The sequence below is a fragment of the Vulpes vulpes genome, unplaced genomic scaffold, assembly GCF_048418805.1.
Source record: "Vulpes vulpes isolate BD-2025 unplaced genomic scaffold, VulVul3 u000000682, whole genome shotgun sequence".
NCBI classification, from domain to species: Eukaryota; Metazoa; Chordata; class Mammalia; order Carnivora; family Canidae; genus Vulpes; species Vulpes vulpes.
In genome coordinates, this window is record NW_027325781.1 from 320,667 (window position 1) to 392,755 (window position 72,089).

A 72,089-nucleotide genomic window follows, 5' to 3' on the forward strand; every position below is an offset into this window, starting at 1 on the left:
TGCACCTGGAGCCCGACGTGGGATTCGATCCCGGGTCTCCAGAATCGCGCCCTGAGCCAAAGACAGGCGCCAAACCGCTGCGCCACCCAGGGTTCCCCTTTAACTTGGTTTTTAGTGGTAAAAGCCTGAGGCTGGATTGTTCAAATCTCCTTAGATTCTCAACATTCCAGAGTCCCCTTATTGTAAATTCCCTCTTGGGGCTTAAGCAATCATAAGTGGGTGTCTGTTACATATATACGAAAGAATCCAACTTTAAAACTGAAATTTTAAAACTTTTAAGGACATTAAACTGGTCACTAATATATTAGGCATCTGTATGTCTTAGTACATTTTTTTTTCACTATAAAAAACTCATCTACTCATTTCAAGAGCTAACAGGTAGGGTTAACTGCCTCTAAAAAGTATCAGTAAAGAAAAACACTCTTATTCAGTGAATTTATCAATGTAATGGGGCATATAAAACATGCACATACATAGCATTTCAGATTTCATTTTACCTTCACCAAAATTATGTTCTCATTAAAATGACCTAAATCTTTTGAATTAAAAGAACAGGAGTTTCTTAAAATATTCAATATTCTTCTGATATTAGTAATATATATATATAATATATATAATAATTAGTAATATATATTAGTAATATATTACTATTAGTAATAGATAACATAAAATATATATTAATATATATATATATATATATATATATATATATATATATATATATATATAATGTTAACTCTAGGATTTTCGGCAGTAACATATTAGCCAGATTTTCAGGAATTTGTACTGGGAAGTCACAATAGCTGTTTTACTTCTTTTTGTAATGTATATCTTGAGAAATTTAGTACCTCTATACTTCCTGAAATTCTTCTCTATTACAATTATCCTTCCAACATACCACACACTTTCCTATGGCTTCATGTTTTTTTGATGCTATCTCTCCCCTCAAGTAAGTTTGCAAGGAAAACTTCTATTTATCTTGCAGAACCTGATTTAAATACCACCACCTCTGACAAGCATTCCCTATTTACTTTCTATCTCTACCTCTTGGAGTAGAAGCAATTTTTTACTTTCCGTTTATCTTTCATCATATCACTCTGTAAAACCATCTAGTATTTTTATGATCTGCTCTATTAGTAATTTCAGGTCTGTCATCCAAAGTTATCTAGAAGTCCCTTTATGGCAAAAAACAGGTCTTCTTCATAATTGTGTCTTTCTAGCACACTAGACAATTTCTGATTGTTTAGTACACGTTTGTTGTTGTAAACAAAGAAATTTCAGCTCAGAAAAATGTGATGAAAATTTCAGGTGATCCTAGAGTAATGGTTTTGAGAATTATTAAAAGGTTCTTAAGTACAATATTAAGGCTTTTTGTGGTTTAGATGTATTTTTTTTCCATTTATGATTCTATTAAAGTTTTAAAAGTGTTTCAAAGTAGTTTTATCAATTTCTATTCCAAGCAACAGTGTATGAGAGTTCCAGTTGTTCCATATCTTACCAACACTGAGGGTTTTCAGATTATATTTATATATTTATATACACACACACACATTGCTTTTTAAACTATTTTGTTTTCTTTTTTTTCTTATCTTACAAACAGTAACAGTAGGAAATACTACTAGAAATAATCTTTTTCATGTGTGTATTCTATTTCATTATTAGCTCAGTACTATCACAAAAGCTACGAGAGAAGAATTAAGAAATCAGACAAGTTTCAACGTTATTGGTTGTTACATTCTGGTAAAAAATGTTATTAATCTAAATATATTTCTGAGACCATATACTTTATAGAAAAGTACTCATATATCACACACAACATGTTACTACCCTAAAGGAAAACTGATATAATCCTTATATAACATTTGTATATCATATCCAAATTAGGGTTTTACTTTCTTCCATTCTGATGTTGTCGGTTACTGATATAATTAACCATAGTAGTTCATCCTCAACTGGTAATACTGATTTCCTTTCCTGATTGCCCAAAAGCTCGGACATGAGGCAGAGGCCAAACACTGTTTTTTATAATAAGGCAGGGCAGTTTCACAGCCCCATGAAAAGGACTGTACCAGGAACTCTAATAATGCCTCAAGAAATGGACTCAAAATATAGCACAAAAGCAGCAGCTTTTATTTTTTAAGATTTAATTTATTTATTCATGAGAGACACACATAGAGAGGCAGAGACATAGGCAGAAGAAGAAGCAGGCTCCCTGTGGGGAACCCCATGTGGGGCCCGGTCCAGGACTCTGGGATCACTCCCTGAGTCAAATGCAGATGCTCAACCACTGAACCACCCAGGCATCCCATGGAGCAGCAGTTTGAAACACACCGAGGACAAACATTATATGTTCTCATTCATTTGAGGAATATAAATAATAGTGAAAGGGAATAGAAGGGAAGGGAGAAGAAATGAGTAGGAAATATCAAAAAGGGAGACAGAAAATGGAAGACTCCTAACTCTGGGAAACGAACTAGCGGTGGTGGAACGGCAGGAGGGTGGAGGGTGGGGGTAAATGGGTGGCAGGCACTGAGGGGGGCATTGACGGGATGAGCACTGGGTGTTATTATGTATGTTGGCAAATTGAACACCAATAAAAAATATATTTATTATTATAAAAAAAAAGAAAAAAATGAAACACACGGAGGAGATTGATTTCCTGATATCGCAACTTGTGCTGGGGGTGTAGGGATCTTCAGGAGCCTTCTCCAAGAACAAAAGAAATGATGGATGCAACGGCACTCCCCTACCCCTCAGCCTGTATATCTGGACAACTGCAGGATTCAGCATGAGTACTCTCCATTTAGCTTGCTAACACTCCATGCCTTACCCCAGTATTCTCCTGTGGACCTGTCCACTTCAACAAACCCTCAGCAGGAGTCAATCCAAAGCTGTGTCACAAGAGTGGCAGTGTGCAGGCAGCCCTAACAGGGACCAGCACCACTTCATAATGACTCCTGCCCTGGGGAGAGGGAAAGCAACCACACATACCAGTTTGACTGCAGCCGCAGCAGTGGGCTAGGGCCAGACATCTGTTCTGACTATAGGCTCCACCAACCAACCAAAGCTTCACAGGGCACAATGTAGGGAGCCTGCCCTGTAGTTCAGTGAGACTGAAGCTCTGGAAAACTGCTGGTCTGAGTAAACTCAAGCCCAAGGTGGGCCCCAGACTGACCTCTTAACAACACAGAGACCAAGCCCTAGCCACAACAGGCAAAGAGAACCATTGCAGACTACTGGACTAAAGACAAACACGAGTGAGCCTCAATAGTAGGGCACAGACAACCCACATAGGAGACACTTGAGAAGCATCAAGTTCTGGGGAACAGGGGACATTGCATTGCAAGGCACAACAGGACCTCTTTTTCAAAAGGTCACTATCGTTAAGGGCAGGATATGTAGCTGACATTCCAAGCACACAGAATCAGACACAGAGAATTAGACAAAATAAGGAGATAGAGGAATATGTCCCAAATAAAAGAACAGTACAGTATCAAAACAAGAGAGCTAAATGAAATGCAGATAATATGCCTGATAGAGAATTTAAAGAAATAGTCATAGAGATACTCACTAAATTTGAGTAAAGAGTGGAAAACCTCAATGGGACACTCAACAAGGAGATAGAGAACATAAAAAAGAACCAGTCAGAGATGAAGAACTCAGTAACTGAAATTAAAAACACACTGGATAGAAGAGAGGAAGCAGAACTCAAGGAGGCAGAAGAATGAGGTCAGTGACCTGGAAGGCAGAGCTACAGTAAGCAATCGAGCTGAATAAGTAGGAGAAAAAAATAATAATAATAAATGAAAATAGATTTAGGGAACTCAACAACAACATCAAGCATAGTAACATTTGCATACTAGGAATCCCAGAAGAAAGAGAAGAGGGGGTTGAAAATGTATTTGAAGATATAGTAGCTGAACGCTTCCCAAATCTGAAGAAGGAAACAGAAATCCAGATTTAAGAGGTACAGAGAGCCCCCAACAAAATCAACCCATGGAGGTCCACACCAGACACACAGCAATTAAAAACAGCAAAAAGTAGTGGGAAAAAGAATTTTAAAAGCAGCAAGAGAAAAGAAAATAGTCACAAACAAGGGAAACCCCATAACACTATAAGCTGATTTTATTTATTTTTTGTAATATGTTCTTATTCTTTATTGCAATAAAGATAAACCATGTATTCAAACAAAAATGTAGTAAAAGGCCTATCCAAAATGAAATTCTCCTATAGTTAAAATTCTTTTTTTATAATAAATTTATTTTTTATTGGTGTTCAATTTGCCAACATACAGAAAAACACCCAGTGCTCATCCCGTCAAGTGCCCCCCTCAGTGCCCGTCACCCATTCACCCCCACCCCCCGCCCTCCTCCCCTTCCACCACCCCTACTTCGTTTCCCAGAGTTAGGAGTCTTTATGCTCTGTCTCCCTTTCTGATATATCCCCCACATTTCTTCTCCCTTCCCTTATATTCCCTTTCACTATTATTTATATTCCCCAAATGAATGAGACCATATAATGTTTGTCCTTCTCCAATTGACTTACTGCACTCAGCATAATACCCTCCAGTTCCATCCACGTTGAAGCAAATGGTGGGTATTTGTCATTTCTAATGGCTGACTAATATGCCATTGTATACATAAACCACATCTTTATCCATTCATCTTTCGATGGACACCTAGGCTCCTTCCACAGTTTGGCTATTGTGGACATTGCTGCTATAAACATCAGTGTGAAGGTGTCCTGGCGTTTCATTATAAGCTGATTTTAGCAAAAATTTTGTGGGCCAGAAGGGAGTGACATGATATATATAAAGTGCTGAAAAAAACATCTGCAACCACGAATATTCTAACCAACAAGGCTATCATTCAGAATAAAAGGAGAGAATTAGTTTCCCAAACCAAAGTTAAGGGAATTCATCACACCTAAACTAACTTTACAAGGAATGTTAGAGGGGAGGCTTTGAGTGAAAAAGAAAGACCATAAGCAGGAGTAAGAAGAATAAGAAGCAAAAAGCAGTGAGTCTACAAAAACTAGTCAAGGGATTCATGAATTAAAAAGATGTAAAGTATGTCACCATACACATAAAATGTTTTGGAGAGAGTAAAAATTAAGTGCTTTTAGAATGGATTCAAACTTAAGGGGACCATCAACTTAAAATAGGCTGCTTTATGCATAAGATGTTATACGTAAACCTGATGGTAACCACAAATCAAAAACTGGCAACACATATGCAAAAAAGAAAGAGAAATGAATCCAAGTAATCCACTAAAGAAATCAGCAAACTGTGAGAGATAAGAGGTATGTTCTCTAATGTCCCTACTTTGTTGAAGGTTTTTATCATGAGTGTATGTTGTACTCTGTCGAACACATTACATCTACTGAAATTAGTGTTATTATTATTTTTTAAAGATTTTTATTTATTTATTCATGAGAGACACAGAGAGAAAGAGAGAGGCAGAGAGATAGGCAGCGGGAGAAGCGGGCTCCATGTAGGGAGCCCAACATGGGACTTGATCCCGGGTCTTCAGGACCACACCCTAGACTGAAGGCGGCGCTGAACCGCTGAGCACCTGGGCTGCCCTATTATTATTTTTTAAAGATTATTTATTTATTTATTCATGAGAGACACACGCACACAGATAGAGGCAGAGGCACAGGCAGAGGAAGAAGCGGGCTCTATGCAAGGAGCCTGACATGGGACTCGACCCCAGGTCTCCAGGATCATGCCCTGGGCTGAAGGCAGCGCTAAACTGCTGAGCCACCCAGGCTGCCCTCTACTGAAATTTTTACATGGGTTTCATCCTTTCTTTTATTGATGTGATGTATGATATTGATTGATATGTGAATATTAAACCACCAGCCTCCCTGGAATAATATCTTACTTGATTATGGTGAATGATTTTTTAATGTACTGTTGGATTCTGTTTGCTAATATTTTGTTAAGGATTTTTGCATCTATATTCATCAGAAACAATGAATTGCCTGTAGTTCTCTTTCTTTTTCTTTCTCTTTCTTTTCTTTCTTTCTTTCTTTCTTTCTTTCTTTCTTTCTTTCTTTCTTTCTTTCTTCTTTCTTTCTTTCTTTCTTTTTTTCTTTTTGGTAGTGTCTTCATCTGGTTTTGGTAGTAGGGTAATACTGGCCTCATAAAATGAACTTGGAAGCTTTTCTTCCTCTCTTTTTTGGAACAGTTTGAGAAGAACAGGTATTAACTCTTTAAATGTTTGATAGAATTTGCCTGTGAAGCCATCTGGCCCTGGGTTTTGATTCAAATGCAGACCTTTTCCCAAAGTCCTTGCTCTTAACCTGTATCATATACCTAGACAAGAAGATGCTGTGGATAGCAGATATAAATGTTGTGAGACAGAAGAATATTCAAGCTTCACCCTTCGCATTCATATCTTCATCCAAGTCCATTATACTTAAATGAAAAGGCCCCATTTCAGATTTGTGAGGATCTTCTGGGGCTTCTTTTACCTATCAGTAAAATTTTCCTACAATGGTGGAGGTTTTTTTTTTGTTTTTGTTTTTTTTATTCAAAAGAAGTTAGAAATGGAAATGATAGAGAATAGTTTTCCCTCTCTGTCTAGACAAATGCATTTCTCTTAACAGCTCTCTTGAATCTTGGTGAAGATAGAGACTCTAGAGCGAGTAAAACTGCTACTCTTCCCAACACCTGCTCTCACTGTATGAGGACTAGGGATAATCAGAGAAGTAGATCTTAATGTGCATCATATGCTTCACTAGACTGGCATTGTTCCAGACAAATAAATTACTTGACTACAGAAGGTGCAGTTATAATGGAATTTCAACTAAGCAATAACAACGATAATGGCAAAAAATAACAATATTAATAACTATGGATTTGTGGGCTTTCTAAATTGTTCAGAAATGTGAGGTCCACAACTGATGTGTCTGCTGTCCAATGCTTGATTTGTGGTATAGATCAAAAACTTTTCCTTGGGTGGCTCAGTTGGTTAAGCATCTGCCTTTGGCTCAGGTCATGATCCCAAGACCGTGGGATGGAGCCCATCAGGCTCTCTGCTCAGTGGGGAACCTATTTCTCAGTCTCCCTGCTTACCACTCCACCAATTTGTGCGCTGTCTCTGTGTCAAATAAGTAAATAAAATCTTTTAAAAACATTTTCCTGGGGGATCCCTGGGTGGTTTTTTTTTGTACAAAATTTTCAGTTTTATTATAAAAATGCCCACACAACAAAGATTGTCATAAGTCATTTCTTGGCTCTACTTGCATTCAGCACTTGCTCTTGAGCAGCTTTCTTTGCTTTTCCCATCTCGACAAGTTCCTTATATCGCTTCATGCAGTCCTTCTTTGTCCTGCCAGGCACTGCTTCTGCTATTTTTTCCCACCTTTCAGGTGTATTTACTGGGTACGTTTTTAAATCCTGTTCCAAAAGCTTCTGTTCTTCTGTTGTCCAAGGGGTGAAATCTGTGCACGGGCCTTCAAATCGTTCTGAAGGTGTCGCATTGTTGGCTTGAGGCACCACTCCATGCTCTTTTTTAAATTTATCAAAAGCCCTTTTGTTTATGTCATCTTTTTGAAGAGGGTCAAGTTTTTGAAGACTCTTTGCTTTGCCAATAACATCTTTGGCAGTTCTCTTGACTCCAGAAGAAGAGTGTATAGTCTTATCATTAGCGATAACTTCCCATCTTGAATTTGTTCCAGCAAGGAAGAGGTTCACAGCTTTAATTAGTAATTGCAAATCATCTTCTGACCAGTTTTTACTGCCATTTCCACTTCCACCAGTTCATTTCTCTGCATTCTTGGATGCTTGTCGCATTCGAGCCTCACCTTCCTCTTTCTCTTTTCTAATCTGCTCATTTATTTCTTCTGTTTTTTCCAGAGCAGCCTTTCTTACTTCCTTTGTAGATGATGTGAGTGTTTCATTCAAACACTGTAAACTTAGGCACTTAGCGCCTGCCTTCTGCCCAGGGCATGATCCTGGAGACCTGGGATGGAGTCCCATGTCGGGCTCCCTGCATGGAGCCTGCTTCTCCCTCTGCCTGTGTCTCTGCTTCTCTCTCTCTCTCTCTCTCTCTCTCTCTCTCTCTCTCTCTCTGTCTCTCATGAATAAATAAATAAATCTTAAAAAAAACTTTTCCTCGAAAAATCATGTGAAATTTACATACAGGGAAATTCACAGAACACAATTTTTTTATTGTCCATTTGGTCAGGGACTAATTGCCATATTAAAATCACCCTCTGTCAGCTATTTTTTTTTCTAATGTATATTGATTGGTTTCTTATTTAATCAGACTTACACATTTTATTTCCATTGAATATGGAATTCTAATTCCTTACTATTTAACCTTAACTCAAATCTTACCCTCTCTTTTAATAAATTAGGACATACCAATCTTGTAAAATATTATTTCTAATTATCGGTTAGTACATTCCACTCTCTTCTTTCATCTGACAGGTGAGACACACAATCACTCAATCTTCATGCAAAGATATATGACGATGTAATACAGTTTTACAGAATACTGTGTATGTTATTTCTATTACATAATTCATTTTAGTGTTTCCATCCATCAAAATATAGCGTTCATCTGAAACTTCTCTAATAATTCTTTTGCCTCTTATGTACAGAGATAGATAAATGAAGTGACTGTCTTACAACATGTAATAGGTTGACTTATTTGTTTGTATGTGGGGATTTATACAGTGATTTGTCTCCAAAGAGGAAGTGAAATAATTTTTTTAAATGGAAAACATAAAAATTTTAATGTGAAGACTACAGGGAAGGCTTTAATGAAGGAGAAGGCTGACATATTTTCCTGATAATGACAACACAGACATTGTTAAATTTCTTTGCGAGGACAATGAGAAAAAAGTTAGGAGGGTGCTTTTATAAAGTCATTGTTATTATTACTCAAGTCAATGAGCTGTTAAGTACAAGCTTAATTATGACCTATGTTCATCATCTTGATACTTAATAACGCACCAGATGCACTTTCCCTGCTTTGTCAATTGCCTGATCTGGGATCCCTGGGTGCCCAGCGGTTTAGCGCCTGCCTTTGGCCCAGGGATCCTGGAGACCCGGGATCGAATCCCACGTCGGGCTCCAGGTGCATGGAGCCTGCTTCTCCCTCTGCCTGTGTCTCTGCCTCTCTCTCTCTCTCTCTCTCTCTCTCTCTCTCTGTGACTATCATGAATAAAAAAAAAAATTGGCTGATCTATCAGTTGACTGAGCATTCCCTGCCAAATGTGACTGTCTTCCATCTCCAGAGGAGATAGCTGGTTTACCCACATCTAGACTTCATCGTTTTCTTCCCAAAATATTTGTTCCCTGAGACAGGTTCCATCGGAAATTAGGTCGGAAATTAGGTCGGAAATTTGTTGTTTACTCAAATTTGTTACTCAAATTTGTTCCATCGGAAATTAGGTCGGAAATTTGTTGTTGACCACATCTTAGGTCAGAAGAAACAAATGAAACAATATCTCATCTTGATAAATGATTGAGATACGGTCAGATGACATACTAATTTTAAAAGTGTGTTAATCCCACCTAAATATAGATGACGAATTAATTTAAACGTGGGCTAACCGGCCTGCTCTGCACTGCATCCAGGTGATGCCTTTGCTCTCAAGTTAACCTGATTGCGCAGAGGTGCCCTTGTTCCCTGACTTCATCCCCAAACCATCAGGATTATTTCAGTTTACCTTCTCCTTTTCCCAGAACATCCTGTTTGGAGTCATGCAAAGGGAGTGTTTGCTGCAAAGAAGCCTAATTCATAGTTAACATTGTCCTTATCATGGACATACTACGTAGGGGAATGCCTCTGCTGGAGGTCACCCACCAGGACCCACAAACCTGTGGCCCACACCCAGGCTGGCTGGGCTCCAGACAGGTTGATTTGGCTCCTTCCAGACCCAAGCCCAGGGCGCTGGGCGGTCGTGGTTCACCCAGGGTGGGGGCAAAGTGCCCAGGGTAGCAGCACTTCTTATTTTTGGTGGAAACTGCCCCTCGCTCTGGCTTTCAGGACCTGGGGGTGTGCGCACTCATCGCGACAGTCCCTCTCTTAAGTGAGGCACTCCGCGCCCCCCCCACCCCCAATCACCTCTGCGCGCCCCCCTGCAGCCCTTGCAGCGCCCAGCGCACCCCAATGGCGGCCACTGAGCTTCCTGCAAGCTCCCAGTTGCCTCCGTCGCCGCCTGGGAATCTGGGGCCCCAGGGGACTGCGAGCCCTGGTGTCCGTGGGACACAGGGAGGACGCAGCCGCTGTGCCTGCCCCACCCGCCACCCCTGGGAGCGGGGAGGCCCGGAGAGGCGGGGCGCGGCCAGCAGCTGGCCTGGGGCAGGAGCAGCGCCGCCCACAGCCCGGGCCTGGAGCCCAGCGGAGGGGGAGCGGCGGGGGCAGAGCTCTCCTCCGCGGGGGAGGGCCCCCAGCGGGGGGCACAGCAGCACCAGGCAGCTGCCCGGAGGCCGCGGGGTCCTGGAGCGGGGGTGGGGGGGCAGCTGCAGCGGGAACAGGCCTCCGTGGAAGCGTGGCTGGTGATCACCGGGACTTCACCTTCTCTTACTTTGTTAGGAAAGCCACCAGGTAAGGAGGGGACCCCCGGAGGACGCGCCGGGCGCTGAGTGGCCTGGGGCTCAGCTCGCCCCCTTCCTGAACCTCCCCCCTTCCTTCACCCTTAAAGGAGCTCTGTTCCCAGGCCCTTTGCTTTCCAAGGAGGGCTTTGGTCCCGCTGGGCCATAGAGATCTCTACTCCGCGGCAGGTACAGCCCAGACGCCAGGCGTGGGGTTCGATGCAACTTTCTCACAAAGTTAGATGCAACAGTGCACAGGCTGGACCCCCTCCCTCGACCCGCCCCCCACCCCCTGCCCTGGCATCCCCAGGGCAAGATTGTTCAGACACCCCGCTCAGAGGCCTCCCCCCCCTCTAGCCTCCGGGGCCCCCTAAATCTTAGCGCCCCTCAAACCATGTTGGAGCCCTTCCCTGCAGCTCCTCCGGGAGCACCATTTCCAGCCTGGTCGCAGCGGCTCCGCTCCACCCCAGGCCGCTCGCCGGCCCTCAGGGGGGGCGGGGAAGCCGGCGGGGGAGAGCGCGGGGAGCCCTAAGGCAGCACCATGCCGGAGTCCTCCCGGAGTGAGTGGGGTCGCCTCCGCCCCCGCAGTCCCTCCCGGGCTCCGCGCTTCCTTCCACTCTCTGGCTGCGCCCAGGGCGGCGCTGGGGAGGGCGGCGGCGGCGGAGGGCAGGTGCCCTTTGGGGACCAAACAAGGTACTTCCCGAGCATCCCCCCTCCCACTTCCCTTGGGGGCGCGGGGCTGGGTGCGGGGTGGGGGCGTCGGGGTCAGCCGGGGGCGGGGGTGCTCCCCTGGAAGCGGACTGATAGGGTTCTCTGCCTTCATTCTCTTCGTGTAGTCCTACTTAGGGACCTCAGAAGCGGCTCTTGTTTTTCTGTTTGTTTGTTTTTTCACAAAAGGCTGTTTCTCCTAAAGCTTTGGTGTCCCTGTCATCCCTGTTGGGGTTTGGGGACAGAGCCGACCTCTTCGGGCAACTCTGATCTCCAGGGTTTCGTTACTCCCCGTCCTTGTAAAGTCTTTAAAAAAAGACTTTTTTTAAAGCTATGGTTATTAAAACGTATGTGTGTATATATTCTTATATACTATCTGTAAGAGTTCATGTTGAGTAAAAGTCAGAAAAGGAAAGTGTAAAATATTTAAAGAGTAGCACAGACCATTAATTGTAAGAGTTAAAAAGCACCAAAAGCTGTCAGTTTAAAGAATATAATCTAAGAGCTTGTGTGTAGTCAGGGGTTCTGGTTTGGGCTGATATTTGGTGGCATTAACTGGGTATTTAAGAGATTACTCAGTTGTTGATTATAAAAATTCCAAATTTCTAAACCCAGCGTGATTCATATGGTTGTGGTAAAAACTTATTGCAGACATTTTCACTTTAGAGCTAGGATTGTTTTTTTAACTAGAAGCTCACATTACTTTGCTTTTTTCCCTTTTGTTACACGCTGTAAGTGTAAAATGAGTCTGTGATTCAGAACCCCATGAAACAGATCGTTCTGTAGAAACATTTAACATTTTTTAAATTTAAAATAAATTTGGATTCACTTAGATTGGGCATCCGTGCCTGTAAACAGGCATGTTGATGGAATATTTCTACCTTATTTGATTTAATTGTTGTCATTTGACATTCATGCGTGCTTTTTTATCCTATCCCCAGACTGAATGATCTGTCCTCACAAGTAGTCCCTGAACAGGATGAAGGTTTCTGGCATTCCTAAATTCTTATTTATATACCTGTGAAGGGGATCCCTGGGTGGCTCAGAGTTCAGTGCCTGCCTTCTGCCCAGGGCATGATCCTGGAGACCTAGAATGGAGTCCCACGTCAGGCTCCCTGCATGGAGCCTGCTTCTCCCTCTGCCTGTGTCTCTGCACACCCCCCCCCCCCCCGGTCATGAGTAAATAAATAAAATTTAAAAAATACCTGTGAAAATTGGTTGACCTTGAAAGGAGTTCTGCTGCTATATTACATTGATTGTTATAACTTATCTTCAAACACAGAGCTAAGCACCTAGTTTAAAGAAAGCTACAAGCTTGGGGCATAGATGCTTTTTAGGAATCGCAGCCTCAAAGGAAAAAAAAAAGGAATCGCAGCCTCTTTATGTGAATTTGAGTGTCAATTGAAGAATTCATAACATAATCTATAGGCAGAAAAATTATTTTGAGACTTGCAAACTACAACGTATGGAAAATCCCACCCTCACTGTTCTACCTGCCTGTGTACATACCCTGTGAACTAAGGGCTCTAATCTTCATGCATTTGCAAATGAAGGCTTCTGGTGCCAGTGCCACTTTAACAGCTCTTCTTCTTGCCATCATACTAAAATAATGTTACCTTTCATTATTTACTAAACTTCTCTGCCAAGGAGGGTGATGTTTTACATCATTTAGTATTGTAGGAGTAGCATGGTTGACTTTTTATTGCTTTGTTTTGTACGAGGCAAAGAGAATATTCAGAATATTTGGCATTTAATGGAAATAGGAATTACTAAGTGAGGACAAGTTTTTATGACCGCTTGGATCAAAGTCCAGAAACAGAAGTCTTACACTTCCGTGTAGCTTTCAGCGATAGACTTTTTATTTGACACTGCAAAACTGTGCTGAATTAGTTCACATTCCTGGTCCTGTGTCTAGGATTTTTTTCACTTCTTTTCTTTTCTTCTCTCTTTCTTTGTTTCTGTCATAATTTTTCTCATCTCTAAAAGCTGTAATATTCTTATTTGCAAAATAGTTCTATTAAAATCAGATGAAATAAATTTAACACCAATAAAAGATAAATGTATTATAAAAATTCAAATGAAATAAAATCAGATGATAGATATCAAATAAATATTGCCATCCACTTTTTCAAAAGATACTGTTTCTGTGAATATATAGGAATATAATTCCAATTATCAGATAAATGATTTGTGAGGCATATGTTATTAAGTTGTCACTAGTGTTGAAGATAATAAAACTCTATGGTTATTGACTCAGTCTGACTTCGGTCTTATTTATAATAATTTTATGGTGGTAATTCTGATGCGGTGATGACCTTTTCTTTTTGTATGGTTTATAAACAGCGTTCATATAGCCAGCTTTAAGCTGCTCTTTAGTACTCACCTCAAGATGTGCAGTTTTTAGTATTTTGAATATGTTGTGCAACAAAATTTTCTTTTTAGTAATTCCACCTAAATATTTAAAATATCCGAAACTGGCTTTTAAGTTTCAAAGGTAGAATTTGTACCTTCATCCTTATCTGAATACAGAGAAGGTTTCCTAAGGTTTGAAACACAAAATAACTTAGGACTTTGCTTGAACTTCCTACTGCATTTTAAGAATGCTCAAGAAAGATTTCTTCTGTAGTTGAAAAGGCTACACAGAACTGTTTGGTGTTTATTAGTTTATCCCCCAAACATTTTTCAACCTAATATTTTATTAAACCTGTAACTGTTATGTCGAATTAGATGTGTTCTTTGTTCTCAGAGCTGATTGTAGGATGACAGCCTCTTCCTAGGAGGAAAGTCTTCCATAAGGACCACTGGGCAATTAAACAAATCACTGAGTTGATTGATTGTGGAGGGTTCAAAACGACTAATTTCTGAATTTAGGATGCAGTCTAGTTACTGACTTTGCAGGACTTCCTATGAAATTAGTTTAGCTGGATAGATGCGGATTCAGTTGACCAGTGTTTACAGCTGATTGATGTGGTCGCGGTGATATCTGTTATATCAGGCTCTGAGTAAAAAGCGCCTGTGAGCTACATACCTAGGAATAAAAAATGAAGGAAGGCTTTCCAATATAGGAGTCATTCATTTGATATTTAGCTCTGTAATCTTATTTACCGACTTGGTATTCCCACTTAACTTGAACTATATATATATTTTTTACGATGTAAGTGCTTTATTCATTTTCTCTAACTGGTAGAAATTTACGCTTACTGCCAAGCAAATGTTTAAGGCAGGTAAAGCCAAGTACTCACTTGGCTTAAGTTTTGACACTGCAAAACTGTGCTGAATTAGTTAAGAACTTGAGTTCTTAAGAGTCATTTTGCTAAGTATTCTAAAAACCTTTTAAGAAGCTCTTAAGGATATCTATTTATTTCTCTGGTTTGTAGTTTGTACTGAACATGCTATTTAAAGTGTTATGTGCCATTGGTAGCTTCTGTTTTCCTCGAGACTTTTCCTCTGATTCTGAATTGTAAAGTCAACCTTTTGGAAATTACATTTTCTGAATAATTTTATTAAAACTAAACTTGGGACTGAAAAGATACTCTTCTAGTATCATATCTCTAGTGATAACTATAAAAAATAGCCATCCTTATTTCTGCTCTCTGTACATATACCGAGGTATAAGAAAAGATCCGGATCTCTTAAGCTGATGAAATAATTAAAACACACACACACACACACACACACACACACACACAGAATTTTTGCACTTTAGAGTTAGAGAGGATCATGAAATCCGGTGTTTCTCAGACTTAAGTAGTGTTCCCCTGCTAAAGACAGTCTTATTCATCTCTAGCATATTAGAAAGCATTTGGTCATAAGTAACATAAACCCTACTTGGATGCATATAAAATTGACTTACATGATTAAGTGCCTGGAGATTGGTTTGGTTATGAAATTGAGCTGATCAAATACCCGTCAAGATTCTGTTTGTCTGTATGTCTGTTTAATCTGTTTGTCCTTCCTTCAGTCTATCCATTCACCTCTTCTTCCTTCTTTCTTTCCTTCTGTCCATCTACCCTTCCAGTTTTTGGTCTTATGCTGTGTTGGCTTTATTCTGTACATTTTCTTTATAGGCTGGAAGCCTTTTTGGTGCAACTTTCGGTGGCTCTTAATATTCTGAAACTAGAGAAATACCTTGTTATTTGTGTCAGTCCTCTCAAAATTACTCTGGCCCTGCTTGGGTCATGTGCCAGCTCTGGACCAATCACTGTGTCCAGAAGAATAGGTTTATCCAAGGGGTGGATAAGCCACAATCTGAAATGCCTTTGGGGGAGAGGGAATTTCCTAAAAGAAAGCGATGTAGACACAGCAAGAAGTTCCAGATACCTACCATCTAGTGCCGGGCTTCCTTTTATTTAATGTTAGTTAAACGTGGAATTCTTAAGAGCTGGTATAATGCTGCCATAATTACAGCATTTTTCCAATTGTAATACCGAAATAAATTTGTGAGTTAATTACGAACTAAAATGGTACAACCCCAGCCAGATACAAGTTGACAGCATTTATTAAATCACCCTTTTAGAGTGAATCTGGCCCTGCCTGCCCAGTAAAGGGTCTGCTGAGGTCAGCTCACCTTTGCTACAGTTGCCTTAATGATGATTGACTTCTTCCCCTGGGTCTGCTCAGTCAGGAAGCTTTTATTCCAATAGCACAGCATACCAACTTTGGGTTTTCCTTGGTCTGAAAGCATATTTGCATATCAAGGTGGTCTCTTTTCAAGATTTCCCTTTGTTCTGCGACCACTAAACTGCAGTGTGATTGTGAACACAAATATATACCTGACTGCCAAAATTGCAGGACAGTGCTTGATTCCAAGGTGGTCATCCCAGTATTTTAAAGTATACTTCTTTCACCTTCTTTCTCTCCTCCTCCTCCTCCTCCTCCTCCTCCTCCTCCTCCTCCTCCTCTCTTCTTCTTCTTCTTCTTCTATTATTATTATTATTATTATTATCATCAGTGTGGAAACACAAAATTTAAGACACTTTCATAGAAAAATTACAGATCTCCACAACACACTTGTTTGGGGTCCCTCCAATTGGAGGTGCCCCCAAGTGCCAAACCAGCACAGTCTTTCCCATATCTCAGCTGCAAAACAAATCAGTTTACATATTTACAGCATAGACGTCAGTGACTATGTTTTCTTTCAGAGATAAGTAGGATTTCCTTTAAGGAATATTTTTCACACATGTGTTTGTGAGTGCACGGAAATTTACAGAACACATCTCTTTCAACTCTCAGTCAAGTGTGAATGTAAAACCACATGAAGCAGTTATGCATTTAATTTGTATCGGGTCCCAGTTAGCTTCTCAGATGTTTTCATAGCTGGAGAAAACTTGGAAATACTAGATAACTTCAGGCAGAGCGTTCATGTCCTTTCCATGCCAGATCCAAGAGAACTAATCACTGTAATATCGGAGTAGAGGTTATTTGAGGATATCACTTGGAGGTGCTCCGAATCTCCCCAGCTTCATTTAATAGCCTATTATAGTGTAGTCATCTTTTCTTTATCTAAAGCAGTACTCCTCAAAGGGGATGCTGTGGGGGTACCTAGGTGGTCTAGTTGGTTAAGTGTCCAGCTCTTGATTTTGGCTCTGGTCATGACCTGAGGGTTGTGAGATCAAGCCCCACCTTGGACTCCATCCTGGGCATGGACCCTGCTTAAGATTCTCTCTCTCTCCCTCTCACTTTTTTCCCTCCCCAGCTTCTCTCTCTCCCCCTCTCAAAAAGAAAAGGTGAGGGATGCTATTGGAGTTCGATGGTGGCTTTTTTATGTTGTTTTGAGACACTGTACAACACATTGCAGGATATTTAACATCCCAAGGCCCCAGACACTAATTGCCAGAGTGCCCCCATCATACTGACCCACATTTCCAAATGCCCCCAAGGACATACTATTACGTACATACTACTTGGTTAGAAGCCATTGTTCCAAACTCTTTCATATTGATTTCTACTGATGAATACTGTGTAAGGGCCCCAGATAGGACAAATCTTAGCTTCAAACCCTGGAGCTATCTCTTTCAAAGATTATGACCTTAGGTGCTTCATTTGCCTCCTCTGTAAAATGGGGATAGCATTTACTTTGTAGGGTTCTTACGAAATTTAAAGGAAATAATGTATATTTTCTTCTCTCTCCTAGAATGAATTTCAGTAGTTTACTCTTTTATCTTTATCTTGAGAATCATCAGCACCTTAAATATAATCACAGACAGTCATTGCTTTATTCTGGCAAGTGGGAATTAGAACAAATGAATGGTGATTTTATAGATTTTAAGAGTCCTTATTTTTTACATGAATGTTAATTAATGATTTGAACAGAACCATTTGTGAATTCTGTGAGGTACTGGAAAAGGAAGTGGAAGGGGAGCTCAGACCTCCCAGTGCTGTCCCCAGCATTGGAATTGGCCCAAATTAATAACCCTCAGCTTTAAAGTGAGAGAGGGTAGGGAATCAAAGCAGAGACATTCATTAGTGAGCTTAAAAATCTCTTTCAGGTCTCCTAACTCAGGGAAAAGAACTAGGGGTGGTGGAAGGGAAGGTGGGCGGGGGTTGAAGGTGACTGGGTGACAGACACTCAGGAGGGCACTTGAAAGGATGAGCCCTGGGTGTTATTCTATATGTTGGCAAATTGAACACCAATAAAAAAAAATTATGAATAAAAAAATCTCTGCTCTAAGCATTCTTTTTTTAGGCTTATTTGAGAGAGCAAGAGAGAGAGCATGCACACAAACAAAAGAATACAAGCAGGGGGAGCTGCAGAAGGAGGAGGGAGAAGCTGACTCTCCCCTGAGCAGGGAGCCTGATGCCCATGGTTCCTTGCTCTATCCCAGGACCCTGAGATCATGACTTGAGCCAGAGGCAGATGCTTAACCGGCTAAGCCACCAGGTGCCCCAGCACTAAGCATTCTTGATTCTCACAAGGAGAGCAGAGTGTCAGATTCTCAGATTCAATAGTTTTCTTCTTTAACTACTTTCCAAATATATGAGTAGTGGATGCAGGTCAAATCATTCAAACAGTGTAACTCAAACTGTAAAATTAGGATTGAAGGGCAGGAAAAATATCTAATGTTATATTTATTTTTGTGAGTTATTTTTGTGGTTTTCCTACAGATCATTTTAGCAGATTTCCGTATAGGTGTTTAACCATCCCTTTCCAGACAAATAATTAGTATAATTTTTGTAATTCTGGTTTTAAAGTGATTAATTCACATGACTTATGGAAAAAAGCACTGGACAGAAAGAAAAAGGGATGACACTTTAATAGTAATCTTCAAAACTTGGGAATATGTTGTGTTTTGTGGATTACTCAGGTCCTGCAACTTTTTAATCTACTTGTCTGAAGCATCCTGCAAATCTCCCCAAATATTACTGCTCAAAAACCTGGTGCATAGCCCTCCTGGAGGCCCAAGCTTCAGCATACTTAGAGAATTTCCTCAATTGAGCCCCTTCGGTAGGAGCTATAACAGACCAACTTTAGTTTCCAAATCTGTATCAGAGTGTTAAAGTATTATGTTATCTAGTACTAAAAACCATTCTGCGATTTAGAATTATGATTATTGTGAAATATTGCAATTGTTTTCATTATAGTTATTTATTTTCTCACATTTGTTGTGAGTTTTATCTTTGATATTTTGAAAAAAGGTCCCCCAAATCTATAACTTATTTCTGCAAAAAAAATTAAGTTTTTGATAGTAATGGGAAAACAAGATATGTTCTTATATTTATTTTTCTCAACTAAATATTCAGCTCTTTATTTTTATACATTATTCAGAAAATTACATCATATATAGTGTAGTTATTATTAGTCTAGGGAGTCTTAATGGTTTTTCAGTACTAAATTGAGAGAAAACAAGCATTGAAAAGACCATTTTATTCCTTTAAGTGTTTCTGTACAGATATTAGTGCTTTTAAAACAGGAGCCTAAGAAGCAGCAGTGGCTAACATCTAGTTGTTCTGTACAAGCCTCTTGAATAATTTTTATTTTTACAAGAAATCACTTTTGAAGGTATACTCCATTTAATAATGTTTGATTAACTGAAAAGTAATATCTATCATGTATTAAAGACTGTATTAGGCATAAGGCTTGTCTGAGACTCTATGCTGTCACATTATATGTCTCATTTCCTTAAATTTTTAAAAAATACTTATTTATTTATTTATTCTACTTTACATTTTGTGGCTTTTTTATTTTCATGTATCTATTTTTTATTGGTGTTTAATTTGCCAACATATAGAATAACACCCACTGCTCACCCCGTCAAGAGCCCACCTCAGTGCCTGTCACTCAGTCACCCCTACCCCCCGCCCACTACCCCTTCCACCACCCCTAGTTCGTTTCCCAGAGTTAGGAGTCTCTCATGTTCTGTCTCCCTTTCAGATATTTCCCAATTATTTTTCTCCTTTTCCCTTTATTCCCTTTCACTATTTTTTATATTCCCCAAATGAATGAGACCATATAATGTTTGTTCTTCTCTGATTGACTAATCTCACTCAGCATAATACCCTCCAGTTCCATCCACGTCGAAGCAAATGGTGGGTATTTGTCGTTTCTAATGGCTGAGTAACATTCCATTGTATACATAGACCACATCTTCTTTATCCATTCATCTTTCAATGGACACTGAGGCTCCATCCACAGTTTGGCTATTGTGGACATTGCTGCTAGAAACATCAGGGTGCAGGTGTCCCGGCGTTTCATTGCATCTGTATCTTTGGGGTAAATCCCCAGCAGTGCAATTGCTGGGTCTAGGGCAGATATATTTTTAACTCTGAGGAACCTCCACACAGTTTTCCAGAGTGGCTGCACCCTGGAATCCCCTATCTGCAGTTCATATTCCCACTAACAGTGCAGGTGGGTTCCCCTTTCTCCGCATCCTCTCCAACATTTGTGGCTTCCTGCTGCGTTAATTTCCCCATTCTCACTGGTGTGAGGTGGTATCTCATTGTGGTTTTGATTTGTATTTCCATGATGGCAAGTGATGCAGAGCATTTTCTCATGTGCGTGTTGGCCATGTCTATGTCTTCTTCTGTGAGATTTCTGTTCATGTCTTTTGCCCATTTCCTGATTGGATTGTTTGTTTCTTTGCTGTTGGGTTTAATAGTTCTTTATAGATCTTGGAAACTAGCCCTTTATCTGAGACGTCATTTGCAAATACCTTCTCCCATTCTGTAGGTTGTCTTTTACTTTTGTTGACTGTATCCTTTGCTGTGCAAAAGCTTCTTATCTTGATCAAGTCCCAATAGTTCATTTTTGCTTGTGTTTCTCTTGCAAAAGAAAAGAAAAGAGAAGAGAAGAGAAGAGAAGAGAAGAGAAGAGAAGAAAGAGAAAGAGAATAAAATAAAAGAGAAAAAAAGAAAAGAAAAAAACGGGTGGGGGGTCAGAAACAAATCAAAAAACAAAAAAAACAAGGGGGAGTACCCTCTGATTCTGTGTACTGTAAATCCCTCGACCCCCCCTGGAACTTTCCAGTGCTGCTTGGTGAATAATTTGTTTTTCCCCTGTCCCCCTAGCTGGTCTCCTGGGGGAAGGGCCTGCTGTGCTGATTTTCAGGTGTTAGCACTTGGGGGAACTGCTCAGTCCCCTGCCTGCTGCAAGGCTCAGTGAAAGATGTTTAAACTGTTTATCAGGTGAGGCCACTGTGAGGCTCAGTGGGGGTTGTTTACCCCTTGAGGCCCCAGGAGGAGCAACCAGAGTAGTGGCAGCCAGCTCTCCAGCCCTACAGTCAGCTCCCGCAGTAACTCGGGAGCTCTCAGTCTGCAGGGGCCTGGAGACTCCGGGGCGGGGGCACTCATCTGCTCAGCTTGTGGCAGGAGCCTCCTTGTTGTCCTTGGCCCTCGCGGCTTCTACCTGTCAGCGAAGGAGGCCAGATACTGGGCTGTGTCCCCGGCGCCCTGGGCTCCCAGGCCTGTGCTGTTGGAATCCTGCTCCTGCCACGCAACCCCCTTCACGCGGAGCCGCAGCCGGAGCCCCTCCGAGCTACTCCCCGGTCTAGCCAAGTGCACTGCAGCCCTTTAGGCAGCTCGGCTCTGGGGTGTGGCGTGCTGTCCCCGGGGTGCAGGTGTCTGTTAGTGCCTCTGGGAGCCTGAGGGCATCCCCACCCTCCTGGGTCCTGCTCCAACTTCCTGTGAGCCCCTTTCCATCTGGGAAGATTGGTGAAGCTCCTGCTTCTCCGGGACGGAGCTTTCCTGTCCTGGGGACACCGTCCCCAGCCTTAGCCGGCTCCACATGGGGCCCCTTCCCCTTGGATGCTTTTTGTTTCTTTATTTCTTTTTCCCCGTCCTCCTACCTTGATAGATGCATGAAGTCTTCTCACTGTAGCGTTCCAGCTGTTCTCTCTTTAAATCTCAGGCCAAATTGGTAGATTTTGAGGATTATTTGAAGGTTATCTTGGTAATTTGGTGGGGAGAGGTGACTTGGGAACCCTACTCTTCCACCATCTTGCCCAGAATACTTTTCTGACATTCTTCAGCTACACATATTTAGGGCACTAATTACTTGTAATGAAAAACTGACTTAATTTTTCACATCAACCCTTTTAAGTTATTTAACTTCCTGTGTACTGTATTCTGAATGCTGTTCAGTTAAAGAGACTGCGATCTGTAAAAATATGTGTTTTCTATCTGCTTTTCACTCTGGAGATAGGGGATTCCATGGGTCGGGGTTATTGGATAATACCCCTGGAGAAGATATAAACAGGTAGGCCTCGGTGATATGTGTATACGTGTGTATAAGCCCAAAACAGCAAGAATTTTTAACAGAATCCTTTGAAAAATCACTAGGGGTGGTAAAAGGGGAGGAGCGAGGGGGTGGGGGTGATTGGGTGACGGGCACTGAGGGGGGCACTTGACGGGATGAGCACTGGGTGTTATTTTGTATGTTGGCAAATTCAACACCAATAAAAAATAAATTTATTATTAAAAAAAAAGAATCCTTTGAGAAATCAATAGAAAAAGCCCTGTGCCCTTTGCTGAAAAATTGTAAATCTCTACTGTCCTAGTGACGATCTTTGTTGATTTCTAAAAATGTGTCTCTCTTGGGTTTAAATCTGAGAACGGTGTGCTGTCAGAATTGATTACATGAGCAGACTTTTTTTTTCTTTGTGCTTCTAAGGATATCCTGAGATCTGTTTAATTGGACACTGAAGGCAGAGCATCTGGCCTAACTTCAGTTAAAAACAAAGGAAAAAATGCCTGTAATTTAATATAAACATATGGTGCCATCTGATTCTCCAAAGATACCCCTACCTTAAATATTAGTGCTTAAAACTAGCTTCTTTTTCTTTTCTTTTCCTTCCCCACCTTAGCTACATTTTTTTTTTATGTAACTGGCTTAGGAGGTCTGTGCAAATCAAACAGGGTTTGGGATCGAGATGGTTTTTACTGCAAGATGAGAATATTCACTCATTACAGGCCCCCAGACATGTGGGAGATGATCTTCAGTAGGACAGTAACCAATACACTTCATCTTCATGAAAATTCAAATAAAAGATGATGCTATTTGGAAGACAAGTTTTGACAGGAAAAAATTATATTTTGGCTGCAAAGGTTAGTTAGATGCAGGAAAATGATACTAAGAGGAATATCTTCCTTATTCCTTAGACTTTAAAAATGTTCAATTTATTACCTCAGGGTTTGGTATCAAATTAAAAATAGATAAATGGAGACTTTAATAGTAGCCATCTGTCTGGAGAGTTTTTATTTGGTTTGTCTGGAGAGAGGAAGGATGGCTTAGATTATCTTTGAATGTCTCTTAGATATTTCAAGAGGGGAATGCTGTGGGTAGGGTGGGAAGATACAAATCACATGAGCAGATGATCTTACAGCTTCAGGGAAGTGTTAAGACTGGGAAGGGGAACAAGGCACTTCAGAGTTGGAGGGAACAGGTAGCCTGCAGAGAGGAACTCAGAAGTCATTTGGTTCAGGGTGTTTTGAATAAAATAAATAGTGGTTCTGTTAATGAACAAAAAGAAGTATCTCAGCTATGAATATGTAAGCAACTCTACAGTACACTGCTGTCTATGATCTTGTTGCTATGAGAATATAAGTAATCCTGAATCGATATGTAAAATGGATGTATTGAAAGGGACAGGTTTCATCAGAAGTTTAATATAAAATTAAATGGTGCTTGTCTCCTAAGCTGTGATGTGGTGTGAGATGGTTACAGACAACCAGAGTGAATACATCTAATGGACCGGAAATAAGTCACTAATACTGAATACTTGGACCTGGTTGGAGGCAAAGGGCCTGGGAAAAAGCTGAAATATACAAAGAGCCAACGATGCCCCTGGCCGAGTGTCCTTACTCTAATAAGTCACAGAGAAATCTTTGTTACATTTCACATCTTTGAAGAAAGAATTCCAAATGTCAGACACATCTGATGTATATTGTACTTCCTACTGGGCAGCCAATGTATGACTCAGAGGTAGTTTCTGTGAGTAGTGCTGTCCTCTCCAACGGAGATATGTCCCTGACAGAGCCATTGGGGTTTCCCTACATAAAAAAAAAAGTTGGATTGTGTGGATTCCAACAGTAATGGTGTTCTGGAAGAGAGTGTCTGTTTGTGTAAATGGAGGTCTCAGTCCTTGGATTCCCCAGAAGATTTATGTGGGGATCTGCACTCCAATAAAGATAGCCAGAAAGAATGTAGTAAATGCAAAGCGGTTCGTTAAAGCAAAAAAAGTGCACTTTCAAGGTGGAAGAATAGGCAGGTTCTGAGAGGTGGAACCGGCTCCTAGGTTGTTCTGGAATTGGGTATTACTGGGCCTCTCTGGGCTGGGAGGAGCTGTGATCTGCAGTGAGGTGGTCTCTTAATGGAGGCTGCCTCCAGTCATTTGGGAAACTCCTCCCACAAGTTGGGAGTAAGAGTTTGACCCTCTGAGGTTTGGCAGCCTTCTCCGTGGGGGGGGGGGATAGAGTGTTGTACCCATTATGCAAATACATTATAATGAGTCTAGGGGTTACCTTGGGGTAGGGGTGGAAGGGGAGAGAGCATGTTCTACACCTGAGGCATTTGATCTGCCCACCCCAAGGTCCTAGAAACTACAAAGGAGGCCATTGTCTTCCCAGGATTTTTTTTTTTAATTTTTATTTATTTATTATAGTCACAGAGATAGAGAGAGAGGCAGAGACATAGGCAGAGGGAGAAGCAGGCTCCATGCACCGGGAGCCTGATGTGGGATTCGATCCCGGGTCTGCAGGATCGCGCCCTGGGCCAAAGGCAGGCGCCAAACCGCTGCGCCACCCAGGCATGCCTCTTCCCAGGATTTTAATGTGTAGCTTATTTATCACCAGCCTTGCCTCTGCTCCTCTCCCCATCATTTCCCTTTAAAGACTGGGGACCGTGCCTTAGGGTGTTCCTTCCACTGCTTCAGTCTCCCTTCTGCAAAACAGTCGCAGATTTTAAAATCTGATTCTAAGAAAATTTTTGTTTCAAGAATCTAATGGCATTGCTGCTCATTCTGCTTCATTTAGCTCTTTGTCAAGGTAAACAGTTTTGTTACTGTAGCTACAGAGGAACCGGGAAAGGAGACTTCATACCCAATTATCTAACGTGACTTATTTAATGATTTATTCACTGTCCTTAAAGAACAGTGAGTTGATGTCCTCTTTGAGGAGGGGCATGGAGAGTTCTTTCTATGTATCCCAGCAGTCTTTCTGGACACTTCTGACGTTACCCAATGGGCAGTGAGGGGTAAGCAGCAACATAGCACAGTTTTCAAGTGCCTCCCAAAGGAGATCTCAGTATGAGCTTTCCTAGTGAGAAGTTACAAATTCCCATGGCTTCTCACCTAAACATATGAGATATAAATAGTAGGTGTTTATAGTCCTGAGTTCTTCTTTTAGCAGTTACAATATCAAAAATTAAATTTCTGCTTCTCATGGAGGTCTCGCATTTTGTCAGCAAGATTTTTAAATGATTATTGAGGATCCTTTGGCATTTAAGAAAACAGGAATTGTTTGAGACACATGGCAGTGAATGGTATAAAGACAGAACAGGAAAACTGCATTTTTTCTGGACAATATATGCTAAAATCTTGACATATCAGTGTTTGGAGCTCATGTAGCAGATGTTTTGATGTAACAGTCTTTTGGAGGTAACTTGACCTCTGCAGATGGCTTCCTAGTCTGTACATCAGTATGTGGCTGGACCTGTGCAGTTTGTTTGATGTCCCTGCCCCTCATTTTCTTGGTTGCTTCTGTGCCACTCCCGGGGCCTTTCTAATTGCCTTCTATGTGCTGTTCTCTCTGGGTAGGAGCACTCTGTCTCCAGCCCTCCACTGGCCACTGGCCAGTCCCTACCTTCTTTAGAGCTCCTCTCAGGTCAGAGAGGCTGTATCATCTCTTCTGAGATTGCTCAGCTCCCCTCACTCTGCCTCCTTCTGCTCTGCTTGAGTTGTCTTCACAGCTCTTACCTTTCCCTGAAGTGATATCCTATGCTTGTTTGTTCTTAAGTGCTGCAACGATGTCCAGTTCCAGCTGTCTTGTTCACTGAAAGATTCATAGTGCCTTAAGTTGTACCTGGCACATGGTAGGGACTCAGTGAATTATGTCCAGTGAATGCATGATTGTCCAAATGGATCATTGGGAAATTCAGACATTATTAGGCTCGTGGTGCTTTATTTTATTAAATGAAGTTTTGGAGATGTAGAATTTGTTTATCCCCACCCCAAGTCTGCAAAGGTGAATTTATATTCTTATATTTGTGTTACTTGGTATTAGAGATCTGAAGTGCTGATCACTCACTCCTTTCCTCCTCCCCTGGATTCCAATGGAATTTAAACACACAGTGAGTTGGATGGAGATTGATTTTTCCATTATTAAACTGAGCACCGCCTGATAACCTACAGCGTGGGGGCCTTGGAGAAGCTTGAGTTGAAGCAACTTGGTTTCCAGAATGTAAAATGAGCTACCCACTCCTTTGGCAGTTACCTCTCTCCCTCCAACTGAATGTTGAGTGGGTCTGACCAGGAAGCCTTATGGCATGAAACAAAAGACAGAGGGCGCACTGACCTCAACAAGCCATGAGCAGGCCATGAAAAGACAAAATGGAACCTATTTTATTTATCTACTATTTAGAAATGTGAAAATGTGGCTCAGTGGATGTCAGATTCTACTGGTTTCATTGGCAAGTTCTCCTCATATGGAAAAGATTCAGGAAACAGGTGGAGAGTGAAATTGAAAGGATTGCTCCAGCTCTGCCCCCCTCAAGTGGGAACCAAGCAGTATCCCCTTTTCAGTGGGAAAAGGGGGACAGGTTGCAATTATGGTTGTCCCCTGGGTGGTTGCAGTTGCAACACGTCTATTAAAATATACCAACTAACAAATAATTTGAACCAGAAAAGAGCTATCAACTCTGAGAGTTGCTGCAATTGTGAGTCGTCTAGACATCTGCCAAATAAAATAGTAGGTTCTATTTGTACGTATGTTTAAGGGGGAGAATGGATGTTAATCCAGCATCTATTCAACATCTGTCAATAAGAAATGTGTATCCTTATGAGAAAATATCATATCCTACTCTTGATATGTTTAGTATGACTAATACTAACTTCATGTCCAAACTCAGCAGCTTTTTATGTTTCAGGTTCGTGGGAGTAAGGGAGAAGTACTATACATTTTGGATGCTACCAACCCTCGACACTCCAACTGGCTTCGCTTTGTTCATGAGGCACCATCTCAGGAGCAGAAAAACTTGGCTGCCATTCATGGAAGCTTATTTGCTTCTTATTTGTACTATGTACTGTGAGAGGAATGAACCAATTTATAACTGCACTCCCTGTTTTAAATTTATTCCCAATGACCTGCTTCAAATAACAGTAACTAACTCATAAAGCAGAGAAATCTCATGTATTCAGCATATGCAGAAAAGGGTTAAATCTAGTTGTAAATTGACACCAGATCATTCTCTTTATGAGAATTCTTGAGGGAATGAATTACATGCTCTGATAATGTCCTTGGCAGATCTTGTTTTCAAGTACTTTTGATTCATTCAGTGAACATTTATTGATAGTTTCTTTACTTGATGGTTTATTTGGCTCATAGTGCAATATTCTGTGTTATTACTTGGGAAAGGCTTCATGGAGAAATTTTATTTGGGTATATCCTCATGACTAGATTTTGAGCTTCTCGAGGATAGTGTATTAGCCAGTGTTTCCCAGAGAAATAGAACTGATAGGATCTAGATATCTGTCTTTCTGTCTATCTATTTATATATATCTCTATCTATCGAAAGATTCATTCCAGGGAATTGGCTCACGTGGTTATGGAGGCTGACCAAGTCCAGAATATGCAGAACAAGTGTCCCACTTTGAATCTAGAGGCCACAGGCTGACGTAGAAGAAGCAGTGTCCCACTTTACACACCGTTAGGCTGGAAGAGCAGATATTCTAGTTTGAAGATCATCAAGCAGGAGAATCCTCTTATGTGGAGGAGGATCACCCTGTTGTTCTGTTCAGGTCTTCAACTGATAGGATGAGGCTCACCCACACTGGAGGACAATTTGCATTAGTCAAGTCCATCTATTTAAATGTTAATCGCATGCCAGAACACCCTCACAGAAACACCCAGAATGATGTTTGAACAACTATCTGGTGATCCTGTGGCCCAGTCAAGTTAATACATAAAATTAACCATCCTCAGTAGGAACCGTATTTTATTGAATTCCATATCCCTGTATCCTTGCCTAGTGCTGCACATTACATTGGGCTCTGACAGAAACTGTGAGTTGAACATAGCTGATTCCTCAGCAGAAATTCCGCCAAGATGAGAAAAAGTTAAGCAATAAGTTTTTAGAGGAGTCCTCTAATTAAAACTCCTTTATCAGATGGTTAACAGAATGAAGAAACATTGCAATTCACTGGGAAATTGGTTGATTGCATGTGAAAGCACAGCTCCTGGTACCTAAGCTGCAAAAAAAAAGCAAAGCTATGGTTGGCAGAAGTAAGAGAGAAGGGAAAGAATAAGGAAACTAATATTTTTTTAAGAATTTACCATGTGCGGGCAGGCCCAGTGGCTTAGCGGTTTAGCACTGCTTTCTGCCCAGGGCGTGATCCTGGGGACCCGGGATCAAGACCCATGTCAAACTCCCTGCATGGAGCCTGCTTCTCCGTCTGCCTCTCTCACTCTCTCTCTCTCTCTCTAATAAATAAATTAATAATCTTTAAAAACAAAGAATTTACCATGTTTATTGTTCTAGAAGCTTCATTGTACATCATGTCATTTACTGTGATCCGAAAGACTGTAAATTTAATAATTTGCTGAGAGTTATGCTGATTTCACTCCATTCTGAGTGTAAAGTCCACAGTCAGAAGAGGGAAAATGCACAGAATTAGGTTTTAAAGTAACCAGAAAGGATAGTCATCTAGAATATTCCATTTCCTGATGTTATTAGCTAACCATATTTTCTCCATACAGATAAGCATTGGATAACCAATGTAATTACTGTCTTTTTTTTGTCTGGATAAATGAGAGATGCCTCTTACAAAAGGCTAGATTGGGCTGGAAAATAGAATCTTTTTGGCAGCTGGAGATATTCAAGCCACTTTTTAGGTTATTCAGGATATACGTTGATCCAACCACAAATTTCAACTGATATTTTTAAATGTGCATACATTAATTTTTTCCAAGCATTTTGTATTTTTTATGGCTTCCTGATGCAGTCCTCTTCCAGCACCTCCAGCATGACCTCACAATTTTAATTTACAAACTCAGTTCAAGTGTCTCCTTGTGAATGTTACTGATATCAAAAAGCCTACATGTAGACTCATGGAATTTACTTTAGGCAAACCCACTGTTTTGTGTTCTTTCTTTATTCTGTGTTTTAGAGAATGTTATTCTGTTTAAACTACATTTTTTCCTTATGCTTAAATAGTAACTCTTACCTTTGCTCAGCTGCCTTTTGTTTGTGACCTTTCTTCCTATTGGTGGTTATGTCTGTATCATCGATAACACTCTACGTTTGCCCAGACTCCCAAAGGATTGGCTGCTCAGCTTTGAGTTCCCTTTAACTGTATATTTTGCTTGCAATGATCCCTTTAGGTAATGGAATACTATGTCGGTAAGTTTTTATATCTACCTTTTACCCACATCACTCCTCTAGGCCCTACTTATGTATTTCTTTATAAGGGAACCACCTGCACGTCTCTCTTGTTTAGTAGCCGGTGTTGCAAAGACTCACACAGTTCTCCCGGTCATTCGGTCATTCAGTGTCGTACCTGTCTTCTGCTATGTCAGGTGCGCTTCCTTCCTTGAAATAGAGTAGGAATCTACAGAAGATGACTGTTGGCAACTTTGATACTCTCAGAAATTATTGTTCGATTTAAGAGGAGGTGAAGTGGGGGTGGGACTGGAAGAGGATTCATAAACTAGAAGATCTGTGAAGTTTCATATTCAAATTAATTAGAATCTGTTCAGAGGCCAGTGTGAGAGCCTTTTGGTGCACAAGTGATGACAGTGTCTTTAATTCCTTTTAACATTATCTTGGCTTTTCCTTAGAGTGGGATCGAGTGCACTCTGTGTTCCTTGCCACAGAGCACAGTATGGATCTTTGTCGCTCCCTTGGCGGAACGTCTGTTTTCCTTGAATGCTAGCTGGAGTAGCAGACTGTTCAGGGTTCAGAATCACATCTGAGCTGGGAGCAGAGGACCCAGCTATAATGGGTCACAAGGCTGACAGTGATGTCAGCCTTCTGATTCGGTGGAATAATCTCCTGAGGGTTGCATTCCAGAAACATCGAGCTGGTAGGAGAAGACCATAATGTTTCCTGCTTAACATTATGAATCACTTACATTCCAAATTGTATCTGAAATTTGGGGTATTCAGGAAATTTCTTGTTTGAGCTGTATGTCCCAGGATTGGAGTAAATGAGAAACATTTGTGGCTATGTGGCTTGCTTGGTGGAAAACATCAATAGTTGGTCCAATTTTTTTGGACAAGGGATTAAGAATTTGAAGTCTGTTTTGGCAGAGAATTGGAACTCCTTTTTGGAGACTTAGTTCACTGGTAGTTTTGCAATTTATTTGATTTTGGAAGATTTGCTTTGGAAATGATGATTTAAATATATGAATTATTGAAGGATCTCATAAGCAAAAAATTCTTCCCACATGCACACATTTCAGAACAATTCATTGAACTGTATGTTCAGACTTCTGAAAAGTATTTCCAACTGAACCAGAAAATTCTAAGTGTGAAAGATGTGGCTTAAAATGAACCAAAAGAATTCTTAGGCTCCATAAAAAATGGGTGATTCTTATGACTAAGTATTAATTTCTTTACACCAAAGGAAAAATGTAATATTGGAAGAAATATTTGACCTACTCAGATTTTACAGGCTTTTAAAAATTTCTGATCTTTTCATAGAAAATTATTTATGTACAGAATTACATCATTTAAAGTCAAGACTTTGAATTCTTGGAATATTTTAGATATAGTGCTACATCTCATGTTCTTAAAGACATAGTTCCAGGCATCCCTTCCTGGGACTTTTTTGCAGCATAATATCAACATAAATGAAAAGGTGGCTTGGTGTTATAAGAAAAAGGAGCATATAGAAAACCTGGGTTTTTGGAACACCTCATGAGGGATGTCAGGTTGTGGGGATGGACTGAATATGTTGAGAGAGCACTAGGTATTGAGCCAAACTTGTGATGTCAACAAAGCTTTGTCCCAATTCTGATGTCAGTTTCGTTTTCCCATTAGCAGGAGAGCTATTTTATTACATATTATTTTCTCTCCTTTCTCTGCCTTGTGCAAGGCTGGGTAGTCTTAGGCAGTTTATCTTGGAGTCTTCTGGTGACACATGATATTTCAAAATGGTCAAGCCAAGAGATCAAATGTGGATTCCTGTGAGAGAAGCAACTTGATTGTTTCTAAAGCACAGACAAGACTTTCTCCATTGTCATGAAGACATTGAGATCCATGGGCTTATTAAATGTTGTTGATGCAGCATTCAGATCGCAGGGGCACCAACCTAGCAACCAAAAAAAAAAAAATCAACTGGATTTTTCATTTATACCAAAAATTATAAAGACTTTTCTCTAATTCAGTTTCTTTTCTGTTTTTTAAATCAGATTTATATAAATGTTTTTTTAATAATTTTTCTAGACTCTGTTACAGAATATTAGGGAGCAGCTATCTAATGATTTCTTTAGTAATACCATAATAATATCAGTTAAATATCTTGGAGATCTTTTAATGGATTATTTTATAGTAAAGTACATATTTGTCTTTCCTTAGTTAAAAGTTTAAAATAAGTACAATTAGAAGCAGTAGGTCCTATGAAATTTTAAGTACTAGCCCTACTGTGGCTACATATTACTATAGGAAGTTAAATTATTATATTACTTATAAATATATTATTTTAATTCAATTGGAGATTATCCGCAAGTCAAACGACTATTTTTAGAAATATCCTTAAGCTGTATAGATTGATAACTTTGAAATACATCATTTAATCCTTAATAATGATGATGGTGACGGCAGCTAGCACAGAATAGGTACTATGTGCCTATAAGTGGTCATGTGTATTAGAACCTTAATATGTACCATGAATATGTGAGGAAGGCACTAGAATTGTCCCCTCCTCTGTCAGGTGAGGTTGCTGATACAGAATCTAAGTAACTTGCCTGAGCCACACAGCCATTGAGTAGCTGGATAGGAACTGAGTCCAGGTAATTTGTCTTCCCTGTCCACCGTGTAAACCTCTGTGCTCTAATACCTTAGAGTTAATTTGCAAAAGAGTAAACACAGATTTTAAAAGCCTTCCATGCTTCTGAATTTACTATTTAGATAGTTTTGAAACTACTGAACATTTGCAAACAGTTTCATTTAAGAATATACATAGTTTAGAGTTATTTAGAACTCATGTTCCTTGATATTTTTAAGTTCTCAAAACATCCTGAATTCATTCAAAGGCATTGCACCTTCTTTTCTTTTATACAAAAGTCATGCGTAGGCAATATGTGTTTTAGCCTCTTTTTCCCTTTGGTGAGGGAAATTAGCTTTGTTGGAGGATGAGGAAAAGTTAGAGTCAGTGGACAAAACAAACACTTGATATAGAAGTAGAAAGAATGCAGAACTGAGCCCAGTTTGGATTCTGTTAAGAAAGGCAATTTAAAGGCCTAATTTCTGGCCCTGACCCTTGTTGGCTGAACACTTCACTTGATGCATTCATTCAACTGATAGCCCTCGAGCATCTGCTGTGGGCCAGGGCCTGTACAAAACTGAGCCCAGTTTGGATTCTGTTAAGAAAGGCAATAAATGCCTAATTTCTGACCCTTGTTGGCTGAACACTTCACTTGATGCATTCATTCAACTGATAGCCCTCGAGCATCTGCTGTGGGCCAGGGCCTGTACAGAGCACTGGACATGTTATAGTTCAAAAGATAATCTAGTCACTGTTTCCATAGTGGTAAAAATAATCTTGGAACTCTTGTTTCTGTTGTGAATTAATGATGATAATACCTACCTCATTGGATTTTGTGAAGATTAAGTTAAATAAGATAACATAAGCAAAACACCTGGCCCCTATGTGTGCCATATAAGTTAGCAAGTATTTTTATCACCACTCTGCCATGTGTATAGTTTTTGTCTCTGTAGTTTTGTTTCTATATAAAACAGAGCAAAGTCTGTTTTATTTCTCTAACATCTCAAGGTAGCTGGTATAAATCCCAAGCATGCCAAAGACGTTTAAGTAAATAATCACCACTCAAGGAACAACGTGCTATGTGGATGACAGTCCTAACGGGCCTACTCCCAATGAAGACAGCAGCAGCCTAGTGCCCTGTTCCTGGGCTCCTCAGTTGGATGCACAGGGAAGCATGTGTTCACTTAGGCCACTTGAATATTGTTTACCGGGGCCATCGTACTGGCTATGGCTGGGTGGCCTGTCTTCTCTTTGGAAAGGTTGCTAGGACTTTATAAATGTAAGAAATGTCCTGTAGGGAAGATATCTTGTTGTGCTGTGCAGAGACCTTTATTAGATATGGTGGTTTGGCAGCTTTAGAGATAGGTTTAAGATCATTATTATTATGCTAAACCGCTTTCAGCTTTTTAAGAGAAGCAGGTTTTGTGCCAGCTGATTGTTTCTTAGTCAACCTTGTGCCTGCAGTCAGCTACCTTTCCGAATGGGGAATGCTGGATGTTAGTAGGTAGGGTCTTTAGAAATCATTTCAGTGAGCCTACACCTTCATAATTTGTAGGGCAGTAAAGCCTACCGCTGAGGCATCAACCAAGGAGAAGCTAGAGTGTTTGTTTCCTAACTGCGCTGCGGCCTTTGTTAACAGGATTGGTGATACTGAAAGTATGAAATAGAATTTAAAAAAGGAATTCTGTGAAATTCTTCTTTGGGAGGAAAAGTGCTGAGTCTTCGATTTTATATTTAAAGTTATTATTATTACTAATTTAAAATTAAATTCTATTTAATTTCTAATTTAACATTTTAAGTGAATTTGAAGCAGAATTGTTTAAGATTTTCCCAATACCTCTAGAATAGAAATCTAGAGTAATATATCCATGGGCCCACTTAGAGAAATGATTTACTTATATATGTGTTTTTGTCACTGAACTGAGTTCCTCAAGAACTGAACTGAGGAACACAGAACAGCTATGTTTATTTTCTCACTGCCCACCCTGGCAGTCAGGGCTCAGTGAATGCTGGGTGATCTGGCCTCCTCTGTTCCCTTTCGTTTCTCTCCTGATGCAGTACACCTCGTCCAGTGTGCCTTTTCAATTCGGAAGAAAGCTTATGTCTCTTTCCTTGGAAGTTACAGAAAGCAAATTCTTCCACTTGAACTCTGGTCTGCTGTTCATGTGCATGGAAGTATTTGGTCTGGCAAAGTGTTACATTTTTACCCTGGGATTGCTGAGTATGTACTGGTATGTGTGTACACATTTTGGTCTACTGTGTAAGTAGCTTATCTCTGAGCCACATAACTGTGTGGCCAACAGCATCTTGTTGTTAGGTCATAGATCTTTTTATGGTTATTACCACAGATAATCAGAGCCTTCGATTAAGATACCCCATTGACTAAGAACCTGGCAGTCCTGTCTGGACTACTCAGAAACCTGGATATGGAGCAGTGAAATGACTAAGGTTCATGCGAAGATGGTATTTGCTGCAGGGTTCTTTCAAATTATGCTTAACAAATGTAATAATGAAAGATTAGTATTCTAAAATTAATCCACATTGCATTAAATACACAGGTTTAAGAAGAGATATGGTAAAAACTAAAAAGGAGAAAGTTTACAATCTTTTGTTGCTAAAAACTATGATGAAAAGAAGAGGCATTCGAGTTAGATTCAGTAAGGCAAATAACATGAATACATCACTTATCACAAGAGGAAATTAAAAGAATATAACACTTTTAAGTGTTAAATCTAATATCTAGACAACTAAAATTAAACATACATATTGCTTGTTTCCAGACAGGATTTCTTTGTGTAGGAAGATAAAGAAGAAAATGCCTTTTTTTTTTTAAATTGGGGATATATTTTATGATGAGTATTAGATTATTTTTTAATGATTGGTATAAAAATAGTCAATAAGCTGCAAAGTGAAGTTAATTTAATGCACATAACATAAAACACTTGAATTAGCTAGATTTAGTTCTTTATGAAGGAAAGTTGTGTTTCTAGGGAGATTTTTATTCAAGAAAAATGTATTCCATCTAGTAACATGAGTGGATACTCATAAAAGATTCAGCCACTACTTAGCCATACAAAATAAAATGTGAAGTTCTACATTGCATCATTGAATTAATAAAATATTCAAAAGAAGGTTTAAAATTTGTCTTGTAATATAAATTTTTATGATTTATATTTATACTTTATATAATTCAGTGAATGTAACCTGCACAATAAAGATGTATTCAGCTAAGTATATTAAATTATGAGAATTTGAGAAACAAGCTCACAGAACCTTAAGAAAAATGTTTCTTAGAACCTTAGGAAAAATGTTTCCTAGAACTTTAGTCATCCTTCATTGTGCCTTAGCCCTCTTTGGAAATCTCACATGATCCAAAAAAGACTGCTCAGGAAGGGAGACAGAACATGAAGACTCCTAACTCTGGGAAATGAACTAGGGGTGGTGGAAGGGGAGGTGGGCGCGGGGGGGGGGCGGTGACTGGGTGCTGGGCACTGAGGGGGGCACTTGATGGGATGAGCACTGGGTGTTATTCTGTATGTTGGCAAATTCAACACCAATAAAAAATAAATTTATTATTAAAAAAATCAAAAATAAAAGAAATCCTGTGCCTAAAAAAAAAAAAAAAAAAAAGACTGCTTGGAGAAAAGAAAAAGGAAGATAAGTTACTGAGTTGTAGGCCACTGTTTGTGGTGCTTTATTGCATCAAGAGGGTACAGAGTTGAATAGAAGAGGAGTTCTAACTCCTAACTCTGGGAAACGAACTAGGGGTGGTGGAAGGGGAGGTGGGCGTGGGGTGGGGGTGACTGAGTGGCAGGCACTGAGGTGAGCACTTGACAGGATGAGTCTGGGTGTTATTCTGTATGTTTACAAATTGAACACCAATAAAAAATAAATTTAAAAAAAGGAGAGGAGTTCTAAAATGTGGCCTTCCCTTTTTTGGAGTTTGTTTTTTTTTTCTTTTTTTTAAACTTTATTTTATTTTAATTTATTTATGATAGTCACAGAGAGAGAGAGAGAGAGAGAGAGGCAGAGGGAGAAGCAGGCTCCATGCACTGGGAGCCCGACGTGGGATTCGATCCTGGGTCTCCAGGATCGTGCCCTGGCCAAAGGCAGGCGCTAAACCGCTGCGCCACCCGGGGATCCCAGGAGTTTGTTTAACAAGAGTCTAAAAAGTAATTAAATATATTATTATCATGGCTGACTTATGTCAAAACTATACACACTATTATTCTTTTTTTTTTAATTAATTTTTATTGGTGTTCAATTTACCAACATACAGAAAAACACCCAGTGCTCATCCCGTCAAGTGTCCACCTCAGTGCCCGTCACCCATTCCCCTCCAACACCCGCCCTCCTCCCCCCTTCCACCACCCCTAGTTCGTTTCCCCGAGTTAGGAGTATTATTCTTAATTAAATGCATAATCAACTGACTGATGTGTCTATTATTTCTTAGGTTGGTATTTACTTTTTTATTTTTTTTAATTTTTAGATGAAGAACAAAATTTTATTCTAAAAATAGTTCTCAGTGACAATTAAATACCAAAACCTGGTCATTATAATAAAAGGAAAAAAGAGTTAAAGGAATTTGCTTTAAATTTTTCTCCTTAAAAATACAAAATTCTCACGAATATATTGTCAACTCTCATTTACCTGAATGGGAGTGATTCATGTTTTGGATTATCTAAAGTCCTGGATTGGATTCTCACGCATCTTCCAGTGAATACATTTCTCAGCGGGAACAGAAGCGAGTATTTGCCGCAGTGAACAGGACTAGGTAATGAGTTTATGCCCGTGAAATGTGCACTAGGGGAGCAGTGGTTGGCCTGGGAAGTGAGCGATGCAGCTTCCACACGGAGAAGACAGGCCTCAGGCCACCGGAAAGGTATTCAGGGACATGAAGTGGTTCCCTATCCTCAGAGTGCTCAGAATCCGGCTGCCTACGGGGTTCTTTTTTTTTTTTAATTTTTATTTATTTATGATAGTCACAGAGAGATAGAGAGAGAGGCAGAGACACAGGCAGAGGGAGAAGCAGGCTCCATGCACCGGGAGCCCAACGTGGGATTCGATCCCGGGTCTCCAAGATCGCGCCCTGGGCCAAAGGCAGGCGCCAAACCGATGCGCCACCCAGGGATCCCCTGCCTCTGGGGTTCTAATGGACCTCAAGCCGGGAAGCACAAAGAACACAAGAGATGAAAAAGGTAAAATTGAAAACACCCCCCACCCGCATCGTCATTTTACAAAGAAATGGAAACGGTGGGGGTTCCTACCAGGCAAGTATGTGGTCTGTTACCAACTCTGCCCACCCAGGCTTCCTTGGATTCCTTCTACAATACACATCTCAGGCCTGCGGCGTTACCTGGTCCTCAGCAGACTAGGCCTTAATGCACAGTGCGTAGACGTGATGCTTTTACATAGAAATTCCTAGCATCCTCTGAAACACAAAAGCTGATCACAAGTCACATTTAAATCCTTTGCAGTGCAGACGAGGGACATTAGGACATATTAGTGCATTTCTGGATTAGCAGAAATTTACTAAGATAGCAACACTCTGTCGGATGGTCATATAGTCAGATTAAGTACCATTTTTTCACCAAACATGAACGAGTTTTGGCTGCTTGTAACAGGAACTACATTGACTGGCCCTGGGGTCCCTACAACATGGGGCTTTCTCTAATACCATAATACAGCCATGTGCCCGCCCCCAGGAGACCAGTGGCCTGAAGAATAATAAAAGCTTATCTTTAAAAGCCTTAAAAATGTACTCCAAAGCTTTTGTAGTATAAAAATGCTATGTCCCCAATCTGAGTAAAATCAACAGTGCACAAAAATGCAGCATTTGGTATGTAGGTGGGAGCCTGAGGGGTTGTGTAGGTAGTGCTGCCCTACGGCCCCTGGATGGACTGGCACAGCCTTAGCTTGTGGGGTGGGTTTGGAAATCACAGGAGGAACTTAGGTTAGGGAAGTTTACAGGACATTCAGCGATTCTAGGAGCAGAAAGCTTTACACCTCTTAAAAATATTCACTAAACAGAAAATAACTGTTCCATATGAAATAGAGCGATTTCTGGTAGTGACACTAGTCTCACATCAGCAATAACCTAACCAAATCTTTAAAACACTGTTCAGTGTTCCAATTTAGTGAAATACACAGAGGAAAAAAATACTTAGATTACCTCTCATTGAAAGTTCAGGCTCTCCCTAGCAGGGCAAAGCCCAGATATCTTCGCTAGTTTGACTGGGCCCTGGGGGCAGTGCACCCGGCACAACGCTTTAAAGTTATGCTTGCGAGCTGGTGAACTCCTATAATTTTTGCTGTGTGGTGTTTCTGTCAGCATCCTGAGGGCCTTATTTGTATGCAGGGAGGGCACAGCACCCATGGGGGACCATGTCTGCCGATCACTCCCCTGCTGTGACCAGTGCCATACAAGGAAAGGGCAGGCCTTGTCTTACTGTGTATTTCTTAAAAGTGACTATAACCATTGCATTAACTCTATGTTCCAAATACTCCTTTAGAAAACCCAAACCAAACCCGTTTTCCCTTTAGGAACCAGGAGGACGCTCCACATGTTTATATAGCACATTGTATATTATGTGCATGGCCGAATCACCGAAATGATCTGACAGGGCTGTATCCGTCTTCTTCCACTGGTCCTGGACCTCCTTAGATGATGGCATCATGTTCACCAATGGTTCGTGATCGAACGCCTCTTCTGGAATAATACCTTCTGCCTCCGATGTAAGGAACCGACGGGACACCCAGTGTCAGCACAATACCGCCCAGAGAGCTGCCAGTATCCACTCTGGATCCTGGATTTCCTTTAGAGCTAATAGCTGGTGTGATTGTGACTGATAAGAAAAGGCCGTGGCTGAACTGTCGTGGGGATGGTCTCCGAGGCCAGTGTCGCCTGGGTTGTGTTCTGGGACCCTGAGCTGCTGGAGATCCTGTTGGCCCAGCCCCCAGCTGCTGGGATTCTGGCTGTAGCCACGCGTCTTGGAGATGGAGATGGCGGTTGGTCAGCGGGTTCCCGGAGCTGCTGGTGGCCTGGCTCCTAGAGCTGGAGGTCACAGAGGTGACATTCCCTGTTGGTGGTTTCCTGAGGCATCGAATTCTCTGCATGCAGAGATCCGTGCAGGCGCGCGCTGTCCACAGGCGCCTGGAGCAGCGCCAGCAGGAGCAGCAGCGCCCAGGCCACGTCCCAGGCCCCTTGTTCAGGGGCAGGACACGCAGCCTCAGGGTCCCGCCCCAGCTCAGCTGCCTCCTTCAGGCGGGATTGAATGGGCGATTGATTTAATTCATCTCAGTGGGCAGAGATGACAGCGACATTTCCTTGTGTCTTTCCCTTTGGTGAACTAAGTCCTGTGATGTATGGCTGTGCACAGTTAGGGGTGGGTTACATGTCTGTCTGTCTATCGGTTTGCTTTCCTTCTTTCTTTCTCCTTCCTTCCTTCCTTCCTTCCTTCCTTCCTTCCTTCCTTCCTTCCTTCCTTCCTCACTCCCTCCCTCCCTCCCTCCCTCCCTCCCTCACTCCCTCCCATTCTTTTTGTTTTTCAGAAAGGAAAAGCAAAGAAAAAGGAGCATGGTCATTCTTGCTGACAGTTTCCCTGACTCTTCCTCTAGCAACAGCATGGAACCAAGCAGGCTTTGGAGAGCTTTCCCTCCGCGACTTAGTTCCATGGGCCCATTTGTAGACTTTGGAATGTAGTGTGCTTGTAAACAGCTTTCCTGATCTTTCTTCATTTTTTTCTCTATTAAATTTAAATGCACATTATTGGGTATTTATATGCTATATTAAACTTTTATAAATATATTTTGCTTTGTTTCAATTCATGGTAGGACCAATGCCATATTGTACACAAAAGTGACATTTAATAATCCCTTGAAATACTTTGTACCTTGCCACACGTAAGATTTTTAATTCTGTTGACACCATCTGAATCCCATAGGAAACCCTATGGTAATTTTAACCCTAGAATGTCAGTAAACAACTGGAAAGATAATGTAAATAACACTGACACATCAGCTCCTGACAGCACACACTCACACTCACTCATCGGTGCACTCGTTCTGTTTTCGTCCTCCCGGCATAGAGAAGTGTCTGTCCCCTCCTCTTTCTGAAGAACAAGCCTGTGTACCCCCTCTGATGAACACTTAGGACGTAGAGCATCCCCTCTCTTCATTTGATATTCACCCTCTGACACTGATGATCATTGTCATTGATATTAAATATTCAGACTTTTTCTTTTCAAAATTGTTCCCTCTTGATTCTACATCCCCTTTCGTCAGGGATCCCCTCTTTGCTTGGATATTCTAGGTCTCCAGTTTTCTCACCTCCAATGTGCTCCTCTGCCCGCACTGAGATGGCTTCTGCCCTGAGCTTTCTAGTGACTCTCTCAGGCCACCATGCACTTTGTGTCACTAAAGCACTGCAGGCTTTTTGGAGCTCCTTCTGCTGATCTGCCCAGTGGCATTAGGGGTTGTTGACAGATGACAGATACCTCCCTCTTAAAGCACTCTCTTCCTTGACTTCACTGAAACCATCTCCTAGCCACTCATTTTTTTGTTCTATTTTTTTGCAGCTTATACGCTTTTTACCCAGCTATTAAATGTCTGAGTGCCTTCCACTTGCTCTACATTTGCATTTTCTCTTTTTCCTTTGCTAGATTCCTCTGTTCAGTCATCACAGGGCCAAGAAACCATCCTTGAACTCCAGATGAGATTAGCTCTCTCCATTATATACTCCAGTAGCACCATGTTCATCATTGTCCTTGCATTCATCAGGTTATTTTCCATTTCTTTGGTGGTTGATTAATGGCTTATCCCTACCTAGTCTGTAAGCTCTTTGAGGTTGGGTACTGTGCCTGCTTTATTTATTTCACTGTGTTATACTTAGTCCTAGCATTACTCTTGCACATACAGGCTCATTTTTTTTTCTCAAAAGAATTGTTTATCTATATAAGAAGTATTTCTTTCTTCATTAAAATAAAAAGAAGTAAAATTAAAAATGGTTGATATTGAATGACTATTGCTCTGAACTTATCTGAAGGCTATTTAATGTTACATTTTGGTCAAGGTTAACATGTTTTCATTGACTAGAAGGTGTATCAAGAGTCCTTTAGTTTTTTATCAGATAGATTCTATTGTAGCAATATAACAGACATCTGAAATTTCAAGTTTGATTGTATTAGTCTGGGCTCTCCGGAAAAGCAGAATCAATAGGATGTGTGTGTGTGTGTGTGTGTGTGTGTGTGTGTGTGTATATATATATATATATATATCTCAGTGTAAGAATTGGCTAAGGTGGTTATGGAGGCTGACAAGTTCTGAGATCCGCAGGGTAAGCCAGCAAGCTGGAGACCAAAGGGAGCTGGTGCTGTACTAGTTTGAGTCTGAAGGCCTAAGAACCAGGAGAACTGAGGGTATAGCTCAGGTCAAAGACTCTCAAGCTCGAGACACAACCAGTGTTTCAACTTAGGTCCAAAGGCAGAAGAAAGCTAATGTCCCAGTTTGGAGGCAGTCAGGCAGGAGGAATTCTCAGGGGAGGGTTAGTCTTTTGTTCTGTTTGGGCCTTGAGCTGATTGGATGAGGCCCACCCATGTTGTGGCTAGCAAGTTCCTATAGTCAGTCAATGAATTCACATCTTAATCTCATTTGAATATATTCTCATGGATACACTCAGAATAATGTTTGACCAGATATCTGACACCCTATGATTCAGTCAGGTTGATACATAAAATATACCATCATATTGATCAAATGAACAAAATTTATTATAGATTTCTACTTTTTAGTCTTTTTTTTTTCTATTTCATTAGGGTGAGGAGGTTGCCTTATAATTTTCTTCAAATGCTGCAATTAACAAGGCATATTTAGATTTTTTTAAAAGATTTTTTTTATTTATTAGAAACAGCAAGAGAGAGAGAACATGAAGGCAGGTAAAGGCCGAGGGAGAAGCAAGCTCCCTACTGAGCAAAGAACCTGATGCAGGGCTGGATCCCCGGACTCCAGGATCACGAGCTGAGCCAAAGGCAGGGCATGTTGAATCTCTGCCTGACTTTTCAGTCACTCCACACATCGAAGCTGCTCTTTCAGTCTCCTTTTCTACAACTTGTCTGCAATACCCAGTGTTCTAGCTAGGTTTGTTGCTTACCATAATCTGAGCTACGCTTGGTAATACTGTGACTTTGCTGACATTGTTTGCCCTATTTTAATAAACCCACTCCCTCTCAATCTTGTCTTGTCCCAAACTTTCCTAGTTTTCAAGGTTCAGAGTGAATCTCAAACACTGTTGTGAAACTGCCTCTGAGACTTCCATAGCTGCTGCTCTCCATGCAATTGTCTTGGCCCCTTTTACTTTTTATGGTAATTTAACCAGTTCCTATTCTCTTTCCACCAAAAGCATGTCAAGTCCTACAGAGCAGAAACTGGTATTGACTTTCTTGTGAGTGGTGGGGGGTGGGGGGTCCTGCAGGATGGTGCACATGATGTGCTACAATAAATGCATTGAATGAACACTCGGTTTCTCTCATAGGTTTTTGAATTGACTTTTGGTATATGAGTGGAGTGTGCTTGGCCTGATTCCGGTTCTCTTTCCAGGAAGCACATCTGCTTATCTACTCTGTCCTCTTATTTCCAGTCGGTTAAAATACTCTCAATTATTGGTTAACTTTTGATTTCTTAAGAATTTGTTGGGAATGGGAACTTGATTCCTCAGTCCTTTTTCTAGCAAGTTCCACTTTCCTGAATGACATTCTTGCCTTTATCATCTTATTAATTTACAGGAAAATGCCAGTTATTTTTCTTAGTTTTTAGTCCATTGGGTTCTTTGTGTCTGGCCCTCATGAGCAAGGTGTTGAGTCAGGTACTGAGATTTCTACATAGATGAATATGATGTAGTGCGTGCCCTCTGGGAGCAAGGAATCTTTGGGGAAGGGAGGAGGCAAGGGGAAGGAGAAATCTGTGTTTAGTGAAGTCTCCTGCCATTTAGAATAATATATATTTGGGGAATGATAATTTATATGTAATTTGAGGATATAATCCCTTCCCCCATGGAGTTTGCAGCCCAGTTGGCGGATGCATCTAAATAAATACAGATCAGGGTGGGAAATACTTTGATAGGGATAGCAAAGTTGGTTAGGGAGGCATGTGTGGGGAATCTGTTGCTCAAACTTGGTTATATAATAATTTGGTTGAAATTCTCTTTTCTGATGTGATATGGACCGGTACGTGGTCAGGTAATAGAAAAAGTTTGTGCTAGCAGGGAAAATAGAACTGATATTTCAACCATTTAATTTTAGTTTAAGTTTTGTAAGTATACATTGATTCTTTTTTAAAATAATAAATTTATTTTTTATTGGTGTTCAATTTACCAACATACAGAATAACACCCAGTGCTCATGCCGTCAAGTGCCCCCCTCAGTGCCCGTCACCCATTCACCCCCACCCCCCACCCTCCTTCCCTTCCATCACCCCTAGTTCATTTCCCAGAGTTAGGAGTCTTTATGTTCTGTCTCCCTTTCTGATATTTCCCACACATTACTTCTCCCTTCCCTTATATTCCCTTTCACTATTATTTATATTCCCTAAATGAATGAGAACACATTGATTCTTTAATTTTTAAAACTATGAGCAGCCTGGGTGGCTCAGCAGTTTAGTGCCACCTTCAGCCCAGGGCGTGATAGTGGAGACCCGGGATCCAGTCCCACGTCGGGCTCCCTGCATGGAGCCTACTTCTCCCTCTGCCTGTGTCTCTGTCTCTGTCTCTATCTCATGAATAAATAAACAAAATCTTTTTTAAAAAAATAAAATTTAGGGATCCCTGGGTGGCGCAGCGGTTTGGCGTGTGCCTTTGGCCCAGGGCGCAATCCTGGAGACCCGGGATCGAGTCCCACGTCGGGCTCCCGGTGCATGGAGCCTGCTTGTGTCTCTGCCTCTCTCTCTCTCTCTCTCTCTCTCTCTCTGTGTGTGTGTGTGACTATCATAAATAAATAAATAAATTTAAAAAAAAATAAAATAAAAAAAAATAAAATAAAATAAAATTTATGACCATAGCCTTCTTGATTCTGAGCATAGGTTTTCTCACTAGAGTTTGCAACCATATATATTTTTTATAACCACTCCTTATAGTATTCAGTTTTGCTATTTTTAAAGTAATATGAGTAAAGCCTCCTTCTTGTAAAGCAAGTGGAGTATAAACTCCTTCCAGACTTATGATTTTCCTCCATCTTTTATAATTGCTTTCGTTCTGTAACATTTTTGTTTTTTTCCTCTTTTTTTTTCCTTCTGTAACTTGACAATTCTTTTTACACATTTACCTTTGAGTGTTTTTTAAAAATATACAGCTGATTTTCTTAGAAACAAATGAATTTTTTTCTTACTCGTATATCTTTGGTTTATGTAATATTTGGTTAAGTTATCAATTAAAATATCTTGTACAAGTGTCATAAAATATGTGGGAACACACACAAGGGACTCTCACGACACAAGCATGCTAGTCAAGGGCTGAGGACAGAGGTGTGCCCGTAAAGCAGAGAGCAGGCTGCCAACTGAGAAGACTTTGCTTTGGACGTCATTCAGCTGACTTGATGCAGTGTCAGGTAAATCTGGGAATGAGTTAAGTGGAGGTCAGTTAAAAAACTTCTGATGTAAAATAGAGCAAAAATGCTCTGGGAACACAATATGCTCTCTAATTGCTTGTCTATAAAATAGCCACTCTGTTCTCTGTGACATAATCTTATTCTAAAGTTTCTTGGCCTGTCGAGATTGGTAATTTATCTAAGTAAAATAGTTGAGGTATACCTTTTTTTCCTGTGAAGAGTACCTGTTTCCTAGGATCAGATCACATGTTTTCTGTGTAACAGATTTTTCTTTTTATTCTTCTTGTCTTTTCTGTTGACTTTTTTTCCATGTCAGATTTTTTTTTTGTAAGATACTTTAAAGATTACTGTCTTTGCCTGAGCCCCTCAGAGAAACATAGCATATATGTTAGTGATTTGTGGTTGTTGTTTTTTATTTATGGACTTAGTTTTTTTGTCTAATATAGGATCCCATTCCTAGGAATCCTATTAAATTGTTTCCTTGCTGTGTGGCTGATTATTAGCTGTGATTAGAAACCATCAGAGACCATTTTAGTGTCACCTGGATGGCTCAGTTGGTGAAGCATTTGACTCCTGATTTCACCTCGGGTCATGATCTCATGGATTGTGGGATCCAGCCCTGAGTAGGATTCCACACTCAGCAGGGAATCTGCTTCTCTCCTTCTTGCTCTCCCTCTTCCCCTCCATTGTTTTCTCTCTCACAAATAAATAAATAAATCTTTTTTAAAAGAAAAGAAAAGAAACATTTACATTTGTTTGAAACTTCACTTTTTAATAGGACCCGATGAGTGTGCCGTAAATATGAAATTAACTTATTTTACACAGTTCACTCTTTTGAATACACCTGTCATTTTTCTGCTTCACATAAATTTCCTTGATTAAAAGATGCTTCATTTTTACCAAGGGAATAATTTAAAAAGTATTATTTTGCTTAAGTCATTGTATCAGTCAACTTTTGCCAAGAAGACTGCTCAAACAAATAACCTTAAAGTCTTAGCGGTTTCTAGCAACAAAGATTTAGCTCTTGTCCATGCAAGTGTGGGGTACAGGAGGCTGTGACTCTTTCCAGCATTTGGTTCCACTTGATGTGTAAGGGAACAACACTTACAAGAGACATGCATTTTTCTGGCAGAAGGGAAAGAACAGTCCCCCAAACATGACGACTCTTAAAGCATTCTCTTGGACATGATTCACTTTGCTTCCAGTCACATTTCATGTGTCAGTACAAGTCATTTGGTCAAGCCTGATACAGTACACACCTCATACACACACACCACTCTGGGCTAGATCACAACTTGGTACAGTGCCCCCTCCTGGGATGGGAGTAAATAAATAGGAATGCAATGTTCTGTTACAGTCAGGTCTTTTTTTAGGTTTTAATAATAAATTTATTTTTTATTGGTGTTCAATTTGCCAACATACAGAAAACACCCAGTGTTCATTTTAAAGATTTTTTGTTTTGTTAGAGGAGTATTAAGGATATATTTTGTGAATTTTACTGTGGAAATAATTTTTTCCTGATATTTTTCAGCTTTATATTTTGAACTCTGTAGAACTGATGTTAATATACAGGTTAAGATTGAATTAGGATCTTTGTAAGGAAGAATTAAGTGAAAGGATATTACATATGGAATTCTTACTTCCTACTTCATTATATTTTATTTTCTCCACCTTTATCACTTGTCTCCTACTTCTATTGATAATTGAGCGGGAGTTCAAACTTTTTTCGTCCATACTGGTATAGTTTCAGTTTGTAACTTTAGGAATTTTGAAGATTATTTCCTATTGTATTGATTAGTCATTAGTCAATTTGGCTGGATAATCTGACGCTATCTACTACCATTTCAATACACTAAATTATGCCTTTGCCAATTTCATAGTCATGTTTTGTTTTTTTTTTTTAACAGCATCCACATGTGGACAACAGTCTCCCAGCAAGTAAAGAGAAACCAAGTTAAGTCACAGACAGGTGCAGCTGAAATACCAAATCACGCATGGCCTTTTCTAGAGTTATATTTACTTGTGCACAGTGGGGACTATATTTCCTTACAAAACAAGAGATAGTTACATTTGCTGTTTTGAAATAGCAGAACTGAACCTCAAATGCATGAGAACATGAAATCTTAGTGGGGTATGGTACTTGAAAAGGGACAGTGGGCAAGTTGTCAGAGAAATTGGAGATTTGTGAGTGATGCTGGATGTTGGAAGGAGATAGGAAGTTTGAAAAGTAGATACATCTAGATATCCAGGAGTAAATGTTTTGTGATAGTGATGGAATCAGAAAGAATTAGACTGGAAGGCATTGTGAGTTTGTTTGGTCCTAGCTATTGCCACAATACAGAAGCAGTTCCATTGGTAAAAGCTTATCAAATGGTGGCTTACATTATCCTGTGTAATTTCAGAGAAGTCCCCTCCCCCAATCTTCCAAGATTGTGTATTCCAGTTTTTCACTGTCATATCCCACTTAAGTGTGTTTCTTAATTCCATACCAACTATCCTTTTCAAAGGGTGAGGTCTGAGAGGGGCAGCAATGATCACATCATCCTGTATATGCATTTCTCTTTAACGTCATTAAAGCTCTTGGGAAAGATGTTATTTCACCTGTGATTGAATCTAGTTCTGAAAGGGATGAGATTACAAAGTCTACCTACACCATTTTACAGATTAAGTGAAAGAGTTTCAAAGATGATGAGACTCGCCCAAGGTGAAAGGGCCCAAATGGGAAAGCCAAAGCCAGAAGAACAATCTTGTCTCCTAATTAAGTGTTCTTACTTTGTATATGACATATAAGTGGCTATTTCATGAGTATATTAATATCAGATGTACATAACAGAATATAAGTTTTCTTCCTGCACATAACATTGAGGTAGCATAGTTAATAATAGGTGTCTGGCCAAAGAAAGGAAATTGTTTTGTGAGTCATTGAAAAGTAAGCATAAGAAATAAAAGAAATATATGAGGACAAATTCCATTTAGCTGTCAAACGCATTGGGTTGTTTTAGCCTCCTTTAAGAAATGTTTTATCCAGGAAAATTGAAAGCTATATATAGATTAACTCATTCTATTTCACTCCTGAGTTCACTACGCCTGTTCTTCTCATGGTTCTAGTTATAGGCTGGCTCTAGGATTTGCTAAGTGTGAGCTTTACAATTGTTTATCATCACTTAGTCTCAACTCTCCCATTGGTAAAATGTGCACAGCTTGGAGGTGTTCTTCTGGGAGATGGACCCAGATTTTTTTGAATTTTTTTTAATAAATTAATTTTTATTGGTGTTCAATTTACCAACATACAGAAAAACACCCAGTGCTCATCCCGTCAAGTGTCCCCCTCAGTGCCCGTCACCCATTTCCCCCCACCCCCCGCCCTCCTCCCCTTCCACCACCCCTAGTTCGTTTCCCAGAGTTAGGAGTCTTTATGTTCTGTCTCCCTTCCTGATATTTTTTGAATTTTTTAATCCAGAATTACTCTTTTAGGTAGGTGCTATTGATCCTATTTTGTAGATAAGGTAATAAATGAAGTTAAGATAACCTTTCCTGAGGATACATTGCTAATAAGTTGTATACCAGAATCCCAAGTCAGGTCTATCTGATTCCAAGGCAGAGTCTCTCCACCCAGTGTACTTGGAAATGCACTTGACTTTTTCATCCATCTCTCAGAAGGTGAAAACCTGATAAAGTACGTGATATTTTTAGACAATTGCCAAGTGCTTTATCGATGTGAGGTATTGTTGTTTCTTTTATGTGTTCTTAGCCACTTATTGGAAAATAGCAGTACGATCCAAGGCATAAATAAGTTTTCTATTTTCTGCTTTATGGATGAGGAAATTGAGGCCCATGGGATAAGGAAGGATATCTACATAGGCAGAAAGTAGGAGAGTAGTGTCAGTTCCTAGTCTAGTTCTAAAGCCAATCGTCCAGTCTTTCTCCTTATTCCTCTCTAGACCTGAGTTTTTATTCTGGCATAGGGGCTGATTCCATCACTATGTACTGTGTTGGAACTTCCCAATCTGCTAAGACACTCTAGCGAGGTAAGAGTAGGTTACTAGTATGGAAAGAGGTAATGACATCGATGATAGTATTTTTTAAAGACTATATGCATACAGGTAATCTTTCAAACTTCATGATAGTTGGATATAACACTATATGGCGACCCTTCCATACTTTATGAATTCAGAAACGGTCATTGTGGTGCATTAGGATTTTGGCAGAGCACCCGCCTCAAGAGAATACTCTGTAGCAGCTCTACCATAAGGCACTATCTCCAGTTTTCCTGTTGAATCATTCCAGCCAGGTTACTTACTACATTTTTCTGGGCTTGTTTAATCTTCATTTCCTAAGTTTGTTTAAAAAACCCTAACAACTAGGACATTCAGAGAAGCTCTTGTATGTGCAAATTTGCCTGTAAATCTGAATTCTCTATGAGATGGTACTACCAAAATGATGAATCTAATAAAACTGTAAGCCACCATGATTTTTGTGTGTCATTCAGAGAAACAGATCAACATTCTCCTGTACTTTACTTACTTGAATCGATTATCAGTCCAAAGGAAGAGCTTTGCAAGTAGTTTGTTACTAAAATGATTTATTTTTTGGTTGGGAATTATAAATGACTCTGTGTAGATTTGTTGAAGAATAGTAGTTAACTTTAAAAATGGCTGAATTTGGGTTATCCGGGTGGCTCATTTGGTTAAGCTTCTGCCTTCGACTCAGGTCAAGATCCCAAGGTCCTGGCATCAAACAACACATGAGTTCTCTGCTCAACAGGGAATCTGCTTCTCCTTCTCCCTCTGCTGACCCCCAGCTCATGCTTGTTCTATCTTGTTCTTTCTATCTCAAATAAATAAATAAAATGTTTTTTTAAAAATGAGTTGATTAATATTCTTTGACACATGAGTGAAGGAACACGTGAAAATATGTTGAAATATACAGAGAAGATATTGATTCAAAGCAAAAATCTGTAGTTAGTGTTTTATTTTGAACATTAAGAAGAATTATTATTATTTTTCAATAGGAAATTTTCCTTTCAATTTTTTTTAAAGATTTTACTTACTTATTCATGAGAGACACACAGAGACATAGGCAGAGGGAGAAACCGGCTCCATGCAGGGAGCCCAATGCAGGAGTCAATCCCAGGACTCCAGGATCATGCCCTAAGCTAAAGACAGACACTCAACCACTGCTGAGCCACCCAGGCATCCCAAGAATTATCATTAAATAGAGTAACATCTGTGAATGCTTGAGGGAAAACCGTAGTACCCTGGACTCATCCTTAAACCTTTTACTCTCATACACCATGCACATTCTGTCAGGAAATAGCATCTGCTTTCTCTTCAGATCATACTGATTACTTCTCCCCATCTCCACTATTCCCCTGTCATAATATTCCCAAGTCATCACTATCTGTGACCTGGCTTATTGTAATAGCCTATTACCAAAGTCAAATAAAGGAAAATATCAGTAAACTTTTATTTATTTATTTATTATTTACTTATTTATTTTAGTAAACTTTTATTAATAAGTGTTTTTCTTCTATAGACACAAGCATCTTAATATGCTTTTTTTTTTTTTACTATTCATTATTTGTCAAATGTTGAGCAACTGTAATGAGTACAGCTAATGCTGTGGGCAACACATGGTAATTCTTGTTTGTTGCCTTGAGGAAATTATATTTGGGAAGATGATATCAACACATATTAGAATTTCACTGATCATATGAATTAAGTGACAAAAAATACTGAAATGGATTATAAGTGACCCATAAAATTAAGACACTTTATATAGAAAAACTCCTGGAACCTACATGCATTTAGTAGATTAGAGATGGAGAAGGATAAAAATGACCTGTGCCTCAGATGATGATGATGAAGCGTTGTAAGAGAGGCCAGGTGGCATCTTTGCAGTTGTACTAAGGCAGGAATGAGTCCAGTGTTTTTGAGAGGAAGTATACCAATTGGACTGAAAAATAGGAGGCAGGTTCGTTTGAAGGATATTTGAAGATGAGAGGACAAACTGAGTTCAGATTATGGGAGTCTATTGGATATGCTGTTGAAGCCATATTTGGGTTATGGCTGGTTCTGTCTATTGAGAGTCTTGAGGTGAGACTAGAGATTGGGGGATGGACCCAATAAATATTATTGGTAGGAAATTGTAAGTAAAGAATGTGGATTTGGAGAACATGATGGGTATAATTAGGGTGACCAAAAGCTATGTTTTGCTCAGAACTCTTCTTAGTTTTAGCTCTGAAAGCCCCATGATCTGGGAAACTCTTCAGTTGCAGACAAAGCAGATGGCTGGTCACTTGAGATATAGTTCAGACAAGTGGTTGGGATCAGAGTGATCCCAGAGTGATGCATTAGTATGTTAACAAGCGAACAGTGCGTGGCAGCAGAAATCCAAAGCAATTCAGAGCTCTGGGAGGCAGTCAGTGGAATTGAATTATATTTTGGCTGAGATCAACTTGGCCAAATGAAATTTAGTAAAAAGCAGCATTGTCAGAGCAACTTTATTTGACAGTTGGGTTGAAATAAATTTGAAAATAAAATGAATATTTTAACCACAGGCTTTCAAGCTTTACATCATGATAATAATTAATAAAAATAATAATAATAAAAATAAAAATAATAATAATAGCGACTACCATTCACAAATGCTCATCATGTGCCAAGCACCTTATTCCTTAAAATCAGTCTATGAGATAAGCACTGTTATTTTCTCCATCTTGCAAATGAAGAAACTGGTGGTTTGAGCGATGAAGCTGTTTGCAGTTACACAGCCAATTAATCATAGAAAGAGACATTGAACCCTAGCCCGCCCAACGCCTGTGCTGTTTAGTCACTAAGTGGTACCACTGCTTGGCATCAAGTTTATTTATTTATCAAGGTCTGTTTATTACTTATTATTTTTTTACTGCGAAAATAACACGTTAATTCTAGAAAAATTATAACATATGGACTAGCAGAAGAACATGGTAAAATATGTACAACTCCTTCTACTTAGAAATAGGCTCTGCTATTTGCAAATGACATATCAGATAAAGGACTAGTATCTAAGATCTATGAATAACTTATTAAACTCAACACCCAAGAAACAAAAAATCCAATCATGAAATGGGTAGAAGACATGAACAGAAATTTCACCAAAGAAGACATACACATGGCCAAAAAGCACATGAGAAAATGCTACCCATCATTTGCCATCAGGGAAATACAAATCAAAAGCACAATGAGATACCACCTCACACCAGTGAGAATGGTGAAAATTAACAAGGCAGGAAAAAACAAATGTTGGAGCGGATGTGGAAAAAGGGGAATCCTCTCTTTTTTAAAAATTTTATTTCTTTGTTCATGGGAGACACAGAAAGAGGCAGAGATGTAAGCAGAGGGAGAAATAGGCTCCATGCAGGGAGCCTGATATGGGACTCATCCCAGGACGTCAGGATCATGCCCTGAGCCAAAAGCAGACGCTCAACCACTGACCCACCCAGACATCCCCGAAAGGGGAATCCTCTTACACTGTTGGTGGGAATGCAAGCTGGTACAGCCACTCTGGAAAACAGTGTGGAGGTTCCTCAAAAAGTTAAAAATAGAGCTACCCTATGACCCAGCAATTGCACTATTGGGTATTTATCCCAAAAATACAGATGCAGTGAAATGCTGGGACACCTGCACCCCAATGTTGATAGCAGGAATATCCACAGTAGCCAAACTGTGGAAGGAGCCATGGTGTCCTTCGACAGATGAATGGATAAAGAAGATGTATATATATATAGGGAATATTGCTCCGCCATCAGAAAGGACAAATACCCACCATTTGCTTCGATGTGGATAACACTGGAGGGTATTATGCTGAGTGAAGTAAGTCAATCGGAGGAGGAAAACCATTATATGGTTTCACTCATAGGAGGAATATCAGAAATGATGAAAGGGATTATAAGGGAAAGGATGGGACCTGACTGGGAAAATTTAGAGAGGGAGACAAACCATGAGAGACTCCTAACTCTGGGAAATGAACAAAGGGTTGTGGAAGGGGAGGCGGGGAGGAGGCTGGGGTAACTGGGTGATGGGCACTGAGGAGGGCACGTGATGGGATGAGCACTGGGTGTTATACTGTATGTCGGCAAATCGAACTTCAATAAAAACAAATAAACAAGGTCTGCTAACCTGTTTGATATCTTTTTCTTTTGGGAGCACACTGATATATGTGTCTATATTTATTGAGATATATATGTATGTATATAGCACAATGATACATATGTAGCACAATGATATACATGACATACATACATATTTTTTCCTCTAAAATTACATTTAAGGCTGTCGGAGGGGGCAGGAGATTCCAGTTACACACCCGCCAGGCCACCAGCCCCCCACTCTTCTTGGCCATTTTGGGAAAATAAGGCTCAGTGTCGTCTGAGGTCAGAAGAAAGGGGTGCCAGCCTCGCCCACAGCAGAGAAGAGAGGACAGAAGGATCTGAGATCCCTCTGAGGGCCAGGCCTGGGCCAATGGGTAGGGGCACCAGTTTTGCTGGGTTTCCAGTTTGAAGGGCAAGGGGCTCACCACCAGGCCACAGCCCGCCTGGAGAAGAGAGTTATTAGGGGATGGGTCGCTGGGCAGCGGGCTAGTACTCTCAGAGCTGGCTGGCTCGATGGCCTCAGCGCAGGCCTTCAGGACCCCTGCATGGTCCCCCTTCAGGTAGCGCCGCTAACCTTGATGGCTACGTTGTTGTAGTCACAGAATTTGAAGAAGAAGTCCACGGGGGTGTCGCTGCCGGTGGTGACCGACGAGTCACTTGCCTGTGGAGTCTTTGATGTTGTAGGCACCATCATTGAACTCCAGCTGGAAGACATCGTAGCTGGATCGGTTGGCATCCGGGGTGCCCGTGACGGCGCACCTGCCTTTGGCCCAGGGTGCAAGCCATGCTCTCCACGGAACACGAAGATGGGACGGTTGATGAGCTTCATGAAGAAAAGCTCCGAGTCCCCTGCTGTCTCCACCAAGGCAGCCAGCTGCCGTTCTTCCTGGCTGTCACACACTTGCACGGACACGCGCAGTGTGATCCGCCCATCACACCACTCGATGTCAAAATAGCAGCTGGCGTTCTTGGTGGAGGCGGTGGGTTGCACGCCCACCGTGGCTGTCAGCGTCCAGTACGTCCCCGTGTGAGAGCCTCTACCCCCGACTTCCCATGAACTGGGCCATCGCCCCCCGCCCCCCGCCCCATGCACTTTCCCTGTGTCTGGGGAAGGCCGCGGGAAGGAGGCGGTGCAACCAGTGTGCGCCTGCTGCTTGCTCCTGTGCACCAAGCAGGCTCACCCTCCGCACATCCCGCTCTGGCCTGGGGCCCTGTTCTCTCTCCCTTCATCCTGGCCTGACTGGAATCAGAAAATGACCAAATCAGTATCTTTTTTTTTTTTATATGAAGCATTATTGCTGGAAGCACCCAGGCAAGCCTCGTGGTAGCCGTGAATGATTTTCAAGGGGTCCTGTGGGGGAATCTTGAAGCAGCATCTCTAGGAGTCGGTGCTCTCCTTGTCTGCTAGTTGGGGGGAGGGGGCAGGATGCTCCCCTGAATCCAGAACCTGCCCCTACCTCCCCAGGAGGCTCTCGCTGGCCCCCTCCTTCCTGTGTGCCTAGGCCTCTCTCCCCATCTGGTGGTGCTGAGCTCCCTCGCCACCTCAGCCAGAACCCCCAGTGTGATGGGTGCTCCCTGTCCGACCGGACTCCTCGGTTCTCGGGGTGGGATGAAGCTGGGCGTCGCCCTCCACCTAGAGCCCCATCGGGAAACCGCAGGCCCCTGGCTCCCAGCCCGGCCCCTGCCAGCCCCCGCTACCAGTTCATCTCTGCCATGCATCTCACTCTGGGTGTCTTGGTCTTTTATTTTTTGTGTGATTTGTATAACTAAATGCCCCTGATAGTAGCTTCAGACTGGAAAAGCAAAATAAAATAATGCAAGTGTATGCCCCCCCCAAAAAATTATATTTGATACTTTTTAAAACCATTTTTTAGGCATTTAATTTATTGCAACTTCTCTTGTTGGACATTTAGACTACTGCAGCTTTTTGTTTTTTTTTAAGATTTATTTATTTACTCAGAGAGAGAGAGAGAGAGAGAGAGAAAGGCAGAGACACAGGCAGAGGGAGAAGCAGGCTCCATGCAGGAAGCCTGATGTGGGACTGGATCCCGGGTCTCCAGGATCACACCCCAGGCTGCAGGAGGCGCCAAACCACTGCGCCACTGGGGCTGCCCCACTGCAGCTTTTTGATATTCCAAACTGCTTACAGTAAAAAGTAATTAGCTGAAAATGATATATAAATAAAGCAAAATGAATTAAGACTAAAAAACAGGGGATCCCTGGGTGGCTCAGCAGTTTAGCGCACCTGCCTTTGGCCCAGGGTGCAATCCTGAAATCCTGGGATCGAGTCCCACGTCAGGCTCCCTGCATGGAACCTGCTTCTCCCTCTGCCTGTGTCTCTGCCTCTCAATGTCTATCGTGAATAAATAAATCAAATCTTTTAAAATAGACTAAAAAACAAAAAATTCAGAATGATGGATGATATAATGCAAGAGATGGATAACATAAAACCATTTGTTCTATGTTGTATTCTGATTACCAACACAATGAAAACCACTGGTTGAAGAATATTTGCTTTTCGGGTGCCTGGGCGGCTCATTCCATAAAGCATGGGACTCTTGGTATTGGCTCAAGTCATGATCTCAGGGTCTTGAGATTGGCACCCCCTCCTGTGGTGCTGCTAGCTCAGTGGGGAGGCTGCTTGAAGATGCTCTCTCCCTCTGCCCTCTACTTCTGACTCCCACTCATGCTCGCTGTCTCTCTCCCTCTAAAATAAATAACTTTTTAATAAAAGAATATTTGTTTTTTGAAAGATCATGTTGAACAGCCTTCTTTCAGCTAAGGCATTTTTATTTTTTTTCTTAAAGATTTTATATATTTATTCGTGAGAGACACAGAGAGAGAGGCAGAGACACAGGCAGAGGGAGAAGCAGGCTCCTTGCAGGGAGCCGGATGTGGAACTCGATCCTGGAACTCCGGGATCACGCCCTGAGCCAAAGGCAAATGCTCAACCACTGACCACCCAGGCGTCCCAGCTAAGGCCTTTTTTAAGAAGGTGTTATTTATTTGAGAGAGAGAGATTAAGCAGGGGGAGGAGCAGAACGGGGGAGGGGGTCAGGCTGACTCTGCTGAGCACAGAGCTAGACAGGAGAACCTAATCTCATGACCCTGCGATTGTAACCTGAGTGCAAACCAAGAGTCTGATGTTCAACTGACTGAGCCACCTTGGGTGCCCCCAGCTCAAGCATTTTCAACAAAATCACCTGGAGCCCATAACAGGAACCATAAGCAGGACCCCAGACTCCAGGCAGAGTTTAGGAGGGGGTCAGGATGAGAATACGAAAGTAGTCCCCAAAGCTGGAATACCAGGGCAGAGCCAGGCTAATGGCAATGGGGAGTTGCTGAGTTCCCAGGATGTTGGGTCAATACCCTTTATTTTTTTTAAGATTTATTTATTTATTTATTTATTTATTTATTTATTTTAGACACAGAGAGAGAAAGAGAGCAAGACAGAGAGAGAAAGAGAGAGAGGCAGAGACACAGGCAGAGGGAGAAGCAGGCTCCATGCCAGGAGCCTGAAGCGGAACTCGATCCTGGGACTCTAGGATCGTGCCCTGGGCCAAAGGCAGGTGCCAGACCACGGAGCCACCCAGGGATCCCTGGGTCAACACCCTTTAAATCCTTGCCAAAGGGCACAGAATTAGGCCTGGAGGTGAGTCTACAGGTGAGGAATATTGCCCCAAGGGCTCAAAAGAGCTCCAGGGATTAGGAATCTGGCAGGTTCTGACAATGGGAAATTTTGAAGGAGAACAATATAATGAAGAGTTATGTGATTAAATTAGAGAAGTTTAGGGATATTTCTGAAAACTATTGTGGTAGTGAATGAAGGGGGGGATTTGGGGCAGTTGTAGGAATTATATTTAGAAAGGTACCTAGAGATTTCTATTAAATAAATAGATTGGAGAAATACCTGTAATGACATTTCTCTTCTTACCATATCTTGGCAAACAGACAAAACATGTGGTTGGTCCTTGGTGGCTATAATGCTCTTATTACTCTAAGTTGAGATTTTAATGGGTACGTTAAAATTTTCTTTTGTTATGGAGCCCCTAAATAGGCATGCTGTGTCTGTCTTATGATTGCAGTTTAAGTTAATGTTACCATGTTTTAAAATTAAAACTTATTATCTTTTCTTGCTGCTATGAAGGCCATCATGAAACTAATGATTAATATTCTGGAAAGACATTTCAATTAAATTTCTTGGGTATTGATCAGGTAAGTATTAAGATTTATGATTGTCTTCTGAAATTTTCATTAGGTGAATCCTTTGTTGCTTTGGGTAACTCTTAGTAAGTGGTTTCCAAACCCTGGAAATTACCACTTTGAGTTAATTTAGAAAGAGTCTTCTCTTTTGCCGAGTGTGTTGTTTTTTGTTTATTTTTGTTGCATAAAAAAGTAACATTTGTATAGAAGTTAATTATGTTCTTAATTACAAATAACTTTATAGTTTCTGGAGGTTTGGAATTAAAACACTTCCAAGGATGCTTTAACTGTTACAGGAACATCCTTTAATTAACTGTAGCTGATGGTTAGATTTGCTTCAGTGCTTTGAACTTTTGCATCAACCCTTTCTTGCCCAGAAATGATGACTATGATCATCATGTCTGTCTCTTCCTGGAATTTTCTAATATATATTGTTTTAAAAATTACAACGATTCTGTTCATTGTAAAAACCAAAACAAAAAACCCTAAAACTGTATTGAATATAGGCTACTTTTTCTCCCCACCTCCAAATGATAACTGTTAACAGTCTGATTCATATTTTTACAACTTTTCACAAGGATTCTGCTTGTGTACACACACACACACACACACACACACACACACACACACACTATAAGTTCCTCTTCCTCCCCTCTCCCTTCTCCCACTCACGTAACCTCTTCCCCCTCCTCTGTCTCCTCCTTCACAGGAGTGTGGAGTGTGGTGATAATGCCAAGGGAGAGAAGGCTTTGTTCTGTGTTCTCTCCCTTATTGAATCTCACTCCTTAGTGGAGCTTACTGTCCTGGTCCTTTCCTCCCCTTGCTACCAAGGGGCACCACCAAGATTAAAAAATTCAGGCCATGCTTTGCTTCTCTTTATCCTCAGCAGTCAACTCCCAGAACAAATCCTCAACTACGTAAAAGACAGCAGTTCTGGGTGTTTCTCCTGGGGACAGCAAGCTATGCAGCCCCAGTTCTGCCCTCCCTGGTGATTGGCCAAAGGCCCAGAGGGGTTTTGTGTGCCAGTTCATTCCAAGTGTGAAGTTTCTCTGGGGTTTCCTTGGGAAGCAGGTTCTTCTTTGTAACATTTTTCTTGTGTCTGTTATGAGTTGAGATTTCTTCTGCAGTGGTTATCTATCATTTCAACCCTGATTTCTAATCTTCGAGACATTTCTAAAAATTTTTCATGTGTTGCTAATGGAACTTATTTTCTGCTCTCCTGTCATTTAAGTGGAATTTAGGTACACATGATGATTCAGTAAATTCTTTGAACCTCTCAGGTGCCTGTTCTTTTTTCTCATTCTGGACCAGGGTTTTGGAAATTCTTTTAAGGTTTGTTTGTAGTTCCCTGTCTTATAACACGAAAGTTCTAGCTTAATTTTAATATTCTAGTTTAAATTTAATATTAATCATAATTAGATCACCGATAGCATATTGTTCTCTAGATGCAGAAATGACACCATTACTTAATAAACTTCTTTTTGCTGCATTTACAGGCCTCCACAAGATGTTACTGCATTGGGCAAATTGATGATGTGGAATTCACTTTTAGAAAGTTAGATAATTAGCCTTTCCTTTGATATATATATATGACTGTCTCTATTTGTAATATATATTTTATGTAAATTTTATGTATATGTATTTTATTTGCCAGGTAACTGAATATTGTCAGATTCCTTTTTCAGTATCTAGATCAGTTGGAAATGTAAAAAAAATAAAACAAAAAAACATCAATAGTAACTTTGAATTGGCACGTGGTACTCAATGTATCTTAAAATGATTTTTTCTTAATCACTATTAGAAACAAATGAATAGGGCACCCTGTGTGGCTCAGCAGTTTAGCATCTGCCTTTGGCCAGGGCCTGATCGTGGAGACCCAAGATCGAGTCCCACTTTGGGATCCCTGCATGGAAAGCCATAAACTACCAGAACTGGACAGGAAGAAATAGCAAATCTGTACAGGCCAATAACCGGGAGGAAATTGATGCAGTCATCAAAACATCCCAAGAAACAAGAGTCCAGGGCCAGATGGCTTCCCTGGGAAATTCTATCAAACGTTTAAAAAAGAAACCATACCTATTCTACTAAAGCTGTTTGGAAAGATAGAAAGAGATGGAGTACTTCCAAATTCGTTCTATGAGGCCAGCATCACCTTAATTCCAAAATCAGAAAAAGACCCCAAAGAAAAAGGAGAATTATAGACCAATATCCCTGATGAACATGGATGCAAAAATTCTCAACAAGATACTAACCAATAGGATAGAACAGTACATTAAGAGGATTATTCACCATGATCAAGTAGGATTTATTCCCGGGATGCAAGGGTGGTTCAACACTCATAAAACAATCAATGTGATTCATCATATCAGCAAGTGAAAAAACAAGAACCATACGATCCTCTCAATAGACTCAGAGAAAGCATTTCACAAAATAGAGCACCCATTCCTGATCAAATCTCTTCAGAGTGTCGGGATAGAGGGAACATTCCTCAACATCTTAAAAGACATCTACGAAAAGCCCACAGCAAATATCATTCTCAATGGGGAAGCACTGGGAGCCTTTCCCCTAAGATCAGGAACAAGACAGGGATGTCCACTCTCACCACTGCTATTCAACATAGTACTGGATGTCCTCGCCTCAGCAATCAGACAAGAAATAGACATTAACGGCATTCAAATTGGCAAAAATGAAGTCAAACTCTCCCTCCTCACCGATGACATGATACTCTACATAGAAAACCCCAAATCCTCCACCCCAAGATTGCTTGCACTCATACAACAATTTGGCAGTGTGGCAGGATACAAAATCAGTGCCCAGAAGTCAGTGGCATTTCTATACACTAACAATGAGACTGAAGAAAGAGAAATTAAGGAGTCAAACCCATTTACAATTGCACCCAAAAGCATAAGATATCTAGGAAGAAACCTAACCAAAGAGGTAAAGGATCTATACCCTAAAAACTATAGAACACTTCTGAAAGAAATTGAGGAAGACACAAAGAGATGGAAAACTATTCCATGCTCATGGATTGGCAGAATTAGTATTGTGAAAATATCAATGCTATGCAGGGCAATTTACACGTTTAATGCAATCCCTATCAAAATACCACAGACTTTCTTCAGAGAGTTAGAACAAATTATTTTAAGATTTGTGTGGAGTCAGAAAAGCCGAATAGCCAGGGGAATTTTAATCAAAATCCTAGAGGAGAACACAGGCAACACCCTTTTTGAAGTCGGCCACAGTAACTTCTTGCAAGATACATCCACAAAGGCAAAAGAAACAAAAGCAAAAATGAACTATTGGGACTTCATCAAGATAAGGAGCTTTTGCACAGCAAAGGATACAGTCAACAAAACTAAAAGACAACCTACAGAATGGGAGAAGATGTTTGCAAATGACGTATCAGATAAAGGGCTAGTTTCCAAGATCTATAAAGAACTTATTAAACTCAACACCGTAGAAACAAACAATCCAATCATGAAATGGGTAAAAGACATGAAGAGAAATCTCACAGAGGAAGACATGGACATGGCCAACATGCACATGAGACAATGCTCTGCATCACTTGCCATCAGGGAAATACAAATCAAAACCACAATGAGATCCCACCTCACACCAGTGAGAATGGGGAAAATTAACAAGGCAGGAAACCACAAATGTTGGAGAGGATGCAGAGAAAGGGGAACCCTCTTACACTGTTGGTGGGAATGTGAACGGTGCAGCCACTCTGGAAAACTCTGTGGAGGTCCCTCAAAGAGTTAAAAATTGATCTGCCCTACGACCCAGCAATTGCACTGCTGGGGATTTACCCCAAAGATGCAGATGCAGTGAAACGCCGGGACACCTGCACCCCGATGTTTCTAGCAGCAATGTCCACAATAGCCAAACTGTGGATGGAGCCTTGGTGTCCATTGAAAAACGAATGGATAAAGAAGATGTGGTCTATGTATACAAAGGAATATTAGCCATTATAAATGACAAATACCCACCATTTGCTTCAACATGGATGGAACTGGAGGGTATTATGCTGAGTGAAATAAGTCAATCAGAGAAGGACAAAAATTATATGTCCTCATTCTTTTGGGGAATATAAATAATAGTGAAAGGGAGTAGAAGGCAAAGGAGAAGAAATGGGTAGGAAATATCAGAAAGGGAGATAGAACATAAAGACTCCTAACTCTGGGAAATGAACTAGGGGTGGTGGAAGGGGAGGAGGGCCGGGGGTGGGGGTGAATGGGTGATGGGCACTGAGGGGGGCACTTGAGGTGATGAGCACTGGGTGTTATGCTGTATGTTGGCAAATTGAACACCCATAAAAAAATATTTTTATTATTAAAAAAAGCTATTTAAAATCAGTATGTCTTACAGTCAATAAAAATATGATTTACAGAATATGATTGAATTAGCATACTGCATTATAAATATGTCATCAGGAAATTTTAGATCCCCATATAGTTTCAAATAGTAAAATTTAATCTGTATTTTAAAAATGTTTTAAGTACAGACAGGAATGTTACTAATAAACAGGTTATAGATGTCATTGATACGTGCAGTCACTAAGGCAAATACACTGTTGCCATGCACAATTTTGAGATTCTGGTACTAATGACAGACAAAAAGCAACCAACCTCAAATGGAGTCTATATTGTAAATGTATGTCATTTGAATGATCCTAAGACCCAGAGTATTTTGCAAATGCTATGAATCAATTACATGCACACACACGCACACAGACTTGCACAGGATCTCATGTTGAGAGATAGAGCCATGTACCTTCATGGTTTGTGGCAACAGACTTGCTTTTTCTCCAATACATTGAAAATTAAAGTTTTTTTAAAAAATAAATAAAAACAAAGGAATCAAACCAAACACCAGATCATTCTAAACCATGGCATGAATATCAGAAGTAGTTTAGATAATAGTTCTATGACACTAACTCCTCTGATAATGACAGGCCATCCTGTTTTAAACATTTTGCCTATGGTTCATGCACTTCTTTACACTATATGACTATCCCAGGTTGTAACAAGTAGACATTATTCAGGCTTAGGTAAAAAATGATATGTGCATTCAAATGAAAAAATAAAAAATAACAAAAAAGAGCCCACAAAGTTCTATTAATCTCAAAAACTAAGAAAGATCATCTGCAATTTGTATTCCTAGAATATTTAGTACAGTTGTTAGCATAAAGTTTCTTCTTAGAAAATTTTACTGAAGCGCAGGTGTTGTAATATTTGAAATTTATTTTTCCATCTAGCTCTCGCCAAGAAAACTTGTAGGAAATGAAAAACATAAATAATGGCACCAATAAAGAATGACTCACTCTATCAACTATCCTCTTAAAGACTCATCATATTGTGAATTTATTTACAAGTTTATATTTGGTACCCAGAGTAACAATGTTATATATAATCTTTTCTTTTTCTTACAAACCATTTTTAGTCCACCAGTATGAAGGAAAGGGATTTATAGGTTTGTTTTGCTTAATTCATCATTTTCAATTCTGTAAAATTTTACTCAACTCCTGAAACAAGAGTTCATAGCAGAGCTATGTATTTATCTTTCAGTTATCACAAACAAGAAACCCCTCTTGGGTATATCTCTAGGTATGATATTTCTATACAGTTTTTTATGATTTATTTATTTTAGAGAGAGAATGAGCAGGAGACAGAGAATCTCAAGCAGACTATACACTTAGTACAGAGCCCAATGTGAGGCTTGATCTCAAGACCCTGAGATCACGACTTGAGCCTAAAGCAAGACTTGGATGTTTAACCAGCTGTGCCAGCCAGGCGACACCTCTACACAGTCTTTAAAGATGTGTCTTAACATACTAAAATCTGGGCACCTAGGTGGCTCAGGGGTTCAGCATCTGCCTTTGGCTCAGGGCATGACACCAGGGTCCTGGGATCGAGTCCCACATTGGGCACCCTACATGGAGCCTGCTTCTCCCTCTGCCTGTGTCTCTGCCTGTCTGTCTGGGTCTCTCATGAATAAATAAATAAGATCTTTCTTAAAAATATGAAAATCTTTAAGATTATAAATGTACAGCATATGAATACTATGATTATTAAAGTTATTTTTAATCTTTGAAAAATTTCTAGAACTCGAAATATGCCTTTCAGGCATTTTCACATTTAGGGACTATGTCATTTTCCTGTGACGGGCTGTATTGTTGGTTTGCAACCTTGAGGGCTCCCCAGGTGAAATCTGAATGTGGCCCCCACACACAGGGGGCTTGGAGAGCCCAGAGAAAGCAGCAGAGGATTCCAGATTGGCAGGTGGCTGTTTTAATAAACAAGGGAATATGAGGCTTATCCTAAGTGGCCCCAAGACAAGGAGATTCCCACACCCACCCACACACTGGACCTTAACAGTTTAGGGGCTCCTGGGTGGCTCAGTCCATGAAGCATTAGACTCTTGATTTCATGTCAGGTCATGATCTCAGGGTTGTGAGATCGAGCCCCACATCAGGCTCTGTGCATATTAAAAAAAAAGTTTATACAGAGGACTTAACTTGGTTTAGTTATTTGCTCTCAACAACATCTTCATTGTCTCAAGAACACCTCACTCTCTTCAGACTGCATCCCCAAAAGGGCTGCCGACATGTGAATAGTAGTTTGCAGGCACAATTCCAGGACAGGGGAGGGTGTAAGCAGCTTCTTCTCAAGATCTTTGACCTAACATCTGCAAAGATCCTTTCTTCCAAATAAGGTGACGGACGTGTCCTGTTTCCAGAAATTTGACGTGGGTATACCTTCAGGGGGAACACCATTTGACACTCCACAGAAACTACACATTATTATTACATAAAAACTGTGCTCCTGTCTCAGGTAAGAGAAATATTGGCCCCTGAAAGATGCCCACATTGTCACCCTTGGAACATATCATATCGCCATGCAAACAGGCTTCTGCAGAAGTGATTGGGTTAAGGATTCTGAGATGGGAAGATTGTCCCGGATTTTCCAGGAAACCCAATATGACCAGAAGAACCAGTGTAAGAGGGAAGCAGGAAGGTCAGAGTGAAGGAGGATGTGGCTACACGGCTGAGGACAGGGCGGCAGGTGCACACACCAAGGATGGAAGGCAGCCTCCGGAACCAGGAAAAGGCAAGGGACGGAATGTTCCCTACAGCATCCGGATAAAACACAGTCCTTGATTTTAACCTTACAAAACCATTTCAGACTTTTTCTTCTAGAAATGCAACATAATACATCTGTATTGTTTTATACCCCTAAGTTCCAGGTAATTTGTTACAGAGCATTGGAAATGATCCAGGATGCAATGGCTTTCACGGCATATTAACAGTTGTGTGTTTAAGGACAGTCTGACTACCATGGTTTAAATTCACTGCTAGGGCTGCCTGATTTGAGAAAAGGGAAGTCAATTCTATTCTATTTTTACTCAAGGAATTATTTTATGTTAGTTGGGATGTTAACAGAATGTTAACCTGTTGTTAACAAAATCAAGAATTTGAGTTGTGTTTTGTTTTGTTTTTCCTTAGCTTCAAGATAAGACCTGCCATGGACCCTACAAGAGGATTCCTAACAGATGTTTTATGGGGTCACTCACAGGAGTCCATGCCCTCTCAATATAGCCGCATTTAAAATTCTTATACCTGTTTAAAACTGTGAGATAAGTAGTTACACTTACTCAAAATACATCCGAATCCTTAGATAGCTAAATTTAAAAACAATCTATTATCTACATCAAAATAAGATCTATTAACATAAAAAAGTCAAGACCCCAGGGCATGCTACCTTTGTTTACCTGGCCTTATAACTTTGATGGCTTGTAGACTTTGGATTTAAATTTCCCTAAAGAAAAAACCAAGATATTTGGTGGAGAGAAGAGGTGGCACGAAGTGTAGATATTAATGACCTGGTCTCTCCATTTAACTTTTGTTTGCTGTTATTTTTCTATTCCTATGTTATTTTAAAAGCATGAAAGTTAAATCCGAGTCGTTATTCATTTTATAGCTTTTTTACATACATGCCACACTAAAATTTTGTTTTATGTCTCACAAACTTTAATTTCCATTTTAAAGTTAAAAATCGGTCTCAAAGGTTATCAAAGTATTCAAAAGTACTCAAAAATTATATTTACTGTTATTAGAACATTTTATGTTGTTGTATGTATTCTTTTAGCTGTTTGATATCATCCACTTGGCCTCATTATAATAAATGAGAGAATATAGCTATGGAGCAGGTCTACCTTGTAACTTGGATTATTTCTCCACTTCATTTAATTGACTTTTCCCTAGTGCTTTGCTCAGCATCATTTAATACCTTATGCCTAGTTCTATTTAGAGTTTACAAATCCATAAAGTGAAAGATTTACTCCAACACTCTTATGACTTTCTAGTTGTGAACAGAACATAAGGTAATATTTTAATAGGCATTTGTTGCCTCAAATATACTTCTATAAATGTATAATGTTTAATTCTTAGATACTGATTTTAATTTTTCTCAATATCATATAATAAAGCCTAGAGGAAAAGTGCAAAGGCCGTCAAGTCTATCACTTAATCTTCAAGAGCTAACAATACATACATTGAAACTATCTTGTTTCAAGACTTAATACCCGTTAATATTTCAAAAGGTACTACAGATTTAGAAATTTTTAAAATTTGAAAATGTCCAATTTCTAAATTTGGTGCACACTGAAGGAAAAAAATTCATCCCTGTTCTTGCCATTTTTTTTTCATAGAATGTGCACAGATCAGAAAGAATAGCTTGGGATTTTTTCTCAGTGGAAGGCAATAATTTTCAATCCGTTTCAATCATGAGAAGTTGTAATCTTCATCATCTTTCAGGAGCTTCACTGGAGAGAGGTCATTTGTCTTAGGCACTTAACGTTTACCAAGATACTATGTGAGTCATGTCATTGAAAACTGACCAGAAATTCACAGCAATTCAAAAGCCAGGCACACAGGCAATATTTCACAATTTTTCTCCAACCTAGGCACGTCAAAGTATTTATTTCCTGTATAAAATGTGTGCGTGCATGCGTGTGAAATTAAGTCAGGTTGTTTTAATCCACCAGAGACTCCAACGACAATTTTAATGATATTCTGATGAATAAATACTTGCCAAGGGAATGACTATATGGAAAGAAAATCATTTTCCAGTGTGCAAAACGCTGGTCTAGTTGTCATCCCACTTCCGAATTGATCTATCAATAAGCAAAAAAGAGCAACCATATTTTTTCAATGTCCTATAAGAATAAATGATTTTTAAATGTGAATTTTTAAAAATCCTCCTGAGATAACAAACAATATGGATCAAACAGACTTTGCGATCCTCCAGTTACTGCCCAATATTTTCCCCTGTAAATCACTGGTTCTCAAAATGTGGACCACAAAACTAACAGCACCAGCATCAGCTAGAATATTGTTAGATGAGCAAATCTTTTTTTTTTTAGATTTTTTTTATAGGCAGAGAGAGAGAGAGAGAGAGAGAGAGAGAGGCAGAGACACAGGCAGAGGGATAAGCAGGCTCCATGCCGGGAGCCTGACCCGGGACTCAATCCCAGGACTCCAGGATTGCACCCTGGGCCAAAGGCAGGTGCCAAACCGCTGAGCCACCCAGGGATCCCCTAGAAGAGCAAATCTTAAACACACTCCAGGGAGTTCAGAAACTGAGGTCGTAGGGCCCAGGAATTTTCAAGACCCATGAGATTGTCATGCAAACTGAAGTTTCAGAACCCTTGTTCTACGACCAACTCTGACTAGAAGTGTGCGTGCATGTACTCTAAACACTCAGAATCGCAACCTTGCAAACAGTGCACACTCATTTGCGGTATGGGTTCCCAAGCTACCATTTAATAATGGAAATACCACTGTAAAGTCAGCAGTGTAGAAATATCAAGTAAACAAAGAATTATGCGATGTGGAAGTGCATGTATGGATGGGCCAACCACGTCTTCCCATTCGGCAGATCCGGGCTGGCAAGCTGTCACGGAGGGAGGCATCCATCAACTCCGTGTGTTCATAGAAGTAAACATTTTTCCTAAGACTTATTTATTTGTTGTAGAGAGAGAGCGAACATGAGCAGGAGGGCCAGAGGGAGAGCGAGAGAGTTTCAAGCACACCCCTACCTGAACATGAAGTGATGGGGGCTGGATCTCAGGACCATGAGATCACAAACTGAGCCAAGACCAAGAGCAGGATGCTTAACTGGCTACACCACCCAGGCGCCCCAAAAGTAAACAATAGTAAATTGTCAACACAGTACAAATCATATGTTATATATATTTTTCACATTTAACGGTAGATCTGCATTTAAAAATTAGAAGTATTCCATGATGTTGTATCACAGGCCTCGAAACTTTTCTGAGGTACCTATATTTGGGGACACTTATATGAATGCAATGAGCAATAGTAATTCCTTTTATACCTAAGTAATTTAGAGGTAGCAATTTTTTAATATTCTCTTCTTATTCTACAGTCACATTTCCATGTGAGTAGGTATTGACTGATGAGAATATTCAACTGATTCAACTTTTATAGATTTTTTTTATTCTTTTGCTAATTTTCGAGAACAAAAGCATAAAACTTTAATACTTTCTTGATGTTATCCAGTGCTTTATTTGCCAAAATATCAGTAAAAGCTGCACATGAATTTTAGATAATATTGATTAAACTTTGCTATTCTATAACACTTGCACATTGGAAAATTCAGTTAGACAACAATGCCAATAAAATGAAATTTTAATATATTAAACTTAGAAAGTTTAGATTTTATAAGTTTTCTATTATAAGTTTTATATTTCAAAATATAAATTTTGTAGTTCTACTCTTTTTAAGAATATATGCATATATGGGCCTTGGCATCATAACTCGCTCATCCATAAAGTTAACATTTTTGATTATATAACAATCCAGCATTATTATTCTGGACTCACATGCCAAAAACTTAATATGAGTTATTTTTATGTATGATGCAGAACTTTCCATAAATGAGTCCCTCATCCTCCTTCCTTTTTGTTAGGTGTGTGCTTCTGTGACAGGAAAGGGAGGAAACCTGCGTCCCCTCTAAAACATCTTGAAGCAGACACATACATACATACTATATATATATACGCATGCATAAATAAGCTTGGTTAAATATAGGAATTATGAATACTTAGAGTGATATTTTTTTCTGAGTGTTTCCCATCCAACGCATCAAGTGAAGAAAAGGACATGAACTAATGGAATATGATTAGATAGTAGATTTGATAATGTTACACTTAGCTTTATATATTTTTAAAATTTTAATATGGAGGATAAAATAGGTCTTAAAACCCATTACGTTCATTTAAAAAATGAAAATTAATATTACTTTTATTGATTCAATATTTGTTGAATTTGTTTTTTGTGTATATGCTACTTAAAATATGAAATAAAATTTTAATTTGGCTTAGTTATCAAATACTGTAGCCTGACCTCATTCTTAGCCATCAACAACACTTTCAAAAAGGACTGAATTTTTAAAAAAAATTTTTATTATATAGGTAAGCCATGGCCATTGTAGTTATGTGAAATATAGAAATGGATAGGGATATTATATATATATGCATATATATATATATATATTTAATTGTTTATATCATATATAAACAAAATATCTACTAAAATATTTTGATTTAAATATGTTCAGTCCTCTACACTAGTGTATATTAAAATATCCATGTTTTGATACAAAATAGGTTTAATACATATTTATGTATTCAAATCTGTCCATCTGTTCTGGCGTGAATCTTCTATTATTTTTAAGCTAAGGTGATTCTTCATCATGAAATCCAAAATTCAAATATTCACTTTTTTCTAAGATATTTATGATATCACACTTCAGTATTTAATATTTTTTAAAAATCTGAAATTTATTTTAATATTAACTCTCACATTAAACATATTCTAAATATGTCTCTCAGTAAGTGACCAATTATTCCAGGACCCTATCACTGAGACATCACCATTCTCAAGTGATTTTTTTTAGGCAATTGGAATGCAATTGGAATGAAAGCCCCTTGAAGGCCATTCCTGTTTTCTTCACCATTCTGCAGTATCAGCAGATCTAATAGGATCAGAAATGACAAAGAAGGAGGTTGTGGAGAAGGGAAGTAAGGAAACAATGAAAACATTCAAGTATTAATCTGAGACTGTCTTATATCTAGTAATGTTTCCTTTAATGTTTAGCCCTATTTACTGAATTTCTACATGTAAATGATAGTCTTTAATGTCCCTATTACTTCAGTGATTGTTTATACAAAGAGTAAAATTTTATTGAAGATTGGTTTTGTCTTTGAAGAGACACAAGCAGAGCCTTTGGGAGGTAATTAAAAAGCAATACTTAGACTCAGGATTTGATTCATCTCTTCTCTCAGACTCAATAATTAATAACATTATTTTAGTAGAAGGGAAGACTGCTTACATTGTCATAATCCAGGATTACTCTGTAAGAGTCTAGTGAGAAAAAGTGTTGTGCACACAGTAAATAAAAATGTAAATAGGGTCATATCACAAAAGCAACATATTGGAAGAAATGAGAGCAACGAGTATTTGCTTTTTGCTGCATCACCATCCATAATAGTTACCTTAAGGGATATCTGTGTGGTTTATTCAGTGAAACGTCTGACTCTTGGTTTTGGCTCAGGTCACGACCTAAGGCTCCTGGGATCAAGCCCTGGGTGGGACTGTGCGATCAGAGGGAGCTGCTTGGGGATTCTCTCTTTCTTTCTGTCTCTACCCCAGATTGAATTCTCTCTATCTCTCTCATAAATAAATAAATAAATAAATAAATAGGCAAACAAACAAACCAAACCTATCTTAAAAAAAGAGTTACTTTAAGCAATTTTTTTTTCAAAAAAGAAAAGAACAAATGAAAAATCAAAGAAGAAAACTACTGGAAGGAAATTTTTTATCCTAGATATTTTCTCTTCCAAATGTTTATAGTAGCCAGTCATTCAAAAAGAAATAAGTGAAAACAAAACCACAGGACTTTAGTAAATTAATATAGATCTAAGATAATTAATATGATTTAGCCTTACTTGGTTTACTCCATTAAAATTTCAACAACAAAAATGGTCAACATTATAGCATAAAAGATTCTGTTAAAAGGTAAGAGTGGTACATAAGATCACTTAGTAGGATCACTTTTAAGAAGACCTCACTACTAACTTACTTTTCTGTAATACTAGCAATTTTAGCAGAAGTCCTTAAGTTCTAAACCCATGCTTCTTTTGTAAGTCCATATAATAGCTTCATTCATCTAATGATCTATTTAGAAAGACATAAGAAATCAGATAAAAAGCGGAGCGTGTAAATCTAAAGGCACTATTGTATTAAGCAATTTTTCATAAAGTGCTTATGAAATAATTTATGTCCATCAGTGAATATTATTCACTCAACTGATACATAAGCCTGAGTGAACTACACTAAAAGAAGAAAGAAATGAAAAAAAAAGAAGAAAGAAATGAAAAAGGATACATGTATTAATATGTTTCCAAATACAGCTTAAATTTCTGTAAGAAACTAAATAATTCTGATTGAAGGCACAGAAAGTAACTCCAGAAAAACTATACATTTAAAACATCCCACTCTGAAGGTTACATTTGTATCGAATAGAGACATCTGAGCCAAGAGAGAAGGCATGTTACATAATAGTTAATCACCAATTTCTTGATATATTTCTAATGTACAAAAGTGCTTGTATTTCTCTTTAAATGTGAAAATGGATGCTATGATCATAAGGATTTTCAAAATAATACAATCAAATTAAAAGTTTTCTACCCATGGCAAATTACACATTTAATGCAATCCTTATCAAAATACCATGGATTTTCTTCAGAGAGTTGGAACAAATAATCTTAGGATTTGCGTGGAATCAGAAAAGACCCCAAATAGCCAGGGGAATATTGAAGAAAACGAGAGCTGGGGACATCATAATGCCAGATTTCAGGTTGTACTACAAAGCTGTGATCAAGACAGTATTGGCACAAAAAACAGACACAAAGATCAATGGAACAGAATAGAGAATCCAGAAGTGGACCCTCAACTTTATGGCCAACTAATATTCGACAAAGCAGAAAAGATTGTGCCCTGGGAAACGACAGTCTCTTCAATAAATGGTGCTGGGAAAATTGGACACCCATGTGCAGAAGAATAAAACTGGACCATTCTCTTGCACCATTCACAAAGATAAACTCAAAATGGATGAAAGATCTAAATGTGAGAGAAGATTCCATCAAAATCCTAGAGGAGAACATAGGCAACACCCTTTTTGAACTCTGCCACAGTAACTTCTTGCAAGATACATCCAAGAAGGCAAAACAAACAATAGCAGAAATAAACTATTGGGACTTCATCAAGATAAGGAGCTTTTGCACAGCAAAGGATACAGTCAACAAAACTAAAAGACAATCTACAGAATGGGAGAAGATATTTGCAAATGACGTATCAGATAAAGGGCTAGTTTCCAAGATCTATAAATAACTTCTTAAACTCAACACCAAAGAAACAAACAATCCAATCATGAAATGGGCAAAAGCCATGAACAGAAATCTCACAAAGGAAAACATAGACATGGCCAAAAAGCACGTGAGAAAATGATCCGCCCCCCTGGCCATCAGGGAAATACAAATCCAAAACACAATGAGATCCCACCTCACACCAGTGAGAATGGGGAAAATTAACAAGGCAGGAAACAACAAATGTTGGAGAGGATGTGGAGAAAGGGGAACCCTCCTGCACTGTTGGTGGGGATGTGACCTGGTGCGGCCACTCTGGAAAACTGTGTGGAGGTTCCTCAAAGAGTTAAAAATAGACCTGCCCTACGACCCAGCAATTGCACTGCTGGGGATTTACCCCAAAGATTCAGATGAATGAAACGCTGGGACACCTGCACTCCAATGTTTATAGCAGCAATGTCCACAATAGCCAAACTGTGGAATGAGCCTTGGTGTCCATCAAAAGATGAATGGATAAAGAAGATGTGGTCCATATATATAACGGAATATTCCTCAGCCATTAGAAATGACAAATAGCCACCATTTGCTTCGATATGGATGGAACTGGAGGGTATTATGCTGAGTGAAGTAAGTCAGTTGGAGGACAATCATTATATGGTCTCACTCATGTGGAGAATATAAGAAATAGTGAAAGCGAATAAAGGGGAAAGGAGAGAAAATGAGTGGAAAAAATCCAAGAGGGTGACAACACATGAGAGACTCCTAACTCTGGGAAATGAACAAGAGGTAGTGGAAGGGGAAGGTGGGTGGGGGGAT

At 39.9% G+C, this 72,089-nt stretch overlaps 1 long non-coding RNA gene across 1 annotated transcript; it reads left to right on the forward strand.

Moving 5' to 3' along the window:
• Positions 1–10,189: 10,189 nt before the first annotated feature.
• Positions 10,190–40,897, forward strand: LOC140597328 (uncharacterized). The gene is made up of 2 exons (XR_011999194.1): positions 10,190–10,568; positions 38,439–40,897. It is a non-coding gene; the product is annotated as an uncharacterized lncRNA (long non-coding RNA).
• Positions 40,898–72,089: the final 31,192 nt, after the last annotated feature.